At 45.3% G+C, this 72,089-nt stretch overlaps 2 protein-coding genes across 2 annotated transcripts; one reads left to right on the top strand and one right to left on the bottom strand.

Moving 5' to 3' along the window:
* Positions 1-15,915: 15,915 nt before the first annotated feature.
* On the bottom strand, positions 15,916-44,555 carry LOC138357528 (ras GTPase-activating protein raskol-like). The gene is given in 6 exon segments (XM_069314396.1): positions 15,916-17,686; positions 26,795-27,024; positions 35,657-35,781; positions 35,784-37,755; positions 41,394-41,536; positions 44,462-44,555. Coding segments are annotated over 5 exon segments (2,520 nt in total). The 3' UTR covers positions 15,916-17,686; positions 26,795-26,838.
* LOC138357407 (uncharacterized) lies at positions 17,522-31,136 on the top strand. The gene is made up of 2 exons (XM_069314234.1): positions 17,522-17,660; positions 27,307-31,136. The coding sequence occupies exon 2, from the start codon at positions 29,040-29,042 to the stop codon at positions 30,975-30,977; it is 1,938 nt and encodes a 645-aa protein (XP_069170335.1). The 5' UTR covers positions 17,522-17,660; positions 27,307-29,039; the 3' UTR covers positions 30,978-31,136.
* Positions 44,556-72,089: the final 27,534 nt, after the last annotated feature.

Here is a 72,089-nt window from a genome sequence, read left to right as displayed (position 1 = left end):
TTATGTTTGTCCAGATGTGATCTAGAGTCGTGGCAGTGCTATCAGTGATTCTAGTAGGTCTAGTGATTAAGGGTATGGGAAGCAGGAATTCATACAGTTGAGGAAGCTAACAGCAGTAGGGTGTTCTGGCTCGCAGAGGTCAATATTAAAGTCCCCTGCGATAATTAGGTGGTTTTTGTTCAGTCTGTTATCAGTATTAGATTTCTAAGGTTTGAGTTGAATTCGGACACATCAGTGTTAGGAATTCTATAAACTGCACCCACAGACAGGACAGACTCGGCCACCCTTGACTCTGAAGCTGGCGAAGATATACTCCCCATAGCAGTCTCTAGTTCTAATTTTCTTTTAAGCATGTTAGTTCTTGGTGGTAGTAAAGAGCAGTGCCACCACCTCTCTGAAGTTGACGACAGTTGTGAATTGCTGAGTAGTTAGGCATGTTAAAGAGTTGAGTAGTATCCTCTTTCAACCAAGTTTCAGTAAGTATAATAAAAGAGAATTTGTTGTCAATAGTTTCAATCAAGGCACTAACATCATCGAAGTGTTTACCTAGGGATCTAACGTTCAAATTGATTACAGAGATATTGTGATTATGAGTTAATACATTGTTTACATCATGTGCTGCAAAATATCTGCAATTTAGATCATTAAAGTGATTATTGTCATAGATAGTGGATAAGAGGTTAAGTTCTGGGTCTATACTTGTCTGCATAAAAAAAGCTGAATGCAGGAAAAACAAGGAAAGAAAGGCAAATTACAAGGTAGAAATAAGCTATAAAATAGGGAAAAAATGTACACAATACTGTACAAAACAAACACAAAAGGGGGCTTACAGGGGTACAATGGAGTAAGGGAGTATGGCTAGGCTAGGCAACCTAGGTAATAAATGAGATTAAAGAAAAAACATATAAACATGGACTATACAAAACACAAGATATAGAAATACAAAACAAAAATATAAACAAGACTAAGCAATACAAAAACAAATTGAGCAAAAATGAAAAATGAGGTAGATTGCTTACAAGTACTCTCAGGTACACTGTAAGTAACAATTTGCAATTTGAGATGCAGGCAAAGCCAGGGTACAATGGAGTAAGGGAGCATGGCGAGGCTAGGCAACCTAGGTAATAAATGAAATCAAAGAAAAGTTGAATAATAAGCATAGGCAAATTTAAGCTAATGATTATTAACTATAAATAGTTCAGTTATGACTGTATAATTAATAAGACCTGAAGAACTATTAATGCACTCAATTAAATAATTTCAGTAAATGACTAGTTAAGAGTAAGTTAAAAATTAAGTCAGAAAATGAAACAAGGAGACTTAGGAAACCTAGCCCCACTAGTTGACAGGGGGGTTAATTAAGTTAATTCACTGGGAGTGATAATGTGGTGAGACAGACCACATTGGGAGAGGAAAGTGTTGAGGTTCTCTTCTTTAGTAATTGTGAACATTTTTGCCCTCTGCGGTTTTTCTCACCTTTATCAGTCCATCTCTAACAAAGCACTGATGAATCGCATCTGGGTTTTGTTTGTAACACTGTAAAAGTGTTTGGTTTAGTTTAATACATACATAGAGTACATGAGTCACAGACAGGGATTAGAGAAGGCGCCAGTTGTCTGCCTGAGATCTCACACCTCAAAGCGTTAATGACCTCAAGTGACCTGAGGTCAGATCATGAGAATTTCACCTTGCTTCCGCTAAGCTTATAATGGTAGCCTGTTAGCCTTCAAACAGGCCGACGTTCAAGGAGTGGCTTGGTAGAGAGCCGGAGGCTATCTACTTGTGGGCGGAGTTAGCTACTAGGTTCCCCAATATAAACTCAGAGAGCTATCGAGCATTAAGCATTAAGAGAACAACAGACGAGCCAGCAGAGCAGACGGCCCTAGCAGGGAGGCTGTCGGCCGGCAGGGCGGGAGTCTCCGTCAACTACAGACCCCCCCCCCCTCTCTATCCAGCTATAGGCACACACTTGGTGAGTTGAGCATTAAGGTGACTTGGTCGTGTTTTACAAGTGTTGTGTGAAGATCAGGGGCAGTCAATTGTAGTGTTCTCAGATTCTTGGAGGATGACTCACTTTGAATATTAATCTTTAACATTTTAAGTGGATTGCTTATATTATGATACTTAGTATGTGAAATATATGAACTTATTATTTAAATCGTCTTTGTTCCTTAGAGCTTTGAGTTGAGGTGAGAAAGCCTCGGTGGTTACTAGATTCAAGATATTAATGAGTACATGTTTGGAGTTGATACATGGTACAGAGGGAACATACTAATAATGAACTCATGATAACATCCTTTGAGAATTTTGTGATACAGGCAAGTTCCATTCCTTGTCTTGTATGTAATAATCATGAATGGATGGTGGCAGCATTTCGTCTTCTACTATCTACTCTTCTACTATCTGCTCTTCTACTTCTACCTATCTACTCCTCTCCCTTCACCCCTCTCTGAACTCTCACTTTCAACTAATGACCCTCCTCGCTCCTCCCACCTCTCTGCCTCTCACCCCAAACCCTCACTAATTGCTTCACTATTCATTTCTTTCCTCTCGTTTTCTCTTATACGTTTGTGGCAATGATTCTGTATTCTAGAGTTCTCTCTAGAGTTTCGGGTAACTGATCAAGTGACGGCGCCTTGTAGTCTTAGCACCTAGGTAGTCAAATACCTAGGTTACAAGGTGTTGAACGAGAGAGGTTGCCTTAGGATCTCTGGGAGTGCTCTAGAATAGTTAGCTAACTGGGGACGGGATATGTTCTAGATATGATATGTTCTAGAAATATGTTCAAACCGCATACCCCTAAGAAAAAAGAGAAAGAGATGCAGATTGGAACGGGAACGTCGTTCCTTATATAGGCGAAGAAAACGAATCGCGGAACAACTTGAGAGTCGCACCTATCTCAAGAACGGCGAAGAAGGTTAGGTAGAGAAATAGAAACAATTGAACTCAAGCTACAAGAATCATACAAAACCCAGGAGAGGCAAAGAGAGCAAAAGGCCATCAGTGAAATAGAGAGAAATCCGAAATATTTTTTCTCCTATGCAAAATCAAGATCAAAAACCACATCTAGTATCGGGCCCCTGCGAAAGGGAGATGGAACTTTCACAGATGACAACAAAGAAATGAGCGAGTTACTGAGGAAGCAGTACGAATCTGTTTTCAGTGAGCCATTAAATGCACTAAAGATTGATAACCCAAATGAATTTTTCATGGATATGATACCAACATCAAATCACATATCAGACGTCGCCCTATCCCTACTAGATTTTGAAGAAGCCATAAACAGTATGCCTATGCACTCTGCACCAGGCCCGGATTCTTGGAACTCCATATTCATCAAGAACTGTAAAAAACCACTATCGCAGGCCCTTCACATTCTGTGGAGACAAAGCCTAGATACTGGCATTATCCCTGACATACTAAAAACAGCAGAGATAGCACCACTCCATAAAGGAGGAAATAAGGCAGAGGCAAAAAATTACAGACCGATAGCACTAACATCGCACATCATAAAAATTTTTGAGAGAGTGCTAAGAAGTAAGATCACAAAATACATGGAATCACAGCATCTCCATAACCCCGGACAACATGGTTTCAGAACAGGGCGCTCTTGCCTGTCGCTGTTGCTGGACCACTATGATATGGCATTAGATGCTATGGAAGACAAAACAAAACGCTGATGTAATTTACACAGATTTCGCAAAAGCTTTTGATAAATGTGACCATGGTGTTATTGCACATAAAATGCGTTCAAAAGGAATTACCGGGAAAATAGGCAGATGGATCTACAATTTCCTGACTGACAGAACCCAATGTGTAATAGTCAACAAAATAAAATCCAGCCATCAACCGTGAAGAGCTCAGTCCCCCAGGGTACTGTGCTTGCTCCAGTACTTTTTCTCATCCTCATATCGGACATAGACCAGAACACAACCTATAGCACTGTATCATCCTTTGCAGATGACACTAGGATTTTCATGAGAGTTGGCAACATAGAGGACACGGCAAACCTCCAATCAGATGTTGATCAGGTCTTTCTATGGGCTACAGAAAATAATATGGTATTCAACGAGGATAAGTTTCAGCTCATGCGCTACGGAAAAATTGAAAATATAAAAACAGAAACCACGTACAAAACGCAGGCAAATCATAACATAGAACGAAAAGGCAATGTAAAGGACCTGGGTGTACTCATGTCGGAAGACCTTACCTTTAAAGAACACAATAAAGTAGCCGTCACAACTGCAAGAAAAATGACAGGTTGGATAACAAGAACTTTTCACACTAGAGATGCTATACCGATGATGATACTTTTCAAAACGCTTGTGCTATCTAGAGTGGAGTACTGCTGCACAATGACAGCCCCTTTCAAAGCTGGAGAAATTGCTGACCTAGAGAGCGTGCAGAGATCCTTTACTGCTAGAATCCACTCAGTAAAACATCTAAATTACTGGGACCGACTAAAGAGCCTAAATCTGTACTCCCTTGAGCGCAGGCGGGAGAGATACATAATAATTTACACGTGGAAAATAATTGAGGGGCTGGTCCCAAACCTGCACACAGAAATAACACCACATGAGACCAGAAGACATGGCAGGATGTGCAGAATACCCCCGTTGAAAAGCAGAGGTGCAACAGGTACTCTTAGAGAGAACTCTATCAACATCAGAGGTCCGAGACTGTTCAACACGCTTCCACTACACATAAGGGGCATAACTGGCAAACCCCTCACAGTGTTCAAGAGAGAACTGGATAAGCACCTCCAAAGGATACCTGATCAACCAGGCTGTGACTCATACGTCAGGCTGCGAGCAGCCGCGTCTAACAGCCTGGTTGATCAGTCCAGCAACCAGGAGGCCTGGTCGACGACCGGGCCGCGGGGACACTAAGCCCCGGAAGCACCTCAAGGTAGCCTCAAGGTAAGGATAACGGACTAGAGAGAGCTGTTTCCCCCGGCCTCGTTAGTTAACTGGGGGGGTGGAATAATGGACAAGATAGAGCTATTTCCCCCACCCCCCGTTACATGTTGACGGATTTGACGCAGGGGTATAGGAGTTGCTGTCTGTTCCTGGTCAAGCACTCGTTGATGTATAATCCATTCCGTAGGGATGCAGAGGTCCTGGGAGCTCTCGAAGGTCTCCGCTGGCGAGTCCCTTCTTCCCTCATCCTCGCCAGACCCTTTTACTTCATATCTAGGTACAATGTAATACAATAATTTTTAAATAAAAATAAAAATAAAAATAAGTTTATTATTATGATTCCTAATCAATATTTAGACCAAGGACGGAGATTTTCTATAATGGTTGTGGAGCAGGTTGCTGCAATATACTAGGTACTGAAAGCCTACGGGCAGTACTTGGCGTTGTGTATATTGCTAAGTCACCTGGGTATCAAGTTGGTTATCTGTTTCAAGCAATGGTGGCGCGGGCGGCAGTCGTCTTCCGCCCCGGAGGAGAGGCCCCAGGGCGAGGAACTCCTCCAGACCTGCCTGCCGTGTTCCGCCCCCGAGGAGAGGCCCCAGGGCGAGGAACTCCTCCAGACCTGCCTGCCGTGTTCCGCCCCGGAGGAGAGGCCCCAGGGCGAGGAACTCCTCCAGACCTGCCTGCCGTGTTCCGCCCCCGAGGAAAGGCCCCAGGGCGAGGAACTCCTCCAGACCTGCCTGCCGTGTTCCGCCCCCGAGGAGAGGCCCCAGGGCGAGGAACTCCTCCAGACCTGCCTGCCGTGTTCCGCCCCGGAGGAGAGGCCCCAGGGCGAGGAACTCCTCCAGACCTGCCTGCCGTGTTCCGCCCCCGAGGAGAGGCCCCAGGGCGAGGAACTCCTCCAGACCTGCCTGCCGTGTTCCGCCCCGGAGGAGAGGCCCCAGGGCGAGGAACTCCTCCAGACCTGCCTGCCGTGTTCCGCCCCCGAGGAGAGGCCCCAGGGCGAGGAACTCCTCCAGACCTGCCTGCCGTGTTCCGCCCCGGAGGAGAGGCCCCAGGGCGAGGAACTCCTCCAGACCTGCCTGCCGTGTTCCGCCCCCGAGGAGAGGCCCCAGGGCGAGGAACTCCTCCAGACCTGCCTGCCGTGTTCCGCCCCGGAGGAGAGGCCCCAGGGCGAGGAACTCCTCCTGACCTGCCTGCCGTGTTCCGCCCCCGAGGAGAGGCCCCAGGGCGAGGAACTCCTCCAGACCTGCCTGCCGGACCACTAGTCCTCAGAGGATGCCCAGACCGCACCACCAGCCGCGGCTGGCGTGTCCTCGCAGCGCCACACAACCGACCTCGGGGATGAGGTCAACAATGACCTGCAGTTGTCTTCCGCCCCGGAGGAGAGGGCCCAGGGCGAGGAACTCCTCCAGACCTGCCTGCCGTGTTCCGCCCCCGAGGAGAGGCCCCAGGGCGAGGAACTCCTCCAGACCTGCCTGCCGTGTTCCGCCCCCGAGGAGAGGCCCCAGGGCGAGGAACTCCTCCAGACCTGCCTGCCGTGTTCCGCCCCGGAGGAGAGGCCCCAGGGCGAGGAACTCCTCCAGACCTGCCTGCCGTGTTCCGCCCCCGAGGAGAGGCCCCAGGGCGAGGAACTCCTCCAGACCTGCCTGCCGGACCACTAGTCCTCTGAGGATGCCCAGACCGCACCACCAGCTGCCACTGGCGTATATAACTCGGTCCATGATGGGTGTACAAAATAGCGAGGAAAATTTAACATCGTGGTTCGCGATCTAGGCCAAAGTAAATTATAATATCAACCCCAATAGTTGAGAAGCATCTTCTATTCACTAATCAGGTCTCTGAAAGTGCCCAACGTGGTTGAAATATACACTGATGGCTCGGTGAGTGAAAATGGAGCTGCCGGATGCGGTATAATCGTCAAAAAACCGTAGGTATCGAATAGGTTTATTGAGTTAAAATACCGACTCCCAAACAATACAAGCTCGGTAGACGCAGAACTCTATGGTTGTGCATGCGCCCTTAAAGTGGCTCAATATTACCTTGGGCAAATTAATATATATTGCGATTGCTTACGTGCAATTTATGCAATCGATTTAGCAGTGAACGGCATCATCCAGAGGGGCGACAAGAATCATTCAAATTTATTAGAAAAATGTCATTTGCTTATTGAAATGTTAAAAGATTAAAATATGGATGTTAATTTGGTATGGCTTCCTTCCCATATTGGAATTAATCTTCACGACCAGGCCGATAAATTAGCTGGGAAGGCAAGGTATCTAAGCACTATTCTGTAATTAGATGATCTCTGCTGATGATTTACTATTATGGAGATTAGGTTTAATTACAAAGTGACCCCCAGACAAGAACGTGGGGTCAGACCGATCCCCAAGTCTAGGGCTGCCAGCAGCTACTTACCATATGTCAAGTGCACACTTGTAGTGCAAGTTGGGGGTTGCTGGCAGCCCAAGTATGTATTATATATACATACATTTTATATAGTAGGCATCCATCAGTCTCAGGAGACTATGTAGTTGCGTTCTGGTTGTCGGTCTGGAGTGGCCTCACCAGGGCGCAAAGCCAGGGTAGGTTGATTTGGGGGAGAAGCTGTTACCCAGGCAGCAGGTCCCCCCCTCTCCACGGCGCTGAAAGTCTCCAATGGAATGGCCACTCAATTTATAACTCTGGTGTCTTTAATTATAGCATTAAGCTGATTGTGAGTACACATCCCTATGGTCACCAGCCTCCAGAGCCGTCAGGCACAGCTGACGCGCTGAGTGCCCCACCCTCCTTACCATCGTGTCAGCAAGGCGGACAGGCCGCCTGCTTTCATACCTCTCACTGTATTTCCCACTTCTATACTTCCCTTCACCTTTGCCTCTCCCTCCTCTTTACTCCCCCCCTCCAAAAAAAAAATTACTTCCCTTCACCTTTGCCTCTCCAGCAGCCGCATCCAACAGCCTGGTTGATCAGTCCAGCAACCAGGAGGCCTGGTCGACGACCGGGCCGCGGGGACGCTAAGCCCCGGAAGCACCTCAAGGTAACCTCCCTCCTCTTTACTCCCCCCCCCCAAAAAAAAATTACTCCGCTTCACCTTTGCCTCTTTACTCCCCCCCCCCAAAAAAAAAAAATTACTTCCCTTCACCTTTGCCTCTTTACTCCCCCCCCCCCCAAAAAAAATACTTCCCTTCACCTTTGCCTCTTTACTCCCCCCCCCCCAAAAAAAAAAAAATTACTCCGCTTCACCTTTGCCTCTTTACTCCCCCCCCCCCCAAAAAAAATACTTCCCTTCACCTTTGCCTCTTTACTCCCCCCCCCAAAAAAAAATACTTCCCTTCACCTTTGCCTCTTTACTCCCCCCCCCCAAAAAAAAAAAATTACTCCGCTTCACCTTTGCCTCTTTGCTCCCCCCTCCCCCCCCCCAAAAAAAAAACAATTACTTCCCTTCACCTTTGCCTCTTTACTCCCCCCCCCCAAAAAAAAAAATTACTCCGCTTCACCTTTGCCTCTTTACTCCCCCCCCCCCTCCAAAAAAAAAAAAATTTCTCCGCTTCACCTTTGCCTCTTTACTCCCCCCCCCTCCAAAAAAAAAAAAATTACTCCGCTTCACCTTTGCCTCTTTACTCCCCCCCCCCCCTCCAAAAAAAAAAAATTACTCCGCTTCACCTTTGCCTCTTTACTCCCCCCCCCCTCCAAAAAAAAAAAAATACTCCGCTTCACATTTGCCTCTTTGCTCCCCCCTCCCCCCCCCAAAAAAAAAACAATTACTTCCCTTCACCTTTGCCTCTTTACTCCCCCCCCCCAAAAAAAATACTTCCCTTCACCTTTGCCTCTTTACTCCCCCCCCCCCCCCAAAAAAAAATACTTCCCTTCACCTTTGCCTCTTTACTCCCCCCCCCCCCAAAAAAAATACTTCCCTTCACCTTTGCCTCTTTACTCCCCCCCCCCCCCAAAAAAAAAAAAATTACTCCGCTTCACCTTTGCCTCTTTACTCCCCCCCCCCCCCCAAAAAAAAATACTTCGCTTCACCTTTGCCTCTCTACTCCCCCCCCCCCCCCAAAAAAAAAAAAAAAACTATTAGCACATAAACAACACTGCACACACCAAACCAATCCCCCAATTATATAGTACTCCAAATTATAAAATTAAGGTAAGCATTATTAATTTTTTATTTTGTTGAATATTTTTTTGGTATTTTATGAAATTTTAGATAGATCATAGGGAGGAAGGGAGATGGGAAGGGAAGGGAACTATCAGGAAGGGAAGTATTCAGCAAAACAGTGTTGTGTACTGAGCCCAGGCATAAATCCAAACAGTTGGGGTGACAGGTGCCCCTGTACACGATACATAAGTCAGTTAAGAACAATACGTTCAAGCACTTTACAAACACACGATGTTAGAGATATGGGTCTATAATTATCTGAGTGTGGTTTGAGGATAGGAACAATGACATTCTTTGTCCAAGCATCAGGTAATACTCCTTCACTTAAACTCATTCTGTACAACATTAAAAGTGGATTACCTGGTACTTGTGAGACTAATCTCAGTAGACTGTAAGTAATACCGTCCTCTCCAGGAGCAGTTGATTTGCCCATCTTTAGTGCATGATTTAATTCCCATTCAGTTACATCATTAAGGTCCGACACGTCGATATCTGTACAGGCAAGATTGATGGTTCGTTGTCTGTTGGGGCGTGTGTCATTAAGTTTGTGCTGTATGTTAATTGGGAAATATATTCCCAATTAACATACAGTAACATACAATTAACAGTATAAGTTAATATACTCACTACATAACTCCCCCCCCCCCCCTCCCAGGGGATGAAATTGGCTTTAGAATTATTATTCTAATACATAAACTATCAGATACAATGGTTGTGAAATTCACAGAGCAGATGCACAAAATAGAGAACATCCTTGAGGACCTTGCAAACCCATTTCAATATTATCTTCCTTGGAGATTTCAATCTACCAAGTCTAAGATGGAGAAAGGCAAACAAAAATATCATAACAGGGAACCAACCTGGAAATAATCAACCACAGGTCAGAGAACTTTTGAGATTCTGTGACAAATTCTCACTCAGTCAACAGTGTAGCGAGTAGATTATCTCAATAATATACTCGCTCCAAATATAGTGTTAATATTCCTGTCAACCTTTGGAGATGAATGAGGTGAGGCGTTGCCCGGGCAACACGGTGAGGTGTTGCCCGAGCAATATAAGCAGCGGTGTAGCGAACATTGGCTAGTCTACTTTCAAGTGTGGTCTAGAGCAGACACTTGCGAGATACTGTACCAACGCTCAGTGCGCTCAACTCACACCAACGTATCACCTGTGTACTTCTGTATATTCGACCAAATATATATATAGTATCTTAGTGTCTGTGTTTATTTGTCACCAAACTTTACGTAACAATAGAACCGTTACATTGGTGACCCCAGAGTCTGTAGCGAGTAGATTATCTCAATAATATACTCGCTCCAACAGATTACAGAACTAACTAGGAACGAAAACACACTAGACCTGTTATTCACAAACAGCGATGAACTAATTAGACATATTACAATCTCAGATACTATATACTCAGACCATAGGCTCATTGAAGTGCAAACTAACATTAATAATGGTAGTATGTCCAAGAGGACCAACACGCAAGAAGGGGTATTGTCAATTCAATAAGAGGATCAACTGGGGAAAAAATAAATATAGACCTTGCAAACATTCAATGGGAGATGGTCTTAAGCGACAAAACTCCCACACAGGGAATAGCTCAACTGACAGCTGAAGCTTACAAGATCTGCTTGAATCATGTGCCTGTGGGGAGGGTCAGAAAAAGGACCACTCAAGAAAGAGAATGCAGACGATTGTACAGGAGAAGGAATAAAAATAACAGAAATGTTTAATGACTATTAATAACTTAATGACATGACTATCACAAAAAAGGGAATTAACCTAAACAGGGATATCGAAGAAAGATATTTGCTTTCAACAAAGCAAACGTTGAAGCGATCATAAGAATCTGAGAAAATGGAATTGGAACAGAAAGCTATACAAAAGATAAAGAAAAATCCAAAGTATTTTTTCACACATGCAAAAACAAAAACCTCCACCAGTACTGGACCTTTAATTACAATTGTATGTACGTACACAGTGGACAACAAGGAAACTGGTGAAATTCTAAGAAGCCAGTATGAGACTATGTTTAGCACGCCAATAAACAATATGAAAGCTGAAGATCCAGACAGCTTCTTTATGAATGACATCCAAGCTGCAGGTAATATAACGGATATTAACACGAATTCAGAAGACTTTGAAAGAGAAATTGACAACATGCCCATGCACTCAGCCCCTGGCCCTGACTCACAGAATTCAATATTCATAAAGAAATGTAAAGTACCAGTAGCACAGGCACTCAGTGTAATAAGTAGAAAGAGTTTGGATACAGGGGAGATACCAGCAACACCTAAATCTGCAGATATAGCTCCTCTGCACAAGGAGAGGTAGTAAAGCTTTGGGAAAAATTATTGATCAGTTGCACTAGCATCACACACAAAAGTTTTTAAAAGAGTGATTAGGAATAAAATCTCTAGTTTATGGAAAATAATGAACCACACAACTCGGGACAACATGGATTTAGAGCGGGAAAATCCTGTCTGTCACAGTTACTCAATCACCATGACAAAATCACAGAAGCCTTAGAAGAAAAAAAATGAAAATGTTGCATACACAGAATTTTGCAAAGGCATTCGACAAATGTGACCATGGAGTGATAGCCATAAAATGAGAGCAATAGGAATAAAGAGTAAAGTGAGGCATTGAATTTTCAACTTAATGAGCAGAGAGTGATAGTCAATTAAATAAGATAAAGTCAGTGTAGAGAAAAGTCCTGTACTCTAGGATACAGTCCTTGCACTGCTGCTATTTATCATTCTTATCTCAGATATAATAAAAAATACTAATCACAGCTTCAAATCATCCTTTGCAGATGATAAAAAATCAGCATGAAAATTTCCTCTGTAGAAGACACTGAAACTGCAGGCAGATATTAATAAAGTTTGCAATTGGGCAACTGAAAATTACATGTTTTATTGTGACTAGTTCCAGGTACTTAGGTATGGTGGAAATGAGGATGTTAAACGAAACACAGGGTACACAGGACAATTAGACACAATCATAGAAGGAAAGCAACATGCAAAAGATCTGGGAATTATGTTGTCTGACGACCTGACATTTAGTGAACATAACCGAGCAAATATAGTGGCGGCCAGGAAAATGACAGAATGGATTATGAGAATTTTCAAATCCAGAGACCCCCACAGCAATGCTAATATTATTTAATAAATCACTGGTGCTGTCACGTCTTGAGTATTGCTTGGTACTCACTTCCCCCTTCCAGAGCACTAGAGATCTCTGAATTAGAAAGAATACAGAACATCCATGGCAAGCATAGAAATGATAAAACATCTAAATTATTGGGACCGTCTCAAAGCTCTCAAAATGTGCTCTTTGAAAAGGAGACAAGAAAATTTTAAAATAATATATACATGGAAGATACTTGAAGGCCAGGTACCAAATTTTCAACAATAAAAACATGCTGGAACTAAAGATACGGAAGGGAATGCAGAATATAACCAATGAAGAGTAGAGGTAGGTACCATAGGCACAATCAGAGAACATGAACATCAAGGGCCCACAGCTGTTCAACACCCTTCCAGCAAGCATTAGAAATATTGCTGGAACAAAACAAAGATGGATGTATTCAAGAAGTAATTAGATAAATTCTTGCAAGAAATGCAAGACCCACCAGGTTGTAGTGGATATGTGGACCTGCAGGCCACTCCAAGCAACAGCCTGTTGCTTGGAGTGTTATAGATAACAGCCATATTATCATAAGTCGAGCCTGAGGCCGAGTTCTGGGAGTAGAACTAATCCAAGAACCCTCTCCAGATAAGATCCAAGTAGGGTGATGTAATTTACACAGATTTTGCAAAAGCCGTTGACAAATGTGACCATGGTGTTATTGCACATAAAATATGTTCAAAAGGAGTTACTGGAAAAATAGGTAGATGGATCTACAATTTCCTGACTAATAGAACCCAATGTGTAATAGTCAACAAAATAAAATCCGGACCATCATCCGTAAAGAGCTCGGTCCCCCAGGGTACTGTGCTTGCTCCAGTACTTTTTCTCATCCTCATATCGGACATAGACAAGGACACAACCTATAGTACTGTATCATCCTTTGCAGATGACACTAGGATTTTTATGAGAGTAGACAACATAGAGGACACGGCAAACCTCCAATCAGATGTAAATTAGGTCTTTCTATGGGCTACAAAAAATAACATGGTGTTTAACGAAGATAAGTTCCAGCTCATGCGCTACGGAAAAAATGAAAATATTAAAACGGAAACCACGTACAAAACTGTCAAATCATAACATTGAACGGAAAGGCAATGTAAAGGATTTGTGTGTACTGATGTCGGAAGACCTTACATTTAAAGAACACAATAAAGTAGCCGTCATAACTGCAGGAAAAATGACAGGTTTGATAACAAGAACCTTCACACTAGAGACGCTATACTGATGATGATACTTTTCAAGACACAAGTGCTCTCTAGAGTGGAATACTGCTGCACAATGAGAGCCCCTTTCAAAGCTGGAGAAATTGCTGACCTGGAGAGCATGCAGAGATCCTTTACTGCTAGAATCCACTCAGTAAAACATTTAAACTATTGGGACCGACTAAAGAGCCTAAACCTGTATTCTCGAGTGCAGACGGGAGAGATACATAATAATTTACACATGGAAAATAGTAGAGGGGCTGGTCTCAAACCTGCACACAGAAATAACATAACATGAGACCAGAAGGCATGACAGGATGTGCAGAATACCCCCTTTGAAGAGCAGAGGTGCAACAGGTATTCTTTAGAGAGAACTCTATCAACATTAGAGGCCAGAGACTGTTCAACACGCTTCCGCTACACATAAGGAGCATAACTGGCCGACCCCTCACAGTGGTCAAGAGAGAACTTGACAAACATCTCCAAAGGATACCTGATCAACCAGGCTGTGACTCATACGTCAGGCTGCGAGCAGCCGCGTCCAACAGCCTGGTTGATCAGTCCAGCAACGAGGATGCCTGGGCGACGACCGGGGAGTCGCTGAGCCCCGGAATCACCTCAAGGTAACATCAAGGTAAGGTAAGGGTTAGTGGCCCTTGGGTAAATCAAGTAAACAAAACCCACCATAACCACCCCACTAATGATGGGCTGTGTTGTGGGTGGTGGTGATGGGTTGTGTTGTGGGGTGGTTACTTTGAGGCGTTTTCGGGGTTCGGCGTCCCATCGGCCTGGTCGTCGACCAGACCTCCTCGTTGCTGGGCTGGTCAACCAGGCTGCTAGATGCGGCTGCTCGCAGCCTGACGTATGAATCACAGCCTGGTTGATCAGGTATCCTTTGGAGGTACTTAACGAGTTCTCTCTTGAACACTGTGAGGAGTCGGCCAGTTATGGCCCTAGTGTGTACTGTAGTAGAAGTGAATGGAATAGTCTCAGGCCTCTGATGTTGGTACTTTTCTCTGAGTACCTATTGCACCTCTGCTCTTCAATGTGGGTACAGTATTCTGCACATCCTGCCATGCCTTCTGGTCTCAGGTGATGTTATTTCTGTGTGCAGGTTTAGGACCAGCCTCTCTACTGTTTTTCCCACATGTAAATTATTATGTATCTCTCTCGCTTGCGCTCAAGAGAATACCGATTTAGGCCCTCCGAAACTAAAATGGCTCTTTAGTCAGTCCCAATGATTTAGATGTTTTACTGAGTGGATTCAGCAGTAACGGATCTCTGCATGCTCTTCAGGTCAGCAATTTCTCCAGCTTTGAAAGGGGCTGTCATTGTACAACAGTATTTCACTCTAGAGAGCACTACCATCTTGAAATGTATCATCATCAGTACAGTATCTCTAGTGTGAAAGGTTCTTGTTATCCAACCTGTCATTTTTCTTGCATATATGCCGGCTACTTTATTGTGTTCGTTAAAGGTAAAGTCTTCTGTCATGAGTACAACCAAATCCTTTACATTGCCTTTTCGTTCTATGTTATGATTTGACAGAGGTTTATATGTGGTTTCCGTTTATATTTTCATTTTTTCCATAGCGCATGAGCTGGAACTTATCATCGTTAAACACCATATTATTTTTTGTAGCCATAGAAAGACCTGATTTACATCTGATTGGAGGTTTGCCGTATCCCCTATGATGTTTACTCTTATAAAAATCCTAGTGTCATCTGCAAAGGATGATACAGTACTGAAGGTTGTCCTTGTCTATGTCCGATATGAGGATGAGAAAAAGTACTGGAGCAAGAATAGTACCCTGGTGGACTGAGCTCTTCACGGTTGATGGACCGGATTTTATTTTGTTGATTTACACATAGGGTTCTGTCAGTCAGGGAATTGTAGATCCATCTGCCTATTTTTCCGGTAATTCCTTTTGAACTCATTTTGTGTGTAATAAAACCATGGTCACATTTGTCGAAGGTTTTTGCAAAATCTGTGTAAATTACATCAGCATTTTGTTTGTCTTCCATGACATCTAATGCCATGTCACAGTGGTCCAGCAACTGTGACAGGCAAGAGCGCCCTGTTCTGAAACCATGTTGTCCAGGGTCCTGGAGATGCTGCGATTCCATGTATTTTGTGATCTTACTTACAACAACAATACAATACAATACAATTTTATTTAGGTAAGGTACATACATACAATAAATATTTACAAGGATTGTTTGACTTATAGGTAGAGCTAGTACATACAATGCCTAAAGCCACTTCTTGGCACTCAAAGATTTTTTATGATGTGTGATACTAGTGCTATCAGTCTGTAATTGTTTTTTTGTGAAATTAAATCACTAATTTTATGGGGGTACTAGAAAATTGTCATATTTAGGTTTGAAATGACTTTTCTTCAGTTCTGACTGGAAAGTATAAAATAAACATGAAATTAGCACAGATTTATTTTCACACCTTTATTTACAGGATAACCTAAGTCATGTCTAAATGAGACAACATAATGTGCACGAGGATCATGAAACAGGTACCAAACAGTGTACATAATTTATAAAATTTACATTATATACATTTTACAGAACTGTCTTCTGTCATTCAAATAGTAAATCAAATAAATACACTCTGAAACAAATAAGAGTACATCTGCCATATACAAGACATAATTAACACTTTGGAATGGGCTAATGCATACTCATGGCATCAGGGGCATTGACAATAGTAATTGCCATGTACTGCCTCAATCCATGACATAATGATTTGCTATTATGACTTGAAATATAGTTTCAGTATTTTGTAAAGCCCTTGATGTGACATAGTTGAACTGCTACCAATAATAAAAATTATATATCTATATCCAAACATATAAATGTGAATCTTTGGTTAGAAATGCCTCCCATAATGAGGCAATGATTATATTACTGTATAAAGGTATAGACAACAAAACAAATAATGGGAAGGTATGAGGTGAAGTTGATATATCAATAGAAAATATCAGCCTTGCATGATATTTGTGCACAGGAAAAATAGTGAACAAGGCAAAATATGGGTAACCACACAGAATGGAATTGGTCAAATCCATCGGGAGGGGACAAGATCTCGTGGAACTAGAGACAGCTACATTTGTTTTTTCTTTGAAAATGCCTGCAGAGTTAGCATCTTATTTTTTTTTAATTCATTGTTTTCCCAATTCTCTTAATTTTTGGGTACCATTCTCTGTGATGACGTTAATAATAATACCAACATTAAGGCAGCATTGGCTATGGGACTTGGTAACTGATACATACCAAAGAAATGCACCAGCTCCTGGATCGTGCAGGTCCTGAATAGCTGGTTGAGAAACTAGTTGTCCAGACTAATACATATTTACATATATTTACCAATGTTAAATTTAGTATTCTGGATAACAAACTACAAAGCCAGCTCCTGCACAATTTCAGATCTGGTATAGCACTCTTTTTAAAAGTAATGGTTCTCTTTTAATACAAGAAAGTAAGTTTCATGCTGTAAAGCCTTATGACTTGTCTGGTCTTATTAGCTTAAAATAAATTGAGATGAATGAAGTCAAATTGAAATTTATAAACTTTAATAACTATTCAAATAATTCAACATATACATAATATAGCTTATATAGCTTTACTGACTTTCCTACATAATCTAAGAAACTAGATGATGCACAGGGCTGAATACAAAACTAGAAAGGTCCACACAGCATACACAAGTTGAGGCAGCATGTGATGTGAAGGAAACGGGGGAACATTTATCGTCAGGAGACAAGTTTACAGCATTCACCATTATTCAGTGTCAGCAGTGGTGGACTGATACAAATAATATCTTGTGGGTATGCCAGTATAGTACACCTTATAATTGGTTAATATTTTCTGTACCCAGAACTAGTATTTTGTAAGATATTCCTTTTTATGTAAAATATAGGTATTCACTGTTAATGTAGTCCTATGTTTCCACTACAATATGACTGAGTCTTGGTGATCAACAGGATGTTTAATGGAGCTACTCTTTTCCAGGGTGTTCATTGGAACTAATCTTCGCGAGGATGTTCAATGCAGCTGATCTTCTCGAGGATATTCAATGCAGCTGATCTTCTCGGGGATGTTCAACAGGAGCTACTCTTGTAGTCACTTGTATCGGACAACTGACAAACTTCCTGAGGCCCCAGCTGCTGTGAGTTCACTTGTTCTCTTAGTTTCCTGCAAAAGAAATTGTCTTGAAAGATTTTACAAATGTCTCGAGCATAACAGATATTTGAGTAGATTAACAATTTTATTATTCAGTTAGTGTGGGAGGGAGAAAAAATTGAGGGAAAGTTAGTGAGGGAGGAATTAAATGTTTGCCAACATAATACAGCTGTACAGTATTTGGGAAACATCACAAGACATGAGTGCTGCTTAAAAATAAACAAGTTCTTGACCAATATTTTGTCAACCATTTTCCCTTTATTTGTTGCCTGGTTGTCCCCTCAAAAGTTCCCATTCTTCAGGGGCTACCATAACACATTACAAGGATTCTATATCTTCAAGTTGGGTTAGATAAGCGAGCAGTTGCTACTTGCATATACAGTACAGTACACACACACACAAGATTGACTATTGGCTTAGCAAGTAAAGCACAGCAGCAGCAAAACTAGAGCGCTACAGAGAAAAATAGATTCAACATATTCACTGTAAAAGGCACTGAAATGAGAGAAATTCTCCTCCCAACTGCCCCCCCCCCCTCCAACAAAAACACTGAAATGTGAATATATATTGTTTTATCTACTTCCCAGAAAATTCAGATTTGCTTTTCAATCTCTTAAGATTACATTTTTGAACTATCCCACTTGGTGGCTCCTTGTCAAGACGATATCTACTGACCACTGGTTAGGAACTCTTCTACTGGGTGGCTTCTTTATACTTTGCTGCTGGTCATTGGTTCTAATTGCTTAGCATAGGCTATAGCATTTTGATTTGCTTCAACAAGTCTGTCTCCTGAACTGTTCGATTACCTAGAGTTATGCAGATGAAGTCACAATAATATTGCTGACGAATGTTGACCAAACCACACACTAGAAATTGGAGACAACGACATTTCGGTCCATCCTGGACCATTATCAAGGAGATTGTCCTAAGAGTCGATTGATACCTAGAGTTATCTTCCTTGCTCCTGGTTCAGGTTACTATCTGCTCTGGAGCTTTCCACTCGATTTGCAACTTGTTGGCTCTACATGACGAAAATTGTTACTCTTATATGTGTGTGTGTGTGTGTGTGCGTGTGTGTGTGTGTGTGTGTAGGGGCATGTTAAATAAAAATGTGAGTATGGACGGTGTAAATGGAGAGAGGTTAATAATATAATGAAAGGAAAGAATGTCAGTATGGAGTTAAGACGACAGGTACAACAGTATATTAGTCCTATCACTGACATATGGAAGTGAAACTTGTGCATGAATAAGGATGGGGGGGGGGGGGCATAGTGCTCAAGAGTACAAGCAGTAAAAATTAGGTTAACCACTGCACTGCTCTACATTAAAATATGACAAACCCCTGGTGCACAGAAAATAAATTCTTTCCAAAATAGTATTCTCTCTTCTTATATTGTTAAAATAGTCTTTGATCATGGGTAACTAAAAAAATAATGTATGTGACATACTTAAGCCATGATGGAGCTGGGAAATTTGAGCAAATTATGGGCGCTGAGCGATGGAGCGCTCAAGGCCCTTAGGCACCGCCACCCTGTGGGGCGGCAGTTGCAGTGAATATGATGTTTCACAATTATTTTGATGTTTCTCATTTGTTTCTTCTCTGGTGTTTTGCTGTAATATTCAAAAGTGTGTAATTTGTGGAATTTATATAGTTCAATGTGTGGAATATCGCTATGCTGAAAATTATGGGGCTCATATATGTGATATATGTAATATATTCTACGATCAATCAAACTGTTTTTGCTGTTATTACACTACATTGACACTACACTACATCTACCTTGATTCCAAGTAACTCGACCACCTTATTTGTAGAGTTAAAGAGCTCTGTGCATGCCAACGCTTTAATATACAGACCCACTCCTCCACTTGACCTAATTACTGTCACATCTATATAGATTATAATTTGGGATCCAGATTTCACTATCCATGTAGTCTTTTGTGTGGGTTTCTGTAAATGCACCAAATATTGAGTTTGATTCTATTAGAAGGCCATTTATGAACTTTATTTCTTGACTTTGATTTTAGACCTCATATGTTTGCAAATATGAATGATTTCCCATATTGCGGGTCACTTCTTGTGGGCTTTGGTAGTTCTCCCCCCTCTCAACCCATGTCCAGGGTGTATTGTTTTGGTAGTGGTTCGTCCAGTTTTGGTAGTAGTGCGGTTGTGTGGTGTAGTACCTGTGTGCTTCTTGTTGTTTTGTATTCCAGCCTTGTGGGTATCTCCCTTCCCCTCTATATATAACTATACACACGTTATATATAAGTATCTATATTTGTATTCACCATAGCGAACCACTAAGCTGGTATTGTGATTCCAGACAATAACATATTGTTTGGAGGGCCAAGTACCAAATCTATACAGTAAAATAACAACATACTGGAGTGAACGATATGGAAGAAAATGCAGAATAGAACCAGTGAAGAGCAGGAGTGCCATAGGCACAATCAGAGAACACTGTATAAAATTCAGAGGTCCGCGGTTGTTAACCACCCTCCCAGCGAGCATAAGAAATATTGCTGGAACAACTGTGGACATTTTCAAGAGGAAACTAGATTGTTTCCTCCAAGGAGTGCCGGACTAACCGGGCTGTGGTGGATATGTGGGCCTGCGGGCCGCTCCAAGCAACAGCCTAGTTGACCAAACTCTCGCAAGTCACGGGCCGGGCTTGGGGAGTAGAACAACTCCCAGAACCCCATCAACCAGGTATCGGGTAACATGTTGCCACATGCCAGCCAACAGACAACGCTATCCTCCCTCCCTCCCTCCCCAACACTACTACTACTCCCATATCGCTAATTCTCACCACAATCCTGGTCACTAAATCATGTAAGTGAATAATTTACCCATGTTTATTTTGTAATGGAACATCAGAAGTCATGTGAAGAATTTTAGATGGACGAAATAATGACAGTGTGCTGTGGCTAGCACTGTGAACATCTTGAACAGCATTTATTCACTGATATCTGAACATTGTACACAGTCTTTATCACAGTCAGACTCTTCTGTACTATTATCATGGCTAAATAATACCAGATACATATGTATTTGAACATTTTTAAGGCGATGCTGTGGTACAAGCTGAATAGCAATGCTGTTAGCTCATGATGCATGTGCCAGCCTTGGTTACTCACTCAGTACTGAGGCCTTCACACCCGGAAATGTTGCTCACGATTTTTTTGTATAAATGGTACCTCCAAAGGATACCTGATCAACCAGGCTGTGACTCATACGTCAGGCTGCGAGCAGCCGCGTCCAACAGCCTGGTTGATCAGTCCAGCAACCAGGAGGCCTGGTCGACGACCGGGCAGCGGGGACGCTAAGCCCCGGAAGCACCTCAAGGTAACCTCAAGGTATGGTTTCTGTTCAGGAGAGTCCTGAGGAAGCTGATGTGTGAACCCCATGTAGCCGCGGGAGTTATGAATGATATGCTATACCTATGAGATCCCTGAGGCACGTTGCGCACCACCCATTGAGAGCCTCAAGGCGCGTTACGCAGTGCAGTGGTTAAGAAAAGCAGATGGTGTATGTGGTATGGCTGTAGTAATGAAGTACTCTATTTGCGAGAGGTGATACAAGTGGAAAGGGAGAGTGACTGAAATATAGGTGCTACTATTATGTTAGTGGGATGCCAGAGAATCATTGACAAGGAGGGTGAACAAGGATTTAAAAAAGTCATACAGTAGCAGCAGACTACCAACATCTTGGAAGAATGCAACAATATATGCAGTGGCAGGGTGTGAAGGAAGAGATAGATAGGGGTACCGTACCAAGAATAAAAGATTTGTGGAGTTATGGAATCTCCTGGGGAAATTTCTACTGTGGCCACCTTGGGATAGAGTAAAGTGTCTAGGTAGACACTTTACTCCATCCTGGTAGAAACTATATTGTCTTAATTGGTAATTTGCTAAATAAATTTCAGCCTTCAATATTCCATTTAATTTCAAAGTTGCTGCCTCCACCTTTGGGAGTGACTGATCTGTAATTACCTCAGTGTAGTTATAGGATGAAAGCTACGCTTGTAGTGTCCGGTCTTCCTGGCACTGTCATATAACGCTTTGAAACTACTGTACTGATGGTTTTGACCTCTACAACATTCTCACTTTTTCCACTCGTCTAACACTGTTCCTGAAAGGGAATTTTCTTATATTTCTTCAGCAGCTTTGTTTAGTTAGCTTAAATCTATGACCATTTGAATTTCCAGGTCTAAAGAATTTTTCCTTATCAATTTTGTCGATTCCCATTACTACAATAATGGGAATTCAATTATGTTCATAGAACAATAAACAAATAGTTTTGCTGTTATTACATTCTATACACAGGTTATATATAAGTGTCTGCATGTTTTGTTCACCATAACGAACCACTAAGTTGGTATTGAGAGTCGAAAAGCAACGAGGAGTGACCGCCACACACCAGCCAGCCACTCGTTGCCACTCCCTCAACGCCTCACTCGCCCACTTTCTCCTCCCACAATCCTGTTTTATATTTTATTCACTATATACAGACATTATATATAAGTATCTACATGTTTTGTTCACCATAACTGTACAACTAAGCTGATATAGTTAGTTCAGGCACTAAGAGACGTCGCTACACAGTCAGCTGGCAGCTCCCTCACTCATTCAAGGTCACACACACTAAACTTTCTCCCCGAACAATACCGTTTGTGGTGTTATTACACTATATACAGACATTATATATAAGTATGTATATGTTTTGTTCACCATAACTGTACAACTAAGCTGATATAGTTAGTTCAGGCACTAAGAGTTGTCGCTACACACAGCTGGCGGCTCCCTCACTCATTCAAAGTCACACGCACTAAACTTTGTCCCCCAACAAAACTCTGTGTGCAGTGTTATTACACTATATACACACATTATATATAAGTATCAACATGTTGTATGCACCGTAACTGTACACCTAAGCTTGTAGGGTGCCCAAAGAGCATAGTGGCCACCCTCTACACAGCCAGACAAATCATGCAGACGACTTCACCTTTGTCACCCAAATGTATCCTCCCATCATAATCCTTTTGCTGTTATTACACTAATACACACATTATATATAAGTATCTACATTTGTGTTTACCATAGAGAATCAATAAGCTGGTATGGTGAATGCAGACAATAACAGGTGGACCAAAGAGCCAGAGCTCAACCCTCGCAAACACAACTAGGTGAGTACAACTAGGCAAGTACACAGTCGGTAAACGATGCAATCTCCCTCCGTCCCTCAGCATCACTCCTCCCACAGTACTGTGGCTCTCACACCGGAAAATATTGCCCACGGTTTAAAAAAAAATGGCGTCTGTTTACAAGAGCCCTGAGGAAGCTAATGTGAACCCCGTGTAGCCGTGGGTCATTTGAATCGTGCCTGACACCCTGTGGTGTATATATATATATGCCATGCGCACCGTGGGACATTTTACTCATATGCCATGCGCAGTTTAAGGGTTAAATTCCATTTGCCAAGTGGCGCTGTAGACACTTTGTTCAGGTCTGCTAAAAGGGCATGACAATAGTTTAAGTTTCTCATCTTCCTTAGTATCTTAGCATCATCAGCAAACATGTTCATATAATTCTGTGTTCCTTTTTTTAGGTTGTTTATGTAGATGCTGAACATTACGATAATAAAAGAACTAAACCCTGTAGTACAGTACTCCATTTGTGAGAAATGACATTACTCCAGTCCGACACATTGCCTCTGTTTACTGCCTTCATTTTCTGTCGGTTAGAAAAATTTTTGTCCCTGTTAGAAGCCTCCCTGTCACTCCTTGAATATGTTCCAGTTTCCAGAACAGTCTTTAATGTGTGATTGTCATTTTTTTTTTTTTTTTTTTAAGGTCCAGATAAATGCGGTCAACACAACCCTCTCTTTCCTGTAAAATCTCTGTGGCTATCATAGAAATTAAGTAGATCATTACACAGAATCTTCCAGATCAAAAACCATACTGTTATATAATTTTTCTGTGTTCTACCCTTTTGGTTTTAATTATTTTTCCAATATTCTGACTACACTTGTAGTAGGCAGGTCTATAATTAAGAGGGTCTTCCCTTCTGCCAATTTTGTAGATTGGTACCATGTTAACCTTTTTCTATATATCAGATATATCTATATATCTGCCAGGAATCCTGTACACAGATGACTAAAAAATCAATTGAAGTGGTATGCTGCACTCGTGTGCATGCTCTCGGAACCCATGGTGAAACTCCATCTCGGCCAACTGCTTTGTTCCTAATTCCTTGACATTTTTTTCCACTTCATCTCTAAACATCTGTGTGTGTTCTGTTGTCTGGAAGTTTTATTGTGTCTGTTTCTCTGAAAATTTAATTTTGCACAAACACACTTTGGAACTGTGTGCGCGCATTTAATGTTTCACTCATTTCCTTTTCATTTTCAGTGAATCTATTTCATATTTTCAACCTCTGAATTTTTTCCTGTTCCTGCAATTTGCTTTTAATGAATTTATAGAATAGGCCTAGTTCTGTTTTACATTTGGTTTGCAATCCCTTCCTCAATTTATTTGTCACTTCTCACTATTGTGTAGCTGTTTCTTCTTTGTACTGCTGGTATGTTTGAGGGTTTAGCCTCTTGCTATATTGATTCCATTTATGTCTAGTCTCTGGTCCTCTTGCAATTTCTGCTGAACCTCTGTTTCCTAGTTCTGTATCTCGTGTAAATTTTGTTTGTGCCTTAATCATACATTTCACAAAACTTGACATACATTTATTTACTTCCTTGTCTAACGGCAAGTCTTTCCAGTCAAATTCATTAAAGTACTTTCTAAGTTTTTCAGTGACCTCTCCTGAAATAGTTTTTCAACTTCATTCTCTTCTAGATTATAATGCATTGCATACTTTATTTCCAAAAGGACATAGTTCTGCCTAAGGGGAAAAGGTACTGAATGTCAAATCTGTTTCCTTTCCTAGTGAATATCAAATCCAACATTGCAGGAACCTTCCCTTCCCTTGTTCCCATAACTTGTTTAATGTGTTGATACATGTCTCCAGAATGAGGTTTACTAATCTACCAGTCCAAAAATCCTCTGTTCTTGCTTTATAGGCCTCCCAGTCTATGGACCTCAACTTGAAATCCATGAGTGGCAAGTCATAATCTGTCTTTATCCACTCTTACTATAATCTCTCTTGATCATTATGAGACCCTCTCGTTTGTTGTCCAGCTCCTCCTTTGTCCATGTGCTGGATGCTGGCGGTCTGTAGGCATTTATGTTTATCAGCTGAATTATAAACCTCCAGTGCCATTATGTCAACTTCTCATAGGTTGGCAATCATTAATTTGTTTACCTATAGATGTTCTTTAACCAGCACGGCAATGCCTCCACCTTCCCTACCTTTTCTATCCCGTCTCCAAATTGAGAAGTCCCTTGGAAATACAACCTCATTTAAAATACAGTATAATCGAGTTTCGTCTCTGTTAGTGCAACAATCTCTGTTAATTGACAACAATGCCAATGTCTGTGACATCTTCAGTTTTATTATATCACTTAGCTCCAGTGTTTATTCTTACACCATCATACAATTTTATTGTATATACAATTTTCAGGAACATGTTCCCTGTCCCCTTGTTCATCACTCCCCCTCTAATGATTTTGTTGGTTTGCCTTTTTGTACCTATCTGCTTGAAGGAAAAAAAAAAGATTACTTCTTCGTTCCTGCTTTCATTTAGACATTTTGCTTCAGCGGTGTTAAGTTCAGTTTCTCTGTCTTCCTTTGAAAGATCTCTCCTTAATGACCATAATTTCTCCTCCTTATCACTTTGTAATTTCCTAACATTCCTAAGTCCTGTACTTCTTCCATCTGCTTAGGTCCATTTAGGGTTATCCTCAATGGTTTATCTTTCCCTTTTTCGTACCTGCCAATCCTCCTGTAGTCGCAGACATTATCTTAGGTTGTAAAACCTTCCACTAGCCCAACAATTTTATCTATTATTGTTTCATCGGTGACTCTTTCTGACCTAGATGTTGTTTCCTTTTCTTTGCAACCAAAAATTATTAGGGACTTCGATCAACTTTGTTTTGCACCAGTTTCAGGTTTGATGCCTATTCCTTTCTAACTTGCCTAATGTCTTTGCTTTCTGGCTGCTACAGTTTCTGGCTACCTTTACCACTTCTATTATTTCTTCCTCCCTGGCCACTTGTGCATAGGTAAGTTGCGTATCATTGCACTATTCTATTCCCCCTGGAACTTCCGCCATCTGTACTGACAAAAGCTTACCATTACAGTGAAGGTGTAAAGTTTATAAAACCTTGGTATATCCTTAGGTAAAGGGGTTGTAACAATATACTGAAGCTTTCCTCTTACTTTCTGTTAGAGAAAGGAGGCACTTCCCAGATGGGATATTGCAAAAGCCACCCCATGACCTACGTCTTCTTGGCCAGGCGGTTGGTTTCTGCTACCCGATACAGTTCTGCAGCTGGCTTACTGTAGCTGTTGATTCAGACAATTTGAAAGGTTCACTATTTGGCTGGAAAGACTACCTGCACTGACTGCATGTTGGCTTACTTTGGGTTAGTAGATTAATATTTCAAGAAGCAACCAAGTGTACTGCTCAGAAATGCACTTCATATGCACCCAAAAGCTTGATTTCTATCAGTTTAATATAAATAAAAAGTCAGCATTAAAGACCTACACATACACAAAACATGCAAGCACCAGTCTCTTGTACCAGAGTCCCAGTAGAAAACAGAGTACAGTACTTCATTTGAAGTGTGCTACACATATGCCATGCTTTTTGAACTTGGCGATAAGCAACTAACATGAGCAAAATTTAGAAAGTGATTGTTGTTTACAACCTGCAATATTGGTAACAAGCAGTTGGAATGGAAAAAATTGAAATTTGTTTTAAATTAAAGTATATATTTGTGTTAAGCTTAATTTATACAAATTAACAGTACATACAGGTACAGTATTTTCAAATTTAACTTCTTACTGGAAAAAAAAATTATCGGTACTTGTGCTATATCCAATCGGGTTGAAAATGGATCTTTGAGAATTGCTCCCAAATCATTTTTAGACTGGCATGAAAAGAAATTCCAAACTACATAGGAATAAGTGAGCCATGCTTTCAAAGCAACAATTAGCAATGCCTACTGGTGAGTTAATGAAGTCTTGGGAACTCTGCGTTGTGGGTTGACTTACAACTCTCTGATCTGCTCGAGAGCCATAAGAAGTTGTGTATTCGTGCGATCCAGTGCATTGATTCTGTCTTCCTGTGCTTGAATTACTGCATCCTTTTCTGACATTAGTTCTGTCATTTTCATTTGCTCTTTTCGAAACTGCTCTTGTAGCCTGGAATAAGGAAAACTACTTGTTACATTTCTCATTTTTATGATTTATAATAGTAATATATGGTTATACATCTGGAAATAGGACTGATTACTATGTGTGTGTGTGTGTGTGTGTGATACTGATGTGAGGAAATACTGTGTCCATGTATCATACAATTTAACTTAAGAAATAATAAATTTAGCATTACCATAGTGTAGTAAAACTTCATTTTAACAAACTTTCATCTCATGGCCTCGCACTCAAGTGAGACTTTAACAAAGTTATTTAATATTTAAATTTATTTTAAAAATATTTTAATATTTTATTTTTTGCAGGTACATGAAGGCGCCGCCACCAACAGAGGCCTTGTCAGAGATCGGGCCTTGAACCCAGAACCATCGTAAGGCAGCCACCTTCACCTTCATTCTCTCCCCTTCCCCCCCCCCCCCCCCCCCCCCCTTGGGCTGGACGGTAGAGCGACGGTCTCGCTTCATGCAGGTCGTCATTCAATACCCCGACCGTCCAAGTGGTTGGGTTGTGTGGTTGGTTACCCAAATGTCGAGTACACAATGTGTCAACTTTGTGAAAGAGTAAACATGCACTCTAGAGCCGGTCGGCCGAGCGGACAGCACACTGGACTTGTGATCCTGTGGTCCTGGGTTCGATCCCAGGCGCCGGCGAGAAACAATGGGCAAAGTTTCTTTCACCCTATGCCCCTGTTACCTAGCAGTAAAATAGGTACCTGGGTGTTAGTCAGCTGTCACGGGCTGCTTCCTGGGGGTGGAGGCCTGGTCGAGGACCGGGCCGCGGGGACACTAAAGCCCCGAAATCATCTCAAGATAACCTCAAGATAACTCTCTTGAACATTATATTATAGAATGTCTCATACTGACTGACTTTTTGCCCTCCTGGGCTAAGGTTTGCTGAACTCTGTAATTACTAAGAGTACTGGAACACTTGATGATAATGGACTTGTAACTTGTACCCAAGATTGTTGTACTTGGGACTTGTACCCAAGATTGACCATGTATGAATTATACAATGTATGTGATGTAGCTATATAACCTGAGCTTGTAAAAGCACCTTAATCACCTTCAGTGATTAAGTGCTTAATTGCACACTAGTTTCTCTATCAGCTATCTCACCCTGTCAGAGTAAGAGAGACAAATGTATGTGAATTCATGTGTGTGTATAAAGTATATATGGAAGCTGATCAGAATTACATTTCACCTTTGTAAATGCACATTAATGACACTATGTAAAAGACACATCGAATACTTTATGTAAGGCAGACGTAACTCTGTATGTATTTATGTAACAGTATGTTGGTTAGCTTAGCATTTTAAAAGCACCGAATCACCTGTGGTTGATTGTTCAATAAACCCCTGAACTATATGTTTAACAAATCTCTAACCCTGTCCATGGAGGACAGAAGAAATTGTATACTGGTTAGTATTGTAAATGTGTGGCCACGACTGTGGTAGGGGGAAAAAAAAAAAAGTGGTTGGGCACCATTCATTTCCCCTCGTCTTCCCCCTCCCCGCTCAGCTCGTTGTCGCCGTGTGGGGGCTTAGTGGGCGGCTGCCGGAGTGTGATGCTCCTTGGGACAGTCCTCTGTCCTTTTCTAGCCTTGTGCTCCTGCTGCCGTCCTCTCCAATTCTGCTGAGCATCTTTTCCTTTTCCTTCTGTTTCGTTTTTCTCCCCCCTCTTCTCCTATCTGCTTGCCGTTTCCTACCGACCTTTTGCTCGTTCTGGTTCTTCCCTTGGACTTCTTCTATTTTGCCGCCCGGGTGCTTGAGGAGGCATACTCATGCACCCGTAGAACTGCAGTACCCGACGTCGAGAGCGAGGGGAACCTTTTATTGTCAATCCCCACTTCGTCACTGAACCCGATCTCGACGGACTGTCGGTTTCTTAAGGTGGCGTTTGTGGGGCGTATACTCGCGACGCACCCCTAGGAGGCCCCGACAAGATCGGCGATAGCTTCTTGTTGGGTGTCCTGCCTCTAATTGTGGCTCCATGGTGGGTGTGGGGGCACATTCGTGAGTGAATCCTTTCTTTCGTCAAGATGATTACCCCTGCTTCGGCTTCTTCTGGTTTACCTTCTCAGGCTCGTGGGGTGGGCGACCAAGCCCCCGAGTCGGTCCGTATTGGAAGACCGGGCTCTGTAGCCTCCGCTGCATTGGGCCCCGACCTTGCTCCTCCTTTGGCCTCTCTGACTCCTTCCTCTGGCTCCCCTCCCTCCTCTGTGGTTGGGTCGAGCCCCGAGCCCCCAGTGGTGACTACCTCGTCCCCTGGCGCGGCTCCTTCTCTAGTTGTAACTACTGCGCCTTTTAACCCCTCTCTCTCTGGGGGTTCTCACCGCCGTCCTCGTCACAGCCGCCCTCGCTCGTTTCCTTCCAGTTCTGCTACCTATCAAGCCTTGTTTGGTCCCGCTTCGTGGGCCAAATATTTTGATCTCCTCCCTCTTGATTCTGCGCCTCCTGACGATTTCTCCCTCCATCGACATCTCATTGATTCCGTGGATGCCTCCATTACTTTCAACCCCACTCGTCTCGGTACACGTGTCGTTGCTGCTCCTTCTCAGGATGCTGCTTCCCGCTTGGCTGCCTTATCCTGCCTTGGCGAGACCCCCGTTCGGGTCTCGAAGAACATTCAGTTGAATGCCAGTGTTGGCACTATTTTGCTCCCGCCCCATGTTGCGACCGGTGTTCGGGACCTGCGCGACTGCCACGACGATATTCGACATATCCTCACTGCCCAAGGCCACTCTATTCTCCAGGTGGACACGTTTACTCGTCCCCCTCGTGGTAGTCGCCGTCAACCCCTCCGGGTTGTGAAGATTACCTTTGATGGTAGGACCCTTCCACCCTCTGTCATTCTTGCTGGTGCCAGGTGCTCTGTCCAGGAGTACATTCCTTCTCCTCGGCTCTGCAACAAGTGCTGGAGGTTTGGGCATGGTGCCCTCCGCTGCTCCGGGACTGTCTCTCTCTGTCCTTTGTGTGGTGGCGAAGGTCACTCTAAGTCGGAGTGCACTTCTCCCCAGGCTCGTTGCCTCAACTGCGGTGAGGCCCATCCTACCTTCTCCCGTGCGTGTGTCCATTACAAGCTTGAGGCAGCGGTCCTCAACTTGAAGCACCGGGAGCGTTTATCTTTTCCTGAGGCGAGGCGCCAGGTTCGCCGGCTCCCGCCTTATGCTAATGTCTCTTATGCTCGCGTGTTGCGCTCTTCCTCTCCTCGTCCTTCCCGCCTTCCTCAGACTCACAACCGTTTCCGGGCCTTGGACCCTGATGCGCCCACTGCCCCCTCCTCTGTCCCTTTGGGTTCTCTCCCGACGGATCCTCCTCCTGGTCCTCTGTCTGGGGTTCCCCTTCCTTCTACCCGGTCTGTCGTGTCTTCTGTGTCTTCTTCCTCGTCCCCCTCCGATCCTCCTTCCCATCCTCTTCCTCCATCTATCGGCTCTCCCCGCCGCCTGTCGGTGCGGGCGGATGTCCATCGCTCTCCTAACGGCCGTCGTGTGTGCTCTCGTTCGGCTTCTCCTGTTGAGACACTGGAATCCGTTGCCCGGTACGTAGTTGCTGGGACACCGGTCTCTTTAAGTCAGAAGCGTAAGCCTGGCTCCTCTCCTTCCTCTTCCCCGGCGGGTAAGAAGGCTTCGCTTTCTTCCTCAGCTCCTCCTTCTGGCTCTGTTGCTCCTTCCCCTCCCGTTTCAGTGCTTGCGCCCCCTGTTCCTGCTATGGAGGTTTCTTTGGCCCCTGCTTCCCTTTCGGTTGCTGCTCTTGCTGGGGTGCGCTCCTCTCTTTCTACTCCCCCTCTTCCTGCTGCTGTCCTTGACTGCTCCTCTCCGTTGTCTCCTCCTCCTCCTCCTCCTCCTCCTCCTCCTCCGGACCCTGCCCGCCCACCTCTGATCTGTTCTCCCGTTTCCTTCCCTCCGTCTTTGCTCAGTTTACCCATGCCCCCTAACCCTGACTTTGCTGACCCTGGTCCCGACCCTGATATTCTTTAACGTGCTCTGTTGGTCTTTCGCCTTTGTTTCTTCCTTGTTCTCTGTTTTTGTCCTTTCTCTTCTCGTCGTTGTCCATTCTTCAATGGAACGTTCGAGGTTATTACGCCAATTTCCTCGAACTCCAACTTCTGGTTTCGCGGTTTTCGCCCCTTTGTGTCTGTCTCCAGGAGCCAATGCTTGGTGCTCGTCCTGGTCGTTTTCGTGGCTATTCCTTTCTCTCCCCCCCCCCCAGCCATTGCTGGGGCTTCTAATTCTTCTGCTCTCTTGATTCGGGCTGATGTTCCCTTTGTTCCTTTACTTTTTCCTTCGCCTCTCCATTGTTCTGCTGCTCGTATCTTTGTGGGGAAATGGTACACAGTTTGTTCCATTTATCTCCCCCCGAGTGTCCCGCTCTCTCTTCCTGATTTGAAACACCTCCTAGACTCCTTGCCGGAGCCTGTGCTCCTGCTGGGTGACTTCAATTGTCGTCATTCTCTTTGGGGTGACGTTCTGACGAATACCCGGGGTCGCCTCCTTGAGCCGTTTCTCCTCTCTTCTTCCCTGTCTCTTCTGAATTCTGGTGAGCCCACTCATTTGGACTCTCGAACTCGCACCCTTTCTTGTCTTGATCTTTCTCTCTGCTCTTCTTCTCTTTACTTAGATTTCACGTGGCAGGTTCTTGATGACCTCCATGGAAGTGATCATTTCCCCATCCTTGTTTCCTTTTTCTCTTTTCGCCCTTCCCTCTCTTTCCCTAGGTGGCAGTTTGCTAAGGCGGACTGGACCCTATTTTCCCTCAGTGCTACTCTCTCTGACCTCTCCCTTCTGCCCCTCTCTCGCGCTCTCCTCCTTTTTCATGACACTGTCTTCGACGCTGCCCTCCGCTCTATTCCTCGCTCTTCCTCTCAGGGTCCACGGAAGTGCGTTCCCTGGTGGAATGCGGACTGTGCTCGGGCTGTCCGCTGTAAGCGTGCAGCCTGGAAGAAGCACCGCCGTAGGCAGACGACCGATTCTTTTCTTTTCTTTCGGAAAGCGAGTGCGGTGGCCCGTAGGGCCATCCGTACGGCTAAACGTGAATGTTGGGCATCTTATGTCTCGACAATTACGTCCGAAACCCCTCTGGCCCAGATCTGGAAGCGTATCCGCAAGATAGCGGGTAAGTTCGTTCCCGATGTTTCACCGGTCCTTCACCTCCATGGTACTCTTGTGGCGGACCCGTTGCAGGTCGCTTCCGAACTGGGTTCCCACTTTTCTTCTGTTAGCTCTGGTCTTCATCTTCCCCAATCTTTCCTTCTTCGTAAACCTGTCCTTGAGTCTCGTCCTTTAGATTTCTGCACTCATCTTCAGCTTCCCTATAATGATCCCTTCTCTCTCTCTGAACTTCGTTCTGCCCTGGCCCTCTGCGGTTCTACGGCGGCGGGCTCCGATGGTATTCATTATGAGATGCTTCGCCATCTCCCTCCGAGCACGTCTCAGTATTTACTGAGTCTGTATAATCGGATCTGGGAGTCGTCGTCAGTCCCTGAGGACTGGCTCGATGCCGTTGTCCTCCCTGTTCGCAAACCGGGGTCTCTGGGTACTTCCCCTAAGGACTTTCGCCCTATTGCTCTCACAAGTTGTGTCTGCAAACTCTTTGAACGTATGGTTAACGTTCGTCTGATGTGGTTCCTGGAACACCATCACCTCCTCTCCCCTTCTCAATTTGGTTTCCGCAAGTGCCGCAGCACGACAGATGTCCTGGTGAACTTGGAGGTCTATATTCGTACTGCTTTTGCTGCGAAGACCTCCGTTGTTGCCGTCCTTTTTGACCTAGAAAAGGCTTACGACACCACTTGGCGTTATCATATCCTATCTCAACTTCATTCTTTTGGCCTTCGTGGTCATCTCCCTCTCTTTCTCCGCAGCTTCCTCTCTCGTCGTTCCTTTCGGGTGCGCCTTGGTACCGCTCTGTCTCCCTCTTTTCAGCAATACGAAGGTGTGCCCCAGGGTAGTGTTCTGAGCACTACTCTTTTTCTGGTTGCCCTCAATGGTCTTCTTTCCTCTCTTCCTTCTGGTGTCTTCTCCGCTCTCTATGTCGATGATCTTACCCTTTGTTGTCAGGGTGATGATTCGCCTCTCCTTCAACGCCGGCTTCAACTTGCAATTGATGCCGTGTCGTCTTGGGCCACAGGTCATGGCTTCAAGTTCTCTACTTCTAAGACTTGTGCCATGACTTTTACGCGGAAACGGGTTGTTCTTCGTCCCTCTTTGTCACTTTATGGTCATCCCCTTGAATACAAAGATTCCGCGAAGCTTTTGGGGTTATTCCTTGACACTCGTTTGTCTTGGTCTCCCCATATCTCTTACCTCCGTGTTGAGTGCTCTAAGGCCCTTACCCTCCTTCGGGTCTTGTCCCATACTTCTTGGGGGGCAGATAGGCGCACTCTCCTTGCTTTACATTCCTCTCTCGTCCTGTCTAAGCTCGATTATGGTTGCCCTGCTTACTCGTCTGCTTCTCCTTCTACTCTTCGCCGTCTTGATGCTTTGCACCATACTGGGTTGCGCCTCAGTTCTGGTGCCTTTCGTTCGACTCCCGTCCTTAGCTTGTATGTTGACACTGGCTTCCTGTCTCTCCAGGACCGCCGTGATCGCTACTGTCTTCGCTATCTTGCGCGGTCCTTGCAACATCCTTCCTCTCGCCTCTGTCGTGCTTTAACTTTTAGCCCTCCTGCGGTTCCTGTTCCTCTTCACCACCTCCCTCTTTCTGTCCGGTTATCTCGCCTACAGGATTCTCTCTCCGTTCGTATTTCTGATGTTTCTCCTCGTGTTGTTCCTTCTTTGCCCCCGTGGAGGGTCCCTCTTCCGCGGTTTTGTACATCCTTGACTCGTATCACTAAAGCTTTTACCCCTCCTACGGTTCTAAAACGCTTTTTCCTCGAGCACTTTTCTTCTCACTCCCGCTCCGTTTCTGTCTTCACCGATGGGTCTAAGTCAGCGGACGGTGTTGGCTACTCTGTTGTTTTTCCTGATCGCACTTATATGTGTCGCTTGCCTCCGGAGACTAGCATCTTTACAGCGGAACTTTATGCTATTCTCTATGCTCTTCGTCTCCTGCTTTCTCGTTGTCAGTCTTCCTTTGTGGTTGTTGTTGACTCTCGTAGTGCCCTCATGGCTCTCGGGTGCTTTAATCCAGTTCATCCAGTAGTTGTCGAGATCCAGCATTGGCTGTTTCTCGTTCACAGTAAATTTAAGTCGGTTGAGTTTTGTTGGGTTCCCAGCCATATTGGCGTGTCTTTAAATGAGCGTGCGGATGCTGCCGCTAAGGAAGCTGTCCGCTCTTGTCCCATCTCTCGTAAAGGCATTCCGTATTCCGACTTTTACCCGGTTATCCATTCCTCAGTTCTTACCCGTTGGCAGGCTTCTTGGTTGTCTGTTACTGGTAACAAGCTACGTACTCTTAAATGTTGTGTTTCCTCGTGGCCGTCCTCCTTCCACCGTAACCGGCGGTGGGAAACAGCTCTGGCGAGGTTGCGTATTGGCCATACTCGCTTCACCCATGGTCACTTGATGGAGCGCCGCCCTGCTCCTTATTGTCCTAGTTGCATTGTCCCTCTTACGGTCGTGCATGTCCTTCTTGAATGTCCTGACTTCCAGGACGAGCGTGTGTCTTGCTTTCCGACCGCCCCTCGCGGTCACCTGTCCCTCGATAGAATTCTTGGTGACTCGGATACTTTTGATGTCGTTCGCCTTATGCGTTTTTGTTCTCGTATTGGCATCCTTGGTGATATTTAGCGCCCTCTGATTATTTTGCGTATTTGATGGTGCTACATAGCCTTCCCGGTTTGGTGCCTTCTTTTGATAATTACTTACTATATCACTCTATTGTGATTTGTGTGTGTATTGAAGTAAGGGCATAGAGGTAGAATATCTGGTTGACAGAGCCCAAGTGCATGGGGGGGCGACTGTGTGAAACCTCGATTGTGCTTCGGAGAAATTTCGGAATCCTCGTGAGGTCAGTAGCACTGCAGGTTCCAATTCTTTTAACCATGTTGTGGGACAGTTGACTAAGGCACTTCTGGGAACATCACGTGCGTAGGTTTGAAGCCTCCTCATGGCCCTTATGGATTTGTTCATTAGTACCCAGCCCACTATAATATACCTGAGGGCAACTAATACCACTGGCCTCGATGAGGACAGGAAGTAATTATCAAATGGGTACCAAGCTGGGAAGGCTATGTAGCACTGAGGACAAGAAGCCGGTGGCTTATCAAAGGTCCCCTTGGATAATGCAGGGGATATGAGGTTGAATGCCCCACACCGAGGTTACTACAATCCTGTTTCCAACAAGTTTCTTGACTGAGTATTTTTTATTACAATTTGTTGTTAAAATAAGGCTTTACTGTACTACATTATGTATTATGCTGCAATGTGACTCTTTAATAACTTAAATGCAAGATATAGTAAATAAAGTGCTTTTACATTTAACTAGAAAATGCACTAGAATTTGAGGACGTGGTCCAAAATCAGAATCATTAAACAAATCCTCTTCATTCACAGATGCATAACAACAATTCTGAGTGCAACTTACTTTTGAAGTGTACAGCAATGACTAAAATACTGTACCACTAAAATGAACTCTAAACATTATACTGAACTTTTGTCATTTTATATGCAATTTGATATGCATTTTATATAAATTTTATATGTACAGTAATACTAACCTCATCAAGAGTTTTGGTCTCAGATACCCTATGGTTTGTGCGAGTGGGACGAACTCGAGCAGGTGGGGGTGGTTGTTCATCACTGGACGAGTCACTGTCATACTGATACCGTTGTCGCCTCCCACGCCAACTTCTGCAGACTGGCGACGATTCACTTTTGATCTTCGACATTGTGCCCCTCCTAGCAGATCTGATGTAGAATGGTGGTGATCAGGAGCTACACCAGGTACCACAGTCGGCTGACCCCATCCAGGAGGTAAGCATCGAGGGTTGGTTCGAGGAGCACCCGATTTGAATGCCCTGTGCTCTAGCGGTGGTGTGCATGCCAGTGATGTGCTATCTTCACTCGATGATGAATGGGTACGCTGGGGAGCACGTGCCGAGGACAAACTAGGAGCCATCATTGGGGCAGACTGCAAATCCTCAACACTGTGTGTAGAACTGAGAGAAGAGCTCACTGGGCTTTGCTGCTGCTGTGCACTTTGGTGTAAATGATGGTGGTGATGGTGAGACAGACGAACTCCGCGATGTGGGACAGGTCGTGGAGAGCTAGTCGCAGCATTGAGGTGATACATAGGGTTGTTAAAAGCCAAAGGAGCTGTCAACTGTGGAGTCATATGAGGTGATACGTGCATTCCACCACTGTTGTTACTACTAGTACTACTACTGTTCCCTGCTACATTAGTATTATTATTATTTGCAGCATCGTGGTGAGTTATTGATGGATCCACTGGGCTAGAGGACTGACTATATGCAAAACTTTGGTATCCTGAGGATGCTACATTAGACAGCTGAGAAATTGAGGTTTGTGAACCCTTCATATTTGTTTCAGTTTCACCAGTAGAATTTCTATCATTTTCTTCACGGCTGATGTCTAATGGCTCTTCAGGATTTCCATTTGACACCATGTGACCATTTTGATGAACTTGTCCATGGCCATTCATTTGTGGGTGGCCACTGAACATTTGTCTGTTGTTGGTGAACCATGCAGCATGATTGTGGAAGTGGTGATGATGTAAATGACTGTGGTTATGAACTGGAGATGTATTCTGAGCTGGGCCAGGGGCAAGATGACTGTAACTGTAACTGTGACCTATAGCACTGGGTTCTCTGCGCTTTCCGTCAGGTTCTAAGGCAGAAAACAAAACATAGTCATCTGCTGTATTCAGGTCAATGGCTGGCTTGCGAGCCGAGCCCATCAGATATGTGTTTCTTGGCAGAGTGGAGGGGCGTGGAGTGGATGGAGTGTCTGGAGGAAGCTGGAGATGATTTACAGGTGGTGGAGCTACAGGCCTATATTCTTCACTGACAGTAGGGTCATTGTATCTGAAAATATTTCTCTGGAGAGACTGGTAGCCAAGTCTATCTTCCATTCTTCCATTCTCAGGAGATGTTGGGTCTGAAATTGGAATCTCAGGTGGATTATGAGAAGAGAGTTGTTGCACAATATTAATATTTGGTTGAGTTTGAGCAACACTAATCTCATCAAGGATTTGGCGTAACTTGTCTAGGAAACGCTGCTGAGACACACTGATATTGGTTTTGGAGGTAGATGATGATAACTTTCTCAAGGCTTCGGTAAGGAAAGTATGTAACAAGGACATCTCTCTCCCAACGTCAATGTCTTTGTCATATTCCAGTGCTCTGTGGTCGTGATTTGCTGGACTCGAGATCTGCTTCAAAAATGATTTCATCTGAGATTGTTCTAGTTCAATAAATTCATTCATAAACTCCATGAAGTTTTCTTTGCCTTGAAATTTTGTAAAGTTAGCAAGTGTCTGAAGAGTTTTGGCGATTAGAGTGAGATTTCTGGAGGTCCTTTCATCTGGGTATTCTTGTGTTATATTAAATAATGAAGGAGACAGGATAGCAGGACACAGAAATCTTAGGAAAATAGATGCCGAGATCAGGTTATCGCTTAGATTTTGCTTTCCAATGGTGGCTAAACGTTCTCGATACATACAGAAACATTCCCTAAGCTCCAAGGGAAAATATGGATGGGAATTAAGGATTCGGGACCATGTCATGCGTACAATAGACAAGAGATTTTCTTGTTGCTTCTGTAATGATGATATCTGTGGCACCTTCATGGGATCAACCTGCAAAGATACAAGTGAAGCACATCAGCTGCAGCCATAAACATTCCTTATATATTTATGTTAGTTTTCTGGTTAGAGTTCAAGTGAAAATGAAGAGTTAAATGACTAAGTTGGGAAGTGAACTTTCACTTGTTTCCCAAAAGCTGGAGAATGTGTTCCCTAAAATTGACCTGACCCAATTGACCCAAAATGGAACTATTTATACAACAAATGATCAAGGAAAATATTGCAAAGTCACTCATGATTTGTGAAAGAACATTTATACCGTATAAATAAAAATTCAAGATACAATGGGTCATGTTATCCAAGATTTTGATGATTAAGTAATGCCTATATTCAACCTGCACTCTGCACAGTTGAAAATACAGTAATGTAAATTTAAAGTTACGGGGGTAATTACTTTTAAGTGTTGAAATGTAGGGGGTAAAGGCTTATACTACGCATGTCGAACGGGATCTTAGATTAGTCATGCTAGCTGTCTAGCGGCCACTGCTAGTACACATGGTTAGAAAGAATTCACGAGGGCTGTCTATAAATACTTTTAAAGATTACCTCCTTTGCATCATGGAACCAACCAAATGTCATAACACTAATGATTTGAAAAGTACCAAAACAAGGAAAATTGAGGTAATCTTAATGCTGCAAATAAAACTTGAAATATTACAGAAACAGAAGAATGGTGAGTTTGCTCCAGGATACCACCACCATGTCAAAATTTCAAATCAGCCACGGATTTTTGTTTACAGTTTGCTTAATTTTTCAATTGCCCTAACTACTACTGAGTGGTATTCTGGTCTGCTCGGGCAATTTTTTAACTAGATTCAACCTGCATTTATACCTGTATGGGGTTCCGAGAGTTCTTCTACTCCCCAAGCACGACCCGGGGCCATGCTTGACTTTTAAGAGCTTGGCCCAACAGGCTGCTGCTTGGAGCAGCCCGCTCCAAGCAGCTTGGTCTGGCATGTCTTTAAGAAAACTGTCCATTTTCTTTTAAAGACGTCCACATTTGTTCTGGTAATATTTCTTATGCTCGCTGGGAGGATGTTTAACAACCATGGACCTCAGATGTTTATACAATATTTTATGATTGTGCCTATGGCACCTCTGCTCTTCACTGGTTCTATTCTGCATTTCCTTCCATATCATTCACTCCAGTGTGTTGTTATTTTACCGAGTAGACCTCGGACCTGGCCCTCCAGTATTTTCCACGTGTATATTATTTGATACCTCTCTAGTCTCCTTTCTATGGAGTAAATTTGGAGAGCTTTGAGACGATCCCAATAATTTAGGTGCTTTATCTTGTCTATATATGCTGTGTATGTTCTCTGTATTCCCTCTATTTCAGCAATCACCTGCTCTGAAGGGAGGAAGTGAGGATAAAACAATACTCAAGATGGGACAGCACAAGTGATTTGAATACTTTAGTCATTGGGATAGTGATCCTTGGATTTGCAGATTCATATAATCCATCCTATCATCTTTCTGGACAATCTTTTTCTGGAAAAAATAATCAACTTTTTGTATCAAGTCACAACTTTGTATCATCTTTTGAAGATGACAAAAATCAGCATGAAAATTATTTCTGTTGAAGATAGTGATAAACATCATGCAGATGTAAATCAAGTTTTTGACTGGACAGCAGAAAATAACATGTTTAACAGTGATAAATTCCAGGTACTCGGGTAAGATAAATATGACGACAAACAAAATACAGGGTTCAAAATACAATCAAATCTGCCCATAGCAGGAAAGCAGGATGTAAAGGATCTGGGAATAATGATGTCTGACAACCTAATGTTTAGGGAGCATAACCAAGCATATATAGCCGATGCTATATATGCTATATATATTTGTTCTGACTAGTACTGAATGTTGCAGTGTTCTTGCCTCTTATTTGTTCTGTTGTGGGGTGTAATTGTATCTGTGATTTTGGTATGCAAGTGGGTCTTTCAGCCCGTTCCATACATTCTCTCTCTTCCACCTTTTAATCTCTCTTTCTTCTGGGTATAAAAATTATTTAACTTTCCTCCAAAGACATTTTCTTGTTTGCCACTCTTTATGTAGCATTCTGTACCTTTCACATCAAAGTATGGGCAGCTGAGGTCATAGCATCTTATTTCCTGGAATGAGATTTTCCACATTTCAGAATGAAAAACTTGCATGTTGATCCAAAGCAATATTTTCCTTTCCTAAGTATATTTACATTTTCTGGGATGGTGGCGGCTGCATTCTAATCCCTTTCTATTTCCAGAATATCTATGTCTGGAACCCATATTGTCCGGGGTTATGTAGACATTGTGATTCCATGTGTTTTGTGTGACCTTTACTCTTAAACAGGTCATTCTTCGTCCTCCTTTTGTCGCTTTATGGTAATCCTCTTTTGTACAATGATTCTGCTAAGCTTTTGGGGTTAATCTGGCCAAGGTGCAGTCCTACATCACGTTAAGTGATGTAGGATGCTAGAACTAGGAATGCTTAATGTGAGCACTTCAATGACGTCATGCAACAAAAGGTAAACAGGACATGTGTGAGCAAATGTCCTTCCAAATGGTCCAAATACAGTACATAGAACTTGCAAATGTATGTCCTCATCTCTTTCTATAGAGGTCTGTTGTAGTGTCCGTATCTATCGAACTGTCAGTGTTGCCTGCTACACCTCTATTATCATCTTTACCCGGGCGTACTGAATAAAAATTTACAACTTCCTGAATTTCTAATTCAGTTTCTTCCCTGTCTTGTCCTTAATTGACTAGACAGGGAGGAATAATAATAATACAGTGATAATGGTTTGGGAGCGTTGGTTCCCATCTCATTATTATTTGTGTCCCATTCTTCTTGAAAGCCTGGTAGGGTTTCAATGAAATTTTTTGGTCATACGTCATGGTTTCTAGAAGTTGTTTTAATATATTCCAAGTTGGCAAATCATTGTTGCATACCCAGAATAAATGTCCAGCTTTTAGGTATGCTGTGCTGCTTACCTCTGTACAAGCCAAGTGGAATCTATTTTTACATATATAACATGTAATTCCCATTGCATCCCTCATGGTCTCTTCATGTACATAATTAACAGCCATGGATACATGACGTACACTTTCCATACCCCTACAATAATATCAAACTAATCTCTCCTTATCCTACATCATTCTCACAGATGCTCTACTTCCCACATCAAAGCTCTTCACATGATTTAATAACATTCCACCAACCTTGATTTATGCTCTCTTGGAGTCTATAGATGCCATATACACACTCATCTCTCTCTACTAGCTGTCTCTTCCACTACAAAGCACATCTTGCTGATCATTGTCTAATTTCTCCACTATATCTAGTACTCTTCCAATCACCATTTTCCCACACTCTTTGTCCACTCATTTAGAAGACCGACTACTTTCTACTCTTGAAATTTTTCACCTTGCCAACCACAAAGATAACTATTTTCTGACACAGATTTAGGAATACTGTATAGTAGCAGTGTATTCCAAATGAATTTTAAACAAATGTTTTCTTAATTTGAATGAAAGACACATTTTAAAACACATAACGGAAATACTGTATGCTGAAAACTTGCAGCTTTGGTGAAAGACTGCCAATATATATACAGACAGTCATTATTTTTAATAATTTCTACAAACACTCACCTCGCAATCAAGTCCAGCTTCTACAACTTTGTTGATGACCTGCCGTAATGTGTCGAGGAGGTACTTGCTGCCCACAAGCTTCATGAAAGCCTCCATAGCTTTTGTTGCCAATGAATTACCACGAAACAAGAGATGAGAATCGTCTGAAAATTTTACAAAATAATTAACATACAGTATAGTATATCCATAAAATTTAATATACAGTAATAACATAATACAGAAACTGCAAAGAACATACTGTAATTAAAAAGAGATACTCAATAAATTTACAGTGAAATATACAGTAGTGGTGGAAAGCATTAATAATAAATTACATATTAAACTCAAAATGGTATGAGAGTGTGAGTTAAGTCCATCACCCACCACTTAGTGGAACAGCCCTACACCCATTATGAGGGCTGATGAGATGGTTTACAACTAATCTTATCCCCACTGAAGACTAAAACAATCTCTAATCTGGGGCACAAGCTTGCCCGAGTCTCTTCAAGGGAAAAGCAAATGGCTGTGTGGAAAACAAAAAGGGATAAATAAGGAACAGATATGTGACACTATAAAAAATTTGTAGATGGAAGGTTTGACGGACAGTACAGTACTGTACTTGGTTTATGTTAAAGATGATAGGATCAGTAAATAATGGGAAGGATGGAAAGACTAATGACAGGAATGAAAGAAAAATCAAAGGAAGGAAGGTATATGCTTGTTAATACTGTACTTCAAATTTATCGAGGGGGTGTAGGTTATTTGCTTTAACTGCCTGTGCACCATCTTATCTTGAGTTATCTTGAGATGATTTCGGGGCTTTAGTGTCCCCGCGGCCCGGTCCTCGACCAGGCCTCCAACCCCAGGAAGCAGCCCGTGACAGCTGACTAACACCCAGGTACCTATTTTACTGCTAGGTAACAGGAGCATAGGGTGAAAGAAACTCTGCCCATTGTTTCTCGTCGGCGCCCAGGATTGCCCAGGTCTCTCCTACCCCCCCCCCCCCCCACCCCCCACCCTATAGACTATTCTGGTGGACGGGTCTGGGGAAGAAGGGGAGCTATACGGATTGGTCCAGTCTTAGTCTTGACATCTTTAAGTCATGTCTTTTTGTAATGATGGGCAAAGAACATTGAAAAGATTGATTGATGAAGATTAAGCCACCCAAGAGGTGGCACGGGCATGAATAGCTCATAAATTGAGAAGATGATTTCTGGCACTCTATGCCTAATGTTTTATAATACTACAAGAAAAATAATTTTGAAATTTGTGTTTTCAAAGTATTTAGCCAGACATTAGCTGGCAGCCAGTGTCAAAATCGTGGTGGGGTCAGAATGTGATCGAAGCACACTGTTCTCTCTTAAATTGTGACATCACCAACCATGTTGGGCACGTACCCCATGGTAATGTTGGTGCAAATTTGGGCGAGACTGGCCCCGAAAAATGTTTGATTATTGCTTGGACTTTTGCTGCCGCTGTTTATGGCACAAAGCACCATATATCACAATACATGTGGATAGAGAGAGAGAGAGAGAGACTTGCTAGGAGGTATGACCCAGTCACATAAACAATTTTTTTATTGAACAGGTCCGTGCTGAACACTGCACAGAGAACCAGAAGTATGATGCAAACGCCTGTAGCTGCTATTGCCCTCCTGAGAAACGCATGAATTGTCCCAGTGGCAAGGTACGTAGTTTACGGTAATATTTAATGCGAAAGTAAATGGTTTATAGGCAGTTGTAATTTTCTTCACTGTAGTTAGACTGAGCAAGAACTACTAACTACTTTGTACTTTTACAATTACTTGCTGGTAGTTTATCTAAAGCAGGTATAGATACTAATTTATTTCGATTTTACAGTTCTTATAAGCAATAAAAGGTTACTCTTTTTTTTTTAGTAAGAGAGCAAAGGTACTTTGTGTATCATAGTAATTATAGTAAGGTGTTTTACAGGTGTGGGACGAGAAGCAGTGTGGGTGTGTGTGTAGTGATGTGTCTGACTGTACCACTGGCAGGTTCTTCGACCACAGCACCTGCAGGTAAGACCCAACGCTCTCCATTAAGCAACAAATGACAAAACGGAACACGATTATTACATTGGAAGTAAAAATGAATCGTTGAACTGATTATATATGTTGTTTGGAGTTGTTTATGACACTTGTGGATTATATGTTTTTCATATTTTTAAAAGACTGGAGGAAAAATGCTATTAATCATTGCTTTTAAGTACATTGATATACCTTCCTATATCCATTTCGTATCTTGCCAGCAGACTTGAGTGTCGCACACTTATCTAACAGCACTCTCTTGTCCTGTTCTTCTAGGTGTGCAGATCCTCGCGTATAAAGACCTTTGCCACTTCTAACCCAGAGTCAAAGACAGTGAGACAGCTCTCAGTGACTCAGCCGCAACTGACACACTCACTCACTCACTAACTCACTCACTCACTCGACTGTTTTGTCAGTGCTAATTGACGACTGGAGAACCCTCAACAAAAACTTCTGCCTCAGACTTCTTCAGTAACGGACTTGACAGAATCTCACAGTACTATCTTCGCCGGCAAAACATTCCAGTGAACATGGACACTCTGGAAAGAGTTCTTCCAAGTGTTGTATCTTGTTCCACTTTCTCGTGTTCGGTAAGCAAGACGGATGTGTAAAAACGACCAGATTTTGAGTCGTGAATTTGTTTCACTCTCTGTGAGAGTTAAAACTTTACTTTTATTAAAAGACGATGTATACATTTTGTAAAGATGTGTTTTCTTGTTTGCATCTTCTGAAATGTTGATGTCTTACGATAGAAAACTATATTTAACTTTAAACTTTGAATAAGTAGTGTTATTTTTTTTAAGTTCCAGTACAGTACACCTCTCAGACTATTGACTAGCATCTGTCTCACAACATTATAGCGACTGGTTGTTCATCGTACACCTGTGAAAGAGAAAGTATGCTGGTGTTTGTATTGTGTCACTCTTGTGTGTATGAACGTGAGGTAATGCAAGAGTACCTCGTGTGGTGCCGTCTGCGTCCAGTGTGTCTTGCATGGCTCAACAGGGCTCAGGACTGCCCTGATGCTCAGCTCTTGACCCACAGCTGTCCTTGTCCACTTGCAGATGTCTGAGGAATTGAATCGTATTCCAGACCTCCGTGTGGATGAACCTCCAGATCTCGTCGCTCTCTTCCATGGCCACAACACTACTACCCACAGAAGATGAGCCACATTTGTTTTAAACCATCACTTAAGAGAACTTTTAGTGTGAGAAACAACCCCGAAACCACAGGATGACCCCTCGATGGAATTATATTAAACTAATATCCCTACTGTGGAAAATATGGAAGATATTGGAATCTATAAATATTGATTAAAATGTTAGTATGTCTTGTGTATTGCACTATTATATTCCTTACAGCTGTGATTAATTAGGTAATAGGTTATTTTAAGTTATAAGAAGAGCCCGCTTGCTCGGCGGGAAAGCTGTAAAGTACATTACTTTTGTGTGTTGAATCATTTATTTTTTTCCCTAAAACTTGTAATTTTCTTTAGTTTTCATTAACAACTGGGTAAAGGTTGTGGCAGATGGGGGCCAATGAACATGTAGTAACTGACTCTCTCACTGTTACAAGTACTAGTTCGGAGACCACAATCGACTTGAGAATGCTTCAGGACGGACCGAAACGTCGTCGTCTCTTCACCTTCTAGTGTGTGGTCTGGTCAACATACTTTAGCCACGTTATTGTGACTCTTCGCCTGCATACTAGTTCGGACTTGCTCACTGCCACAAGCCTCCACCCATGTGTGTATACGGACTTCTCCTCCACTTTCGCCTGGCCATCAATAAAGTATTTATTGCTGAACACAAATTGATTACTAAACTGAATAAGTGTAAGTGAATCTTTTATAGTAGTATTTAAATATATTTATTGTAATGTATTTTTATATGTAGAAATTTTGTTCAAGCTAAAACTTGAGTGAGGAATCTTAGATGTGTAACTGATGGATCGAGATGTATAACGTGGGAATATATATGTGCAAGTGAGGGAGGCGGGGGCCAATACTCACCTAGTTGACGAGTATTCGCAGTGTCTGGGATGCTCCCGGACGCAAGTTCGAATCCTCGTCACGGCCCTTGTGGATTTGTTGAGCTTGCAAAGCAGGATCTGCTCCTTGGTCCCGCCTCTCTACCATCAATCAATTTGAAGGTGTATTAATGTATGTATGAGTGAAGAATAGAGATATCTTGGAGAGGGAAAGTGTTGTGTTGCTAGTCAGTAGGATACAGGTAATAATTTGAGATTAATGCACACATATTTCAAATGAAGCCATATTAAATATTATAAAGGATGATTGAAGAGTTTTGTTGCCTTCTATGTTTAAGAGTTACACAGGAATTCTTTTTTTTTTTTTTTCTTTTTTTTCTTTTTTTTTTCTTTTTTTTCTTTTTTTTTCTTTTTTGAGATATATACAAGAGTTGTTACATTCTTGTACAGCCACTAGTACGCGTAGCGTTTCGGGCAGGTCCCTGGAATACGATCCCCGCCGCGAAGAATCGTTGTTACAACCAAGTACACATTTTACTGTTGAGTTAAACAGAGGCTACAGTTAAGGATTTGCGCCCAGTAAATCCTCCCCGGCCAGGATACGAACCCATGACATAGCGCTCGCGGAATCGTGATTTCTTTATTATGCACCCCATACTCATCCCGTGGGCGGTGGTGTAAAGGATTACAGAGGCACATATTCGGTTTAGGAACTGAACCCTCTAGTTCGTTTAGCCAAGCAAATAACATTTTTTTTTACACTAGTTACAAAATTATTAATGTTATATATACATGTACACATTCTCATATATACTTGTACATATATACATCTAGTTACACGGAAACAGCAAAGACTTGTGCTTGTAAGTCCAGTCCATTGTTAGGTAACTGCAAACCTGTCAAATGGTTCCTGGTTATTATGTATGAATCTAGTGAGGTAGTTATATTCCTTACATAGTAAGGAATATATTATATATTCCTGTTATATTATATGTTATATTGTTATATTCCTTACATGGTAGTAGTAGGAGTAGCAGGCATCCATCAGTCTCAGGAGACTATGGAGTTGCGCTCTGGTGTCGGCCTGGTCACTTTATTTTTTCCACACTTATGTTTCCTTACATAAGTGTCTAACAAACTGTGTAGCAAGTAGATAAAGGGAATAATGGGGATAATTCCGACTAGGTAGGTATTATTAGTGACGTGTTGAGAGATACCGCAGCTACTATCCCTGCAGGTGGTGTGTGTCTCATTCACATTAAAGGTGAGGTGGTGTGTGTCTCATTCACATTAAAGGTGAGGTGGTGTGTGTCTCATTCACATTAAAGGTGAGGTGGTGTGTGTCTCATTCACATTAAAGGTGAGGTGGTGTGTGTCTCATTCACATTAAAGGTGAGGTGGTGTGTGTCTCATTCACATTAAAGGTGAGGTGGTGTGTGTCTCATTCACATTAAAGGTGAGGTGGTGTGTGTCTCATTCACATTAAAGGTGAGGTGGTGTGTGTCTCATTCACATTAAAGGTGAGGTGGTGTGTGTCTCATTCACATTAAAGGTGAGGTGGTGTGTGTCTCATTCACATTAAAGGTGAGGTGGTGTGTGTCTCATTCACATTAAAGGTGAAGTGGTGTGTGTCTCATTCACATTAAAGGTGAGGTGGTGTGTGTCTCATTCACATTAAAGGTGAGGTGGCGTGTGTCTCATTCACATTAAAGAAAAAAAAAACGCAAAATAAAATAAAAACTTGGCTTAACACTAAAGACATATTGAATATAATATTTACGTTACAAAAAGCGTGACTACAGTATTTAAAGGTGAATCATCTCTTCTTCCCCCGGCACACGTCGTAGATGAGACCACATCGAGTGAGGGAAGACGTAATACCCCCGGCACACGTCGTAGAAGAGACCACATCGAGTGAGGGAAGACGTAATACTTAATGAGCACCAGAAACAGTCTTGAGTAATGGGGGAGTCTTATCTATTTATATATATGTGTGAAGTGGGGACAACACGAACTACAATTCTTGGAGTTCGTGTTGTCCGAAGCGTTTAACGTGGTACTGTGGTGATTGGTAGGGTGTGGAGTGCTGTTCTATGGTGATCGGTGGTGCTGTTGGGTGGTGATCGGTGGTGCTGTTGGGTGGTGATCGGCGGTGGTGCTGTTGGGTGGTGATCGGCGGTGGTGCTGTTGGGTGGTGATCGGCGGTGCTGTTGGGTGGTGATCGGTGGTGGTGCTGTTGGGTGGTGATCGGTGGTGATCGGTGGTGCTGTTGGGTGGTGATCGGTGGTGCTGTTGGGTGGTGATCGGCGGTGCTGTTGAGTGGTGATCGGCGGTGCTGTTGAGTGGTGATCGGCGGTGGTGATCGGTGGTGATCGGTGGTGATCGGCGGTGGTGCTGTTGGGTGGTGATCGGCGGTGCTGTTGGGTGGTGATTGGCGGTGGTGCTGTTGGGTGGTGATCGGCGGTGGTGCTGTTGGGTGGTGATCGGCGGTGGTGCTGTTGGGTGGTGATCGGTGGTGCTGTTGGGTGGTGATCGGGGGTGCTGTTGGGTGGTGATCGGCGGTGCTGTTGGGTGGTGATCAGTGGTGCTGTTGGGTGGTGATCGGTGGTGATCAGCGGCGCTGTTGGGTGGTGATCAGTGGTGCTGTTGGGTGGTGCTGTTGGGTGGTGATCGATGGTGCTGTTGGGTGGTGATCGATGGTGCTGTTGGGTGGTGATCAGTGGTGCTGTTGGGTGGTGATCAGTGGTGCTGTTGGGTGGTGATCAGTGGTGCTGTTGGATGGTGATCAGTGGTGCTGTTGGGTGGTGATCAGTGGTGCTGTTGGGTGGTGATCAGTGGTGCTGTTGGGTGGTGATCAGTGGTGCTGTTGGGTGGTGATCAGTGGTGCTGTTGGGTGGTGATCGGTGGTGCTGTTGGGTGGTGATCGGTGGTGCTGTTGGGTGGTGATCGGCGGTGCTGTTGGGTGGTGATCATCGGTGCTGTTGGATGGTGATCGGCGGTGCTGTTGGGTGGTGATCATCGGTGCTGTTGGATGGTGATCGGCGGTGCTGTTGGGTGGTGATCGGCGGTGCTGTTGGATGGTGATCGGTGGTGCTGTTGGGTGGTGATCAGTGGTGATCAGCGGCGCTGTTGGGTGGTGATCAGTGGTGCTGTTGGGTGGTGATCGATGGTGCTGTTGGGTGGTGATCGATGGTGCTGTTGGGTGGTGATCGATGGTGCTGTTGGGTGGTGATCAGTGGTGCTGTTGGATGGTGATCGGGGGTGCTGTTGGATGGTGATCGGTGGTGCTGTTGGATGGTGATCAGTGGTGCTGTTGGGTGGTGATCAGTGGTGCTGTTGGGTGGTGATCAGTGGTGCTGTTGGATGGTGATCAGTGGTGCTGTTGGGTGGTGATCAGTGGTGCTGTTGGGTGGTGATCAGTGGTGCTGTTGGGTGGTGATCAGTGGTGCTGTTGGGTGGTGATCAGTGGTGCTGTTGGGTGGTGATCGGTGGTGCTGTTGGGTGGTGATCGGTGGTGCTGTTGGGTGGTGATCGGTGGTGCTGTTGGGTGGTGATCATCGGTGCTGTTGGATGGTGATCGGCGGTGCTGTTGGGTGGTGATCGGCGGTGCTGTTGGGTGGTGATCGGCGGTGCTGTTGGATGGTGATCGGCGGTGCTGTTGGGTGGTGATCAGCGGCGCTGTTGGGTGGTGATCAGTGGTGCTGTTGGGTGGTGATCGATGGTGCTGTTGGGTGGTGATCGATGGTGCTGTTGGGTGGTGATCGATGGTGCTGTTGGGTGGTGATCAGTGGCGCTGTTGGATGGTGATCAGTAGTGCTGTTGGATGGAGATCAGTGGTGCTGTTGGATGGTGACCGGGGGTGCTGTTGGGTGGTGACCGGGGGTGCTGTTGGGTGGTGACCGGGGGTGCTGTTGGGTGGTGACCGGGGGTGCTGTTGGGTGGTGATCAGTGGTGCTGATGGGTGGTGATCGGTGGTGCTGTTGGGTGGTGATCGGTGGTGCTGTTGGGTGGTGACCGGTGGTGCTGTTGGGTGGTGATCAGTGGTGCTGTTGGGTGGTGATCGGTGGTGCTGTTGGGTGGTGATCAATGGTGCTGTTGGGTGGTGATCGGTGGCGCTGTTGGATGGTGATCGGTGGCGCTGTTGGGTGGTGATCGGTGGCACTGTTGGGTGGTGATCGGTGGTGATGTTGGGTGGTGATCAGCGGCGCTGTTGGGTGGTGATCAGCGACGCTGTTGGGTGGTGATCGGTGGTGCTGTTGGGTGGTGATCGGTGGTGCTGTTGGGTGGTGACCGGTGGTGATCGGCGGCGCTGTTGGGTGGTGATCGGCGGCGCTGTTGGGTGGTGATCGGTGGTGCTGTTGGGTGGTGATCGGTGGTGCTGTTGGGTGGTGATCGGTGGTGCTGTTGGATGGTGACCGGTGGTGCTGTTGGGTGGTGATCGGTGGTGCTGTTGGGTGGTGATCGGTGGCGCTGTTGGATGGTGATCGGTGGTGCTGTTGGATGGTGATCGGGGGTGCTGTTGGGTGGTGATCGGGGGTGCTGTTGGGTGGTGATCGGTGGTGCTGTTGGGTGGTGATCGGTGGCGCTGTTGGGTGGTGATCGGTGGTGCTGTTGGGTGGTGATCGGTGGCGCTGTTGGGTGGTGATCGGTGGTGCTGTTGGGTGGTGATCAGTGGTGCTGTTGGGTGGTGACCGGCGGTGTTGTGGGGTGGTGATGATGGGTTGTATTGTGGGGTGGTGGTAGTTATGGGTAGTGTTGTGATCCAGGCTGCTGTTCACCGCGGGTGAACAGCGGCCTTCACCCGTGGTGAACAGCAGCTTTCACCCGTGGTGAACAGCGGCCTTCACCCGTGGTGAACAGCGGCCTTCACCCGTGGTGAACAGCAGCTTTCACCCGCGGTGAACAGCGGCCTTCACCCGTGGTGAACAGCGGCTTTCACCCGCGGTGAACAGCGGCTTTCACCCGCGGTGAACAGCGGCCTTCACCCGCGGTGAACAGCAGCTTTCACCCGCGGTGAACAGCGGCCTTCACCCGTGGTGAACAGCGGCTTTCACCCGCGGTGAACAGCGGCCTTCACCCGTGGTGAACAGCAGCTTTCACCCGCGGTGAACAGCGGCCTTCACCCGTGGTGAACAGCAACCTTCACCCGTGGTGAACAGCAACCTTCACCCGTGGTGAACAGCGGCTTTCACCCGCGGTGAACAGCGGCCTTCACCCGCGGTGAACAGCGGCCTTCACCCGTGGTGAACAGCAACCTTCACCCGCGGTGAACAGCGGCCTTCACCCGCGGTGAACAGCGGCCTTCACCCGTGGTGAACAGCAACCTTCACCCGCGGTGAACAGCGGCCTTCACCCGTGGTGAACAGCAGCCTGGATAACAACACTACCCATAACTACCACCACCCCACAATACAACCCATCATCACCACCCCACAACACCACCGATCACCACCCAACAGATGTTGGGTTGTGATCGGTGGTGCTGTTGGGTGGTGATCGGTGGCGCTGTTGGGTGGTGATCGGTGGTGCTGTTGGGTGGTGATCGGTGGCGCTGTTGGGTGGTGATCGGTGGTGCTGTTGGATGGTGATCGGTGGTGCTGTTGGATGGTGATCGGTAGTGCTGTTGGGTGGTGATCGGGGGTGCTGTTGGGTGGTGATCGGGGGTGCTGTTGGGTGGTGATCGGCGGTGCTATTGGGTGGTGATCGGTGGTGCTGTTGGGTGGTGATCAGTGGTGCTGTTGGGTGGTGACCGGCGGTGTTGTGGGGTGGTGATGATGGGTTGTATTGTGGGGTGGTGGTAGTTATGGGTAGTGTTGTGATCCAGGCTGCTGTTCACCGCGGGTGAACAGCGGCCTTCACCCGTGGTGAACAGCAGCTTTCACCCGTGGTGAACAGCGGCCTTCACCCGTGGTGAACAGCGGCCTTCACCCGTGGTGAACAGCAGCTTTCACCCGCGGTGAACAGCGGCCTTCACCCGTGGTGAACAGCAGCTTTCACCCGCGGTGAACAGCGGCCTTCACCCGTGGTGAACAGCAGCTTTCACCCGCGGTGAACAGCGGCTTTCACCCGCGGTGAACAGCGGCCTTCACCCGTGGTGAACAGCAACCTTCACCCGCGGTGAACAGCGGCCTTCACCCGTGGTGAACAGCGGCTTTCACCCGCGGTGAACAGCGGCTTTCACCCGCGGTGAACAGCGGCCTTCACCCGTGGTGAACAGCAACCTTCACCCGCGGTGAACAGCAACCTTCACCCGCGGTGAACAGCGGCCTTCACCCGTGGTGAACAGCGGCCTTCACCCGTGGTGAACAGCGGCCTTCACCCGTGGTGAACAGCGGCCTTCACCCGTGGTGAACAGCAGCCTGGATAACAACACTACCCATAACTACCACCACCCCACAATACAACCCATCATCACCACCAACAACACCACCGATCACCACCCAACAGATGTTGGGTGGTGATCGGTGGTGCTGTTGGGTGGTGATCGGTGGTGCTGTTGGGTGGTGACCGGGGGGTGCTGTTGGGTGGTGATCGGGGGTGCTGTTGGGTGGTGACCGGGGGTGCTGTTGGGTGGTGATCGGGGGTGCTGTTGGGTGGTGAACGGGGGTGCTGTTGGGTGGTGACCGGGGGTGCTGTTGGGTGGTGACCGGGGGTGCTGTTGGGTGGTGACCGGGGGTGCCATTGGGAGGTGATCGGTGGTACTGTTGGGTGGTGATCGGTGGTGCTGTTGGGTGGTGACCGGGGGTGCTGTTGGGTGGTGACCAGTGGTGCTGTTGGGTGGTGATCAGTGGTGCTGTTGGGTGGTGACCAGGGGTGCTGTTGGGTGGTGATCAGTGGTGCTGTTGGGTGGTGATCGGTGGTGCTGTTGGGTGGTGATCAGTGGTGCTGTTGGGTGGTGATCGGTGGTGCTGTTGGTGCTGTTGGGTGGTGACCGGGGGTGCTGTGTTGTATTGTGGGGTGGTGGTAGTTATGGGTAGTGTTGTGACAGCACCACTGATCACCACCCAACAGCACCACTGATCACCATCCAACAGCACCACTGATCACCACCGATCACCACCCAACAGCACCACCGATCACTATCCAACAGCACCACCGATCACCATCCAACAGCACCACTGATCACCATCACCACCACCACAACACCCTCGATCACCACCACCACAACACCCTCGATCACCACCACCACCACAACACCCTCGATCACCACCACCACCACAACACCCTCGATCACCACCACCACAACACCCTCGATCACCACCACCACCACAACACCCTCGATCACCACCACCACCACAACACCCTCGATCACCACCACCACCACAACACCCTCGATCACCACCACCACCACAACACCCTCGATCACCACCACCACCACAACACCCTCGATCACCACCACCACCACAACACCCTCGATCACCACCACCACCACAACACCCTCGATCACCACCACCACCACAACACCCTCGATCACCACCACCACCACAACACCCTCGATCACCACCACCACCACAACACCCTCGATCACCACCACCACCACAACACCCTCGATCACCACCACCACCACAACACCCTCGATCACCACCACCACCACAACACCCTCGATCACCACCACCACCACAACACCCTCGATCACCACCACCACCACAACACCCTCGATCACCACCACCACCACAACACCCTCGATCACCACCACCACCACAACACCCTCGATCACCACCACCACCACAACACCCTCGATCACCACCACCACCACAACACCCTCGATCACCACCACCACCACAACACCCTCGATCACCACCACCACCACAACACCCTCGATCACCACCACCACCACAACACCCTCGATCACCACCACCACCACAACACCCTCGATCACCACCACCACAACACCACTGATAACCACCATTCAATCCAAATGGAGGGCATTATTAGGGGAAAGCAGCAAGCTATTACGCTTATATATCACTGGAAAAGGATCGGGATTATTAGGGGTAGGTCCCGGTACATCGTTGTTGCACGTCCCGTCGCAACGGGCACGGAGATGTCCGGGTACATGTCCGATTACATGTCACTGTCGAAGTCAAGATCGAAGTCAGGGTCCTACTCATAGTCGGATTCCGAGTCATCGTCAACGTTGCCTATCAACCAGTAATGAAAGCGTACCTCGCCCTGGGGCCTCTCCTCGGGGGCGGCAGACTGCTGCAGGTCATTGTTGACCTCATCCCCGAGGTCGGTCGTGTGCCGCTGCGAGGACACGCCAGCCGCGGCTGGTGGTGCGGTCTGGGCATCCTCAGAGGACTAGTGGTCCGGCAGGCAGGTCTGGAGGAGTTCCTCGCCCTGGGCCCTCTCCTCGGGGGCGGAAGACAACTGCAGGTCATTGTTGACCTCATCCCCGAGGTCGGTCGTGTGCCGCTGCGAGGACACGCCAGCCGCGGCTGGTGGTGCGGTCTGGGCATCCTCAGAGGACTAGTGGTCCGGCAGGCAGGTCTGGAGGAGTTCCTCGCCCTGGGCCCTCTCCTCGGGGGCGGAAGACAACTGCAGGTCATTGTTGACCTCATCCCCGAGGTCGGTCGTGTGCCGCTGCGAGGACACGCCAGCCGCGGCTGGTGGTGCGGTCTGGGCATCCTCTGAGGACTAGTGGTCCGGCAGGCAGGTCTGGAGGAGTTCCTCGCCCTGGGGCCTCTCCTCGGGGGCGGAACACTGCTGCAGGTCATTGCTGACCTCATCCCCGAGGTCGGTTGTGTGCCGCTGCGAGGACACGCCAGCCGCGGCTGGTGGTGCGGTCTGGGCATCCTCTGAGGACTAGTGGTCCGGCAGGCAGGTCTGGAGGAGTTCCTCGCCCTGGGCCCTCTCCTCCGGGGCGGAAGACAACTGCCGCCCGCATTCACCCATCAGTAAATCCAGTAAACCCACTACTGCACCTAACACTAATCCCAGCACTACATTCTGTACATCACTCAGCTTCAGAGTATCAAGGACCACCATGAAGAAAACCCCCAACTCCGTCCCCAAGATCATCTTGAAACAAACCATCGGAAAAGATTCTAAGTTAAATGTTTAGGATTTTTTTTAATGTAGTTTTTTCGTTAATTTTAGGCAATTTCCGATATAACCATAGGGCGGAAAGGGGATGGGAAGAGAACGATCAGGAGAAAGCGTCAATTTCACAGTCTCCGTGGTGTAACGGTTCTATTGTTACGTAAAGTATGGTGACAATAAACACAGACACTAAGAGACTATATATATATTTGTTCGAATATACAGAAGTACACAGGTGATACTTTGGTGTGAGTTGAGCGCACTGAGCGTCGGTACAGTATCTCGCAAGTGTCTGCTCTAGACCACACTTGAAAGTAGACTTGTTAATGTTTGATTGATTGATTGATGAAGATTAAGCCACCCAAAAGGTGGCACGGGCATGAATAGCCCGTAAGTGGTGGCCCCTTTAAGCCATTACCAGTATCAAGAGCTGATACTGGAGATCTGTGGAGGTGCGAATGCACCCTGCATGACGGGAGATGTCTCCCTTGTGAATGTGTTAAGATGAAGATGAAGCAACCCAAAAGGTGGCACGGGCATGAATAGCTCGTAAGTGGTGGCCCTTTTGAGCCATCACCAGTATCAATAGATGATACTGGAGATCTGTGGAGGTGCGATTGCACCCTGCGTGACGGGAGATGTCTCCCGGACCAAATGGTGACCAGATGGTGGACAAACACGAGAGAGAGAGAGAAGATTAAGCCACCCAAAAGGTGGCTTGGGCATGAATAGCCCATAAGTGGTGGCCCTTTTGAGCCCTTTCCAGTATCAATAGATGATACTGGAGATCTGTGGAGGTGCGACTACCCTGCGTGACGGGAGATGTCTCCCGTCAGTTAATGTTTGATTGATTGATGAAGATTAAGCCACCCAAGAGGTGGCACGGGCATGAATAGCCCGTAAGTGGTGGCCCTTTCGAGCCATTACCAGTATCAAAAGATGATACTGGAGATCTGTGGAGGCGCAACTGCACCCTGCGTGACGGGAGATGTCTCCCGGACCAAGTGGTGACCAAATGGTGAGTTAATGTTTGCTATTCTGCTGCTTATATGCTCGGGCAACACCTCACCGTGTTGCCCGGGCAACGCCTCACCTCATTCATCTCCAAAGGTTGACAGGAATATTAACAATGCATTTGGAGCGAGTATATTATTGGGATAATCTACTCGCTATAATCTACTCGCTACAGAACTCCCCCTCCCAGGGGATGAAAGGAAAAATACTTGATCAAGGAACTTAGCTGGTCGGTGAATTGTACGCCCTGCTCGCGTTACATAACCATCAAAGTTAACTTCCTCCTCTTCGCTGATGTCATCTAACTGGGTTCTTAGGGTAGGAGGTCGCACAGGATCGTCCGTCGTCGTAGGATCAGGTGGTGGTGCGGCTGGTAACTGGGGTTGTAGAGTGGGAGGTCGTACAGGGTCGTCCGTTGTCGTAGGTGGCGGTGCCGCTGGTAACTGTGGGCGAAAAGTGAACTGCGTAGTCGGCGGATGTGTCTCTAGAGGGATGTCTGGGGCAGCGTCACAGTGTGCTGGTTTAAGGCGATCGATGGAGATGTTTACCCGCTGTCCTCGGCGTTCAGTGGTGAAGAACTTCGGTGTTCGAGAAACCACTTTAAATGGTCCTTCGTAAGGTGACTGTAGAGGGCGTCGAACAGCGTCGACTCTTACAAACACGTGTTCAGTTGTGTGGAGCTCATGAGGCACATATGTAGCACGAGTTGTCGGTTGGCGTGGTGGTGTAGGCCGAATGTTTGTCATGGCCACCCGTAATTTCTGGACAAAAGTGGGGTCTGGGGGTGTGATAAGTGGCGTTGGGGTTAAGAATTCACCCGGAAGCCGCAGGCTAGATCCGTATACTAAGTCTGCTGCCGAGAATCCACTGCCCTCCTTCGTGGCCGAACGGATGCCAAGCTAGACTAATGAAAGGTTGTCGATCCAATCATCAGGGCGTGCTTGAGCTCTTAGGGCAGCTTTTAGTTGTCTATGAAAGCGTTCTACCATTCCGTTCGACTCAGGGTGGTATGCTGTGGTTCGGTTATGTGTGGTGCCGAGGAATTCCATAAGTTCCTTCCATAGATATGATTCGAACTGTCGTCCTTGGTCGGTGATGATGACAGAGGGGCTGCCAAAACGGGCGACCCATCCAGAGAGGAAAGCCTGGACCACTGACTCAGCTGAGATGTTGATTAATGGGATTGCTTCCGGCCATCTGGAGAATCGATCGATGCAGGTGAGTAGATAAGAATATCCTCTTGCCGACGGTAATGGTCCAACGATGTCTACATGCACCACCTCGAAACGGTCAGAAGGTAACGGGAACTGTTGAAGAGGGCTCTTTGTGTGACGATGTGTTTTCGCTCGCTGGCACTGGAGACATGAGCGAGTCCATCGTCGAACATCGGCATTGATTCCTGGCCATACAACACGCTCCGTTAGTAGTTTCTGGGAAGCACGTACTCCTGGGTGTGCTAGGGAGTGAAATACTGAGAACGTTTTCCAGCGAAACTGGGCAGGAATGTAGGGCCTAAGTGCTCCCGTCCGTGAGGTGTCACAGATTATCCTTCCGCCACCTTCCATGGGAATCTCGATGAACCGGAGAGCTGTGTCAGATGTTCGTAAACGCTGCAGATCAGGGTCTTCCCGTTGGGCCTTACTGATTACACAATAGTCCACCTGAGCTGGGTTTGTCACGACGTGGTTTATGGTGAGTCGAGACAGTGCATCGGCTATGACATTATTAGTTCCTTGACATGACGGATATCCGAGGTAAATTGGGAAATAAATCCCAGGTGGTTGGCTACTCGAGGAGCGTGAGCATCACCTTTGGCCGCCAGTGCATAAGTGAGAGGTTTGTGGTCTGTGAGGATGTGGAAGTTCAGCCCCTCGAGAAAGTGCCGGAAATGTTGTATGGCTGAGTAGATGGCGAGCAGTTCCCTATAGTAGATGGCGAGCAGTTCCCTATCAAAAGTGCTGTATTTCTCTTCAGTGGGTGACAGGCGCGCTGAAAAGAATGCAATTGGGCGCCATTCTCCTTCAACGAGCTGTTGTAGTACAGCACCAATTGCTGTGTTTGAAGCGTCGGTAGATAGATTAGTGGGAGCGTCAGACACTGGGTGTGCGAGTAAGGTGAATTCCGCCAGCTTGTGTTTTATGTCAGTGAATGCTGTCTCTGCCTGGGGAGTCCACTCCAACGGAAGACGGGACGTGAGTTTCCGACCACGTAAGAGGTCGTATAAGTGTCGCAAGATGTCCGAACAATGTGGGATGAATCGATGATAAAAATTCACTACACCAAGAAATTCTTGCAACTTCTTTGGAGTAGATGGGCGCGGGAATTCCTTGATTGCCTCGATTTTCTTCTCTAGTGGTTGGACCCCTGCTGCTGACACACGGTGTCCCAAGAAATCCAGCTCTGGAACATGGAAAATACACTTCTCGGAGTTGAGCTGCAAGCCGAAGTTGCGCAGACGGGTGAGAAGGAGTCGGAGGTGTAGCAGATGTTCTGTTGGTGATGTACTGGCCACCAGCAGATCGTCAATGTAGGCGTAGCAAAAAGGAAGGTCCTTAACTACTTGGTCGATGAAGCGTTGAAATGTCTGGGCTGCATTCCGTAGACCAAAAGGCATCCGGACGAATTCAAACAGTCCAAAAGGTGTTGTGATCGCTGTTTTCGGAATGTCTGCCGGTTCCACAGGAATCTGGTGAAATGCCCGCACAAGGTCAATTTTCGAAAAAAACGGTTGCGTTGCTCAATCCCTGTGAGAAATCCTGGATGTGTGGTATTGGGTAGCGATCCGGCAGAGTACGAACGTTGAGAGCCCTGTAGTCTCCGCAAGGGCGCCATTCCCCTGGGGCTGTTTTCGGGACCATATGGAGAGGTGAAGCCCATGGACTGTTCGAAGGGCGGATTATTCCCGCCTCCTGTAGCTTATTGAATTCAGCACGTGCTACCGCCAGTCGTTCCGGTGCCAGGCAGCGTGGTCTGGCGAAGGTAGGTGCTCCCGTTGTAGTAATGTGATGCGTAATCGTATGTTGCACCTCTGGTCGAGGGCTGGCGGGTTGGGTCACATCTTTGAATTCATCCAGGAGTGCTTGAAGTTCCGTAGATGCGACTGGGGTGACGATGTTAACTTGTGTAGAGGTACTATGAGAGGCTCGAAGTACTGCACCTGCGGGATCCACAATAAGTCGATGGTGTTGCAGGAAATCCCATCCAAGAATGGGTTGTTCCACATCCACTATGAGGAAAGTCCACGTAAAGCGATCCAGAGAGGCGAACTCGAGAACCAGGGCGCGGGTCCCATATGAACGGACGGACGTACCATTGGCGGCACGTAAGTCCAAACCAGGAGTACGGGATGGTTTGACCAGTGGGGGAGGCAACACACTAGCCGCTGCACCTGTGTCAACGAGGAAACGGCGTTTGGTTATGATGTCAGATATGTAGAGCAGTGTAGTGTTTGAAATGGCGGGGTCACTGGCCGTTAACAGTCCCCGCCAAAGTAGTTTCCCGACCAGGAACAAGGAGCCCTACAACACAAACACCATCAAATTTCTCATTGCCTCAGAAGACGACCTTTTTGCCTGTTTCAGGGAACCTGCTTTATCGAAACTCACACAAACTTCACTGACTCCTGTCCTCACAATTGAACAAAAAACTAAATGCTCCGTCCTTGTAAGAAATGTCGACAGCTCTGTCCTATCAGCACCTAACACTATTAATCTCTCTCAAGACATCTCACACAGGAATGCTATTACTGTAATGGAAATATATCCAGTGCCCAATACAAAACACCTAAAGATCCAATGTTCCTCCCCTACAGAAGCTCAAAAACTCTTGCATTATGGGATAAAAGTCCTCAACACCAGCACTCCTCCCTATCTCATTAGTCCAGTTGACTATCTTCCTTTGCTGCAATGTTTTAAATGCTACAAATACAGTCATGAAACCCGAAAATGTAAAAGCCCACAAATTTGTTCTAAATGTTCTGCAGAAGGCCATTTTTATACTCAGTGCTCTGCCAATACTTTAAAATGCATTAATTGCCAAGGAGATCATTCAGCAGTTGACAAATCTTGCCCTTTGAGAAAACAAACCCTAAAACCTCTTCGCAATAACCAACCTCGCACTCAAGCACACCCTCATTCTTCTTCAACCTCCCATAACTTATCTCATCACCAAGCAGCATCAGCCTCCTCCATGTCCTATGTCAGTGTCCTTAATGCTTCACCTCACCAGCATCATCATCTCCACAATACTGCACAACAAACTAAGTCTTCTCCACCTCTCTTCCCTCACCCACCACCTCCACCTTATTCTCCTCTTCAGAACCTTTCATATGAACGAGTAACTGCCTGTGTACAAGCTGCTTACTTGAAGGCCAAGGATGATGGCCGTGACTTTGCTGACTATCTTCCTATCTTTCTCACTCATAACGGCCTTCCTAGTATCTCTGTTCCTACTACTCAACTATTGCGCTCTGCTCCATTCTCGCCTACAGTCCTCATTCCACAAAACACCATGACTTCAGCTGAAGAAAATACTACAGTTTCCCCACAACGTCCTCCCAACCCACTCCTGACTGCTACAGAAAACGGTACCACTGACCAAACAGCACATCCTGGACTATCCCAAACTGAAGCATCCATGTCAAAGGCACTTTCAACCTCTTCTCCCAACATTGTCCCCTCCACTTCCAATCTGACTTCAAACACTACAACCTCTGATACCTCTCACCCGGTCCCTGCCAACAAGCCTTCTGCCTCCCTCCATCCCCCAACAACTTCAGTCATTTCTTCTGTAACTCATCTCGTCTCGTCCCGAGCCCGTTCAGCAACCCGTTGTCTTACTCCCACCTCCCGCTGTAAATATCCTACAATTCCTACCACCCTCCTCCAAGATGCACCCTCCTCAATAACTGCCCAACTCATTGAATCACGCAAACCTCATGCTCCTGTACATGCACAAAACCCCACCAGCACCCCATCAAAACCTAAAAATTCATAAAGATCATCCAGTTTAATGTGCGGGCATATTTCTCCATTAGACACATGGTGTCAGATTTTATTGAGATCGAGAGACCTGATGTGCTATTATTAAATAGCACATACATTACGAACTCATATAAAATTAAACATTATGGGTACTCTTCTTACCAGTCACCAGATGAAGCATATGAAGGAGTTGCAATACTCATCCGCTCTTCATACAAACACGAATTCTTACACACTCATTGGCTTCACAAACATTTCCTAGCCATCAAAGTTCACACACAAATGGGGTCTCTCATCATCTGCACAACCTACACCCGTCCTAACACCGGCATTCCCATGCAAGAGTTCACAACTCTTTTCAACCACACTCACTTGCCTGTTTTTCTGCTTGCAGACCTCAATGCACAACATCCTACATTCCACCACAATACCACAAATCAGCATGACAGACAGCTTCACCAAATACACACCCAAAAACATCTATTCTTTCTTGGCCCTGACTTCCCCACTTGTTTCACACACGCAGGTTCTGGCAGACCTGATCTCATATTCACCAACAGACACGGCAGCAACTTGCAACACTTCATTTCACCAGGGCCCATTACGGGCTCTGATCATATTCCCTTAATTCTCACAGTCTCCACAAATCCTATTCTCATCCCCAGCACTCCTCAATTCTCATACCTTAGGACAAACTGGGACATGTTCAAACAACACATTGATGATACCGATCTCACTTATGAATACAATGACAAACATCACACTGACATCGACTCACAAGCACGCAACATACAAGACACCATCATTCATGCAGCAAACATCTCCATTCCTAAAACAACACACAAACCACATTTCACTTTCACCCCCTCCATTCGCTCAAAACGCCTCTTAGCTTGCTATCACACTAGATTCTTACAAAACATGCATCGTCATGGACAAATACTATGGGACCTAACAGCATTAAAAAAACCACATCCTTAACAGCCTAGATGAAGATCACACAAAACATTGGAAACACCTCATAGAACAAGCAGAACAACACAGAAAACTGACACCTTTAGAATTCTGGAAACAAATCAAACGCTTACAAGGATCAACTCACACACCGTTTAAATACCTTCTTCATAATAACAACAAAATCACTGATACTGATGAAGTACTCAACATTTTTAAACACCACTGGGAACAAATCTTTCACCCACATCCTCCTGAACCATTTGCCCGCCCCAACATTGAAGTAGTCGAAGACTGGATACACCAAAATAGACACGCAACTACACCAGACGACCTCATCCACCTTGGCAATCTCAATTCAAACACTGAACTACAGACTCCCCTAACTCTAGCTGATGTCAAGACAGCTCTCATGGGCACTCATCGTAGAGCCCCTGGTGCGTCTGGCATTGGACATATCCTTCTTAGACAACTCCCTGCTTCTATCATTACTGCTATCACTACCCTATTCAACGCCTCCCTTGCCTCTGGATACTTCCCTCTCAACTTTAAGTCTGCCACAGCCGTTCTTATTCCAAAACCAGGGAAACCCCACACTGACCCAAAGAACTACAGACCCATCAGCCTTCTAGAGACACTTGGCAAAGTCTTTGAAAGGCTGATCAACCAGAGACTTAGAACCCACCTAGAAGACAATGACTTACTAACAAACAGTTTGGATTTCGGCCTCACCGGTCCACTCACGACGCCTTAAACATCATGACCAACTACCTCAGTATCAATCAGCACCAAAGACTTAAGACTGCACTCATCACTAAGGACGATGAGAAGGCCTTTGACACAGTTTGGCATGACGGCCTAAAATTCAAACTATGCAACAACTTTACTCTTCCTCTTATCACCACCAAGTAAGTAATTATCAAAAGAAGGCACCAAACCGGGAAGGCTTATCACCACCAAACTTCTTTCTAACTACTTAGACAATAGGACAATGAGAATTAAGTTCCTCCGACAACACTCTGACTACTCAACTTACATGCGGGGGTTCCCCAAGGTTCTGTTCTTGCCCCAACACTCTACATCCTATACATTCCTGACCCTACCGCAACCAAACGACACGCAGCTGGGTTTAGCCCTGGCACTATTTCTCCTGCAAATCTTTTTTCTCTCACCCCCCCCTTGTCTTCTTCTGTCCCCAGTTCAAGGCTCGACCCTACGGGCATCTTCTCCTGTATTTTCGGATTCGGATTCGTCGCTGGAGGAGAGGCGGAGATATAAATAATATAAATATATTAATAAATTTATTTAGGTAAGGTACATACATACAATAAATTTTTACAAAGATTGGTTGACTTATAGGTAGAGCTAGTACATACAATGCCTAAAGCCACTATTACGCAAAGCGTTTCGGGCATGATAAACTTAAATGATAAGCTTAATACTAATTGAGCATACTGAGTAGAATGAAAACAAGAAATGAAAACATAGATGAAAAAGCAGCACAAATACAATTATGTCGACAAACAGCGCTCTTTAAAGAAAAACAGACATTGGTTGACAATAGAAGGGTAAGGTAGGTTACAGGGAATTTATTAGGTATAGCTTCGTTTTTAACTTAAACTGGTTGAGAGAGGTACAGTCTTTAACATGGTTGGGAAGGTCATTCCACATTCTGGGCCCCTTGATTTGTAGAGCATTTCTAGTTTGATTAAGTCGTACTCTAGGAATATCAAAACTGTATTTATTTCTGGTGTGGTGCTCATGGGTTCTGTTACAACCTTCTATGAAGCTTTTGAGATCAGGATTGGCATTATAGTTTAGCGTTTTATATATGTATAATACACAGGAGAGAATGTGCAGTGACTTAATGTCTAATATATTCAGAGATTTAAGTAGGGGTACCGAGTGATGTCTGGGGCCAGAATTGGATATTGTCCTAATAGCAGCTTTGTGTTGAGTAATTAGAGGACGTAAGTGATTTTGGGTAGTAGAGCCCCAAGCACAAATACCATAGTTGAGATATGGATAGATAAGGGAGTAATAGAGTGTCACCAGGGCAGGGCGTGGTACATAATATCTGATCTTAGAAAGAATGCCCACAGTTTTTGAAACTTTTTTTGATATGTTTAGAATGTGCCCCTGGAAATTCAGCTTGTGGTCAATGAGAATGCCAAGGAATTTGCCATCTAATTTGTTACAAATTTGGGTATTGTTTATTTTGAGATTTATTTGATTAGAGGATTTATTGCCAAACAGAATATAGAAAGTTTTGTCAATGTTAAGGGTGAGTTTGTTGGCAGTTAGCCACAGATGGACTTTATTTAGCTCAGTATTTACTGTGGCATTTAGAGCAAGGGGATCAGGACTGGAGTAAATGAAGGTTGTGTCGTCAGCAAATAGAATTGGTTTAAGGTGTTGGGAGGCATTTGGAAGGTCATTAATGTAGATGAGAAAGAGGAGAGGACCAAGTATGCTGCCCTGGGGAACACCAATGTTGATGGGTAGGGTGGGAGAAATTGTATTATTCACAGAAACATACTGGAGCCTGTCAGTAAGGTAGGATTTGAGGTATTGTAGGGAGTGTCCTCTGACTCCATAATGATGTAATTTAAGAAGAAGGTTTTGGTGGTTGACAGTATCAAAAGCTTTACGCAGGTCCACAAATAACCCAACAAGGAACTCATTTTTATCAAGAGCTGTATGAATCGAGTTAAGCATACTAATAAGTGCATCGTTAGTGCTTTTTTTGGGTCTGAAGCCATATTGGCAAGGGCTAAGTATATTGAATTTGGCTAGATATGAGTAAAGCTGCTTATAGAATAGTTTTTCAAAAATTTTTGACAAGTTTGGCAGGATTGATATAGGTCTGTAGTTGTTAACATCTGTGAGATCACCACATTTGTGGACAGGCGTTACTCTCGCTTTTTTAGAATATCTGGAAAGGTTTGGAGTTCAAGTGACTTGTTGAAGAGCAAAGCAATAGCAGGGGCTAAAGATCTGGAGGCTTTTTTGTAAATTAAAGTTGGTATCTCCTCAAGGGCACCAGACTTGGTTTTAAGGGAAAGGATTATCTCATTGACGTCAGTGGAATTAATAGGCTTTAGGTACAGAGACTGTGGATAGTTACCTGTAAGATAGTCCTTAATGTCAGTACTGGAAGATGGAATATCATTTGCAAGGGATGAACCAATGGAAGAGAAGAACCTATTGAACTCAATAGCAGAATCAGAGGCTGAAAGCTGACCATCGTTATTAGACAGGAGAGTCGGTTTGTTATTTAAAGACTTCTTTGATCCCAATATTTGTGAAATTGTTCTCCAAGTTTGTTTAATGTTGCTCTTTATTTGGGTAAATTTATCTTCGTAGTATTTAGTTTTGGCTCGTCTAATTATCTTAGATAGCAATAATGAGTAATTCTTTGAGAATTCTTTGGAGACAATTCCTAACCTATACTTCTTCTCAAGGTCATGTTTTTTATTAATAGATTTAAGTATTCCCTTTGTAAGCCAGGGATTGTTAAGCCTTTTGGTTGTGACTTGTTTTGTAAGCATAGGACAGTGGGTATTATAAAGGCTAAGAGTTTTTTGAAGAAAAGATTGCACTGCTAGGTTGATGTCCTCTATGTTACCTAACTCGGACTCCCAGTTGACATTATCAGCAGCAGTTATAAAATTGTCTATAGCAGTTTCATTGTGTAGTCTAAAACGTATCTCTCTTGACTCAAGAGGTGGTTTACTAATGTTAGTTAAGAGAAATGTGGGGTAATGGTCTGTAGTGCTATCGGTGATTATACCTGAAGTAAGCGGAGAGTTTATGTTTGTCCAGATGTGATCTAGAGTCGTGGCAGTGCTATCAGTGATTCTAGTAGGTCTAGTGATTAAGGGTATGAGGAAGCAGGAATTCATACAGTTGAGGAAGCTAACAGCAGTAGGGTGTTCTGGCTCGCAGAGGTCAATATTAAAGTCCCCTGCGATAATTAGGTGGTTTTTGTTCAGTCTGTTATCAAGTATTAGATTTCTAAGGTTTGAGTTGAATTCGGACACATCAGTGTTAGGAATTCTATAAACTGCACCCACAGACAGGACAGACTCGGCACCCTTGACTCTGAAGCTGGCGAAGATATACTCCCCATAGCAGTCTCTAGTTCTAATTTCTTTTAAGCATGTTAGTTCTTGGTGGTAGTAAAGAGCAGTGCCACCACCTCTCTGAAGTTGACGACAGTTGTGAATTGCTGAGTAGTTAGGCATGTTAAAGAGTTGAGTAGTATCCTCTTTCAACCATGTTTCAGTAAGTATAATAAAAGAGAATTTGTTGTCAATAGCTTCAATCAAGGCACTAACATCATCGAAGTGTTTACCTAGGGATCTAACGTTCAAATTAATTACAGAGATATTGTGATTATGAGTTAATACATTGTTTACATCATGTGCTGCAAAATATCTGCAATTTAGATCATTAAAGTGATTATTGTCATAGATAGTGGATAGGAGGTTAAGTTCTGGGTCTATACTTGTCTGCATAAAAAAAGCTGAATGCAGGAAAAACAAGGAAAGAAAGGCAAATTACAAGGTAGAAATAAGCTATAAAATAGGGAAAAAAATGTACACAATACTGTACAAAACAAACACAAAAGGGGCTTACAGGGGTACAATGGAGTAAGGGAGTATGGCTAGGCTAGGCAACCTAGGTAATAAATGAGATTAAAGAAAAAACATATAAACATGGACTATACAAAACACAAGATATAGAAATACAAAACAAAAATATAAACAAGACTAAGCAATACAAAAACAAATTGAGCAAAAATGAAAAATGAGGTAGATTGCTTACAAGTACTCTCAGGTACACTGTAAGTAACAATTTGCAATTTGAGATGCAGGCAAAGCCAGGGGTACAATGGAGTAAGGGAGCATGGCGAGGCTAGGCAACCTAGGTAATAAATGAAATCAAAGAAAAGTTGAATAATAAGCATAGGCAAATTTAAGCTAATGATTATTAGCTATAAATAGTTCAGTTATGACTGTATAATTAATAAGACCTGAAGAACTATTAATGCACTCAATTAAATAATTTCAGTAAATGACTAGTTAAGAGTAAGTTAAAAATTAAGTCAGAAAATGAAACAAGGAGACTTAGGAAACCTAGCCCCACTAGTTGACAGGGGGTTAATTAAGTTAATTCACTGGGAGTGATAATGTGGTGAGACAGACCACATTGGGAGAGGAAAGTGTTGAGGTTCTCTTCTTTAGTAATTGTGAACATTTTGCCCTCTGCGGTTTTTCTCACCTTTATCAGTCCATCTCTAACAAAGCACTGATGAATCGCATCTGGGTTTTGTTTGTAACACTGTAAAAGTGTTTGGTTTAGTTTAATACATACATAGAGTACATGAGTCACAGACAGGGATTAGAGAAGGCGCCAGTTGTCTGCCTGAGATCTCACACCTCAAAGCGTTAATGACCTCAAGTGACCTGAGGTCAGATCATGAGAATTTCACCTTGCTTCCGCTAAGCTTATAATGGTAGCCTGTTAGCCTTCAAACAGGCCGACGTTCAAGGAGTGGCTTGGTAGAGAGCCGGAGGCTATCTACTTGTGGGCGGAGTTAGCTACTAGGTTCCCCAATATAAACTCAGAGAGCTATCGAGCATTAAGCATTAAGAGAACAACAGACGAGCCAGCAGAGCAGACGGCCCTAGCAGGGAGGCTGTCGGCCGGCAGGGCGGGAGTCTCCGTCAACTACAGACCCCCCCCCTCTCTATCCAGCTATAGGCACACACTTGGTGAGTTGAGCATTAAGGTGACTTGGTCGTGTTTTACAAGTGTTGTGTGAAGATCAGGGGCAGTCAATTGTAGTGTTCTCAGATTCTTGGAGGATGACTCACTTTGAATATTAATCTTTAACATTTTAAGTGGATTGCTTATATTATGATACTTAGTATGTGAAATATATGAACTTATTATTTAAATCGTCTTTGTTCCCTAGAGCTTTGAGTTGAGGTGAGAAAGCCTCGGTGGTTACTAGATTCAAGATATTAATGAGTACATGTTTGGAGTTGATACATGGTACAGAGGGAACATACTAATAATGAACTCATGATAACATCCTTTGAGAATTTTGTGATACAGGCAAGTTCCATTCCTTGTCTTGTATGTAATAATCATGAATGGATGGTGGCAGCATTTCGTCTTCTACTATCTACTCTTCTACTATCTGCTCTTCTACTTCTACCTATCTACTCCTCTCCCTCCACCCCTCTCTGAACTCTCACTTTCAACTAATGACCCTCCTCGCTCCTCCCACCTCTCTGCCTCTCACCCCAAACCCTCACTAATTGCTTCACTATTCATTTCTTTCCTCTCGTTTTCTCTTATACGTTTGTGGCAATGATTCTGTATTCTAGAGTTCTCTCTAGAGTTTCGGGTAACTGATCAAGTGACGGCGCCTTGTAGTCTTAGCACCTAGGTAGTCAAATACCTAGGTTACAAGGTGTTGAACGAGAGAGGTTGCCTTAGGATCTCTGGGAGTGCTCTAGAATAGTTAGCTAACTGGGGACGGGATATGTTCTAGATATGATATGTTCTAGAAATATGTTCAAACCGCATACCCCTAAGAAAAAAGAGAAAGAGATGCAGATTGGAACGGGAACGTCGTTCCTTATATAGGCGAAGAAAACGAATCGCGGAACAACTTGAGAGTCGCACCCTATCTCAAGAACGGCGAAGAAGGTTAGGTAGAGAAATAGAAACAATTGAACTCAAGCTACAAGAATCATACAAAACCCAGGAGAGGCAAAGAGAGCAAAAGGCCATCAGTGAAATAGAGAGAAATCCGAAATATTTTTTCTCCTATGCAAAATCAAGATCAAAAACCACATCTAGTATCGGGCCCCTGCGAAAGGGAGATGGAACTTTCACAGATGACAACAAAGAAATGAGCGAGTTACTGAGGAAGCAGTACGACTCTGTTTTCAGTGAGTCATTAAATGCACTAAAGATTGATAACCCAAATGAATTTTTCATGGATATGATACCAACATCAAATCACATATCAGACGTCGCCCTATCCCTACTAGATTTTGAAGAAGCCATAAACAGTATGCCTATGCACTCTGCACCAGGCCCGGATTCTTGGAACTCCATATTCATCAAGAACTGTAAAAAACCACTATCGCAGGCCCTTCACATTCTGTGGAGACAAAGCCTAGATACTGGCATTATCCCTGACATACTAAAAACAGCAGAGATAGCACCACTCCATAAAGGAGGAAATAAGGCAGAGGCAAAAAATTACAGACCGATAGCACTAACATCGCACATCATAAAAATTTTTGAGAGAGTGCTAAGAAGTAAGATCACAAAATACATGGAATCACAGCATCTCCATAACCCCGGACAACATGGTTTCAGAACAGGGCGCTCTTGCCTGTCGCTGTTGCTGGACCACTATGATATGGCATTAGATGCTATGGAAGACAAACAAAACGCTGATGTAATTTACACAGATTTCGCAAAAGCTTTTGATAAATGTGACCATGGTGTTATTGCACATAAAATGCGTTCAAAAGGAATTACCGGGAAAATAGGCAGATGGATCTACAATTTCCTGACTGACAGAACCCAATGTGTAATAGTCAACAAAATAAAATCCAGCCCATCAACCGTGAAGAGCTCAGTCCCCCAGGGTACTGTGCTTGCTCCAGTACTTTTTCTCATCCTCATATCGGACATAGACCAGAACACAACCTATAGCACTGTATCATCCTTTGCAGATGACACTAGGATTTTCATGAGAGTTGGCAACATAGAGGACACGGCAAACCTCCAATCAGATGTTGATCAGGTCTTTCTATGGGCTACAGAAAATAATATGGTATTCAACGAGGATAAGTTTCAGCTCATGCGCTACGGAAAAATTGAAAATATAAAAACAGAAACCACGTACAAAACGCAGGCAAATCATAACATAGAACGAAAAGGCAATGTAAAGGACCTGGGTGTACTCATGTCGGAAGACCTTACCTTTAAAGAACACAATAAAGTAGCCGTCACAACTGCAAGAAAAATGACAGGTTGGATAACAAGAACTTTTCACACTAGAGATGCTATACCGATGATGATACTTTTCAAAACGCTTGTGCTATCTAGAGTGGAGTACTGCTGCACAATGACAGCCCCTTTCAAAGCTGGAGAAATTGCTGACCTAGAGAGCGTGCAGAGATCCTTTACTGCTAGAATCCACTCAGTAAAACATCTAAATTACTGGGACCGACTAAAGAGCCTAAATCTGTACTCCCTTGAGCGCAGGCGGGAGAGATACATAATAATTTACACGTGGAAAATAATTGAGGGGCTGGTCCCAAACCTGCACACAGAAATAACACCACATGAGACCAGAAGACATGGCAGGATGTGCAGAATACCCCCGTTGAAAAGCAGAGGTGCAACAGGTACTCTTAGAGAGAACTCTATCAACATCAGAGGCCCGAGACTGTTCAACACGCTTCCACTACACATAAGGGGCATAACTGGCAAACCCCTCACAGTGTTCAAGAGAGAACTGGATAAGCACCTCCAAAGGATACCTGATCAACCAGGCTGTGACTCATACGTCAGGCTGCGAGCAGCCGCGTCTAACAGCCTGGTTGATCAGTCCAGCAACCAGGAGGCCTGGTCGACGACCGGGCCGCGGGGACACTAAGCCCCGGAAGCACCTCAAGGTAGCCTCAAGGTAGGGATAACGGACTAGAGAGAGCTGTTTCCCCCGGCCTCGTTAGTTAACTGGGGGGTGGAATAATGGACAAGATAGAGCTATTTCCCCCACCCCCCGTTACATGTTGACGGATTTGACGCAGGGGTATAGGAGTTGCTGTCTGTTCCTGGTCAAGCACTCGTTGATGTATAATCCATTCCGTAGGGATGCAGAGGTCCTGGGAGCTCTCGAAGGTCTCCGCTGGCGAGTCCCTTCTTCCCTCATCCTCGCCAGACCCTTTTACTTCATATCTAGGTACAATGTAATACAATAATTTTTAAATAAAAATAAAAATAAAAATAAGTTTATTATTATGATTCCTAATCAATATTTAGACCAAGGACGGAGATTTTCTATAATGGTTGTGGAGCAGGTTGCTGCAATATACTAGGTACTGAAAGCCTACGGGCAGTACTTGGCGTTGTGTATATTGCTAAGTCACCTGGGTATCAAGTTGGTTATCTGTTTCAAGCAATGGTGGCGCGGGCGGCAGTCGTCTTCCGCCCCGGAGGAGAGGCCCCAGGGCGAGGAACTCCTCCAGACCTGCCTGCCGTGTTCCGCCCCGGAGGAGAGGCCCCAGGGCGAGGAACTCCTCCAGACCTGCCTGCCGTGTTCCGCCCCCGAGGAGAGGCCCCAGGGCGAGGAACTCCTCCAGACCTGCCTGCCGTGTTCCGCCCCCGAGGAGAGGCCCCAGGGCGAGGAACTCCTCCAGACCTGCCTGCCGTGTTCCGCCCCGGAGGAGAGGCCCCAGGGCGAGGAACTCCTCCAGACCTGCCTGCCGTGTTCCGCCCCCGAGGAGAGGCCCCAGGGCGAGGAACTCCTCCAGACCTGCCTGCCGTGTTCCGCCCCGGAGGAGAGGCCCCAGGGCGAGGAACTCCTCCAGACCTGCCTGCCGTGTTCCGCCCCCGAGGAGAGGCCCCAGGGCGAGGAACTCCTCCAGACCTGCCTGCCGTGTTCCGCCCCGGAGGAGAGGCCCCAGGGCGAGGAACTCCTCCAGACCTGCCTGCCGTGTTCCGCCCCCGAGGAGAGGCCCCAGGGCGAGGAACTCCTCCAGACCTGCCTGCCGGACCATAAGTCCTCAGAGGATGCCCAGACCGCACCACCAGCCGCGGCTGGCGTGTCCTCGCAGCGCCACACAACCGACCTCGGGGATGAGGTCAACAATGACCTGCAGTTGTCTTCCGCCCCGGAGGAGAGGGCCCAGGGCGAGGAACTCCTCCAGACCTGCCTGCCGTGTTCCGCCCCCGAGGAGAGGCCCCAGGGCGAGGAACTCCTCCAGACCTGCCTGCCGTGTTCCGCCCCCGAGGAGAGGCCCCAGGGCGAGGAACTCCTCCAGACCTGCCTGCCGGACCACAAGTCCTCAGAGGATGCCCAGACCGCACCACCAGCCGCGGCTGGCGTGTCCTCGCAGCGCCACACAACCGACCTCGGGGATGAGGTCAACAATGACCTGCAGTTGTCTTCCGCCCCGGAGGAGAGGGCCCAGGGCGAGGAACTCCTCCAGACCTGCCTGCCGTGTTCCGCCCCCGAGGAGAGGCCCCAGGGCGAGGAACTCCTCCAGACCTGCCTGCCGTGTTCCGCCCCCGAGGAGAGGCCCCAGGGCGAGGAACTCCTCCAGACCTGCCTGCCGTGTTCCGCCCCGGAGGAGAGGCCCCAGGGCGAGGAACTCCTCCAGACCTGCCTGCCGTGTTCCGCCCCCGAGGAGAGGCCCCAGGGCGAGGAACTCCTCCAGACCTGCCTGCCGGACCACAAGTCCTCAGAGGATGCCCAGACCGCACCACCAGCTGCCACAGGCGTATATAACTCGGTCCATGATGGGTGTACAAAATAGCGAGGAAAATTTAACATCGTGGTTCGCGATCTAGGCCAAAGTAAATTATAATATCAACCCCAATAGTTGAGAAGCATCTTCTATTCACTAATCAGGTCTCTGAAAGTGC

This window comes from Procambarus clarkii, chromosome 78 (genome assembly GCF_040958095.1).
Source record: "Procambarus clarkii isolate CNS0578487 chromosome 78, FALCON_Pclarkii_2.0, whole genome shotgun sequence".
NCBI lineage: Eukaryota > Metazoa > Arthropoda > Malacostraca > Decapoda > Cambaridae > Procambarus > Procambarus clarkii.
Note: the sequence above shows the minus strand (reverse complement) of the source record. Positions and strands in the feature narration are given on the sequence as shown.

Bases quoted from the DNA above. Each gene is read 5' to 3' on its own strand.
- LOC138357407 (XM_069314234.1), top strand. From the start codon at position 29,040: ATGATTACCCCTGCTTCGGCTTCTTCTGGTTTACCTTCTCAGGCTCGT.